The sequence below is a fragment of the Nicotiana sylvestris genome, chromosome 5, assembly GCF_000393655.2.
Source record: "Nicotiana sylvestris chromosome 5, ASM39365v2, whole genome shotgun sequence".
Taxonomy (NCBI): Eukaryota; Viridiplantae; Streptophyta; class Magnoliopsida; order Solanales; family Solanaceae; genus Nicotiana; species Nicotiana sylvestris.
Genome location: NC_091061.1, coordinates 12,308,429 through 12,380,517, shown reverse-complemented (window position 1 = coordinate 12,380,517; position 72,089 = coordinate 12,308,429). Strand labels below are relative to the sequence as shown.

Here is a 72,089-nt window from a genome sequence, read left to right as displayed (position 1 = left end):
AGTCGGATCTTCGCACCCGTATCCGTACTAGGATCCGTATCCCCGAATCTTAGAACTTACATCTCGAAGGATCCGACCTCTAGATCCGCACCCGTGTCGGACACCCACGCCCGTATCCGAGTAACTTAGCTTCCACCATCCAGCATCCAATCATGAGGTCTTTAATTTCAGTGTTCCAGATGTTTCACATATGATATCCATAGGTAACAAACTGTATGCTTTTATTAAACAAAATGAAAGCTAAAAAACAGAAACGAAAACACAAGAAAAACAAAACAGAACTCTACGTTAGTTCAACAATCCAAAAAAAAAAAATATGCGTTAATCTGTCAGTGAGGCAGTTCTTATCTCTTTTTGGCTTTACATTCTTATGTTTAACCCCTTCATGCTGCAGGTAGCTTTTTCAAGGATGTTCAAATAACAATAGGTAGATTTGCACATGGCAGTTAAAGAAATACTATCCATTATCTTCGACTGTGCTAGGACCTTTTTCATATATTGCGTGTCTTGCGGTTAAAGAGTCATCTGGATTTCAAGTCTAATTTCTTTCTGCAGAGGACTTCTTTAAGGATCTCCAAGAAGAATTTCGGAATTGGGAGTCAAGTGTCGCTTCGGAGGGAAAACCAAAGAGTTTGTGGGAAGAATTGGCGGTAAGAAGTTGATAAATTCAATTTGTGAGAAATAAAAGCACAATTAAGAAATGTATAAACAGTAAATTGCTATTTTTTTTTATCATTTTAATCATTTGCCTCTTACCACCTATTTTCCCTGTGAGGTGCCTCTGGCTTAGATACCCCTTGGTCCAGGGGGTTGAGAAGGTTTCCTTGGATGTGAAAATCATTTAACTGTTAGAGTTGGAAGAGAGTGCAGTACTTTTATTTGCATGCGACAAGAAAGAATTAGAGTTTCTCTCACTATACAATTTGATTGTTGACAGGAAATCGGGGAAGAATTTGTTGAGTTCTTAGAGAAGGAGCTTAATATAACTGATGCAGAGGTAGAAGAAGAAAGCGACAAGGAAAGGCCCCAGAAGGGCAATACACAATCTGAAACAAATAGAACTGGTAATGCAAAACAAAACAGGACAGAGAAAGATAGCAGTATTGAAGAAAATATCGATGAGATTGAAGCAACCCTTGCCCAATTGAAAAAGGAATTAGGTCTCTGATGGGATTGAATTGATACTCCCTAAAAAGAAGAGCAACAATGTATTGAAGCACATCTTCTTGATGTTTTTGGTTGTGTCTGCCGGCAAACTCAAATGGTTCACCCCCTTTGAACATGTACCAACTGAAAATCACAAATGGTGTCCTTTATTCATTTCCTTGTACAGCTGCTATGATTCACAAAGTTTTTGCTGTAGTCATGGAGAACTGGCTGCTACATCTTCTGATGTTTTAGATATAGCTTGTATCAAAAGGTTTCATGTGTATTACTATTATGTAGAAATGGGAGTTGGGTTGTATGGGTAGGGGTATTATAGGAATTACTGTTGTTTGTCATGTGTATTTGGTATTTTGCTCTTCAATTTCAGTCATTTCATGAATTCATGTTCCTCTTTTAATGGTGAAACGTGTTAAGCCAACCGGGTTCCACTTCTGCTTCTACCTTCTTTGTTCATTTGCATTCTCCATCGGTGTTACTGGGTATGGAGTACCACCTTCTTTCTGCCATGTTTCTTTCATTTGTTTCTTTTTCTCTTCTGTTTCTTCTTTATTAACTGATTTTTCTGCTGTTGGTGTTGTTTCTTTCTTGCCTCTGTTTCCTTCTGTTATCTTCAATTTGCTTTCTCTTCTGTTTTTTGCCTTTACTTGGAAGAATTTGCTAGAAGCTGTACATGCATGCGATAATATCTGTCTCATCTGCTCACGCACGTGGCTTTTCTTACTTTGTTATCTTTTGGGCAATACAGAGATGTATACTTGAGAGAAACTGATCTTTAGGAACTTTGTCTAGCATTTGGGAAAACATCTACTGGCGCCTCCTGTTAAAGAGTTGATTGGATTAATTTCGGCTGGCTTACAAATCTAAAGGTATGATGACCACTGCATTCTTTTTGGGTATTTTTGTGTCATTAGGTAAAACTTTATGTGCCATAGGTGTTTGTTAAGATAAATACATGTTATGTTGAAATGTGAAGTGAGAGCTTTCAAATAAAAGTCATGGTTCTACTCCAGGAGATGATAAGGTGAAAGCTCATTAGCAGAGTAATTACTTCTTCTTAACTCCCACTCTCTTATTCCCTTCTTCTCTTCAAATTGTGATCATTTTACCGTAATTACTTCTTCGATTTAAAAAAAACTATTTTATTAGATATTTTGGGACAAAAAGGAGATGGCAATAAGAGGTCATTGCTACAGGGGAATACTACATTACCTTGAAGTTCTCTTTTCCAGACCAGAATTTCATATGGCATCTAACTCGGGTTTCCAAGCCAAATAAAAGACATGAGAGGAAAGACTTGTGCGAACTTGCAGCAATCAGAGGCACTTATGCTGCGCGCTGGGTGACATGTGGAGACTTTAATACAACCAGGTTTGCATCAGAAAGAAGAACCAGCAGCAGTTTTACAGCAGATATGGCTGATTTTGCTAACTGTATTGAAGAACTCAAACTCATTGATCCTCCTCTAACTGGCGGTAGTTTCACCTGGATTTAAAGCGACACTCATGTAGCTACTACAAGACTGGGCAGATTCTTATTTTCGGCTGAGTGGGATGATGAATTTAAGGCAATCAATCAGACTGTTCTTCCAAGAGTATTCTCTGATCATGTTCGTTTGCTTCTTCAAAGACCATTTGAAGAAATGGAGGTCATTGATGTGATAAAACAGTGTGCAAGTGACAAGGCACCTTGTCCAAATGGCTACTCAATGTGTTTTTAAAAAAAATGCTGTTCTTTCATCAAAGAGAACATCATGAAGGCTATGGAGGTATTCTTTGAGCTTTAATGCCACATACATTTCCCTGATACCTAAAAAGAATGACATTGCGGAGTTGAGGGACTTCAGACCCATAAGTTTGATTGGCAGCTTCTAAAAAAGTCATTTCTAAGTTGTGGACGGAGAGATTGAAAAAAGTAATACACAAATCACAGATGGCCTTTATTAGAGGTAGGTAGATCATGGAAGATGCTCTTCTTGCTAATGAATGCGTGGACGCAATGAAGGGCAGGTGCTCGGAAATTCTTTGCAAGCTTGACATAGGGAAAGCATTTGACCATGTCAATTGGGGCTTCCATAACCACCATCGAGTGACATTGATGCAACAATCAATTGGGTGTCCGAAAATTCTATTTCCCAAAAAAGAATCTTGAACAACATTGATAGCACTGTTAAAAATGTTGCACACACTCAGAATAAAATGCTTAGCAGGGTGGAAAATATTGAGAAGAAGGTGGAACAGGTTGTAGAGAAGTCTTCTCAGCATGCAAGACTCATCAAAGCCATCCATAGCATGATTCTGAACACTCTATGTAACCTGATAGTGAAGAGTTGCTTGAATGACATCCTTAGCAAGCGGTGCTCCAAGGATCTGGACTTGAATCTTCAATGCCTCCGTGAGATATGGATCATATATATAGAGACATATTGAAATTCGGGAACACAGTCACAAAGACTGTTCCTGCATTCAGTGTAACTTCAGTTTTGCCAAGATTAGCATGTCGGTATTCAAGATACCTGGTATCAAGGAGAGAAATCCTTACAACAACTGGTTGTCCTTTTCTTAATGCTATCCGGACAGCTCCAAAGTGTATGTGAGTGAAACCATGACTCTTCCTTTGCTTTGGAAACTCTTCGGGGATCTGCAAAGTGATGAATTGTTCTCCTTGTGTTGCAGTAATGGGATGCTGGTCAAGTTTAGAAGCAGCAACATATTCTTTAACACCTTTGGGCTTTTGTTGGACCAAAAAACGGAATAAAGATTTATGAGTTGCAAATAGGTAGATGAATTTTTTTTTATTTTCGTCTAAGACTTCTACTTGTGCTCAAGTTATTCATCTGAAATCTTGCTCTTTATTTGGTTATACAAAAATTGAAATATCATATATGCTGCTTAATAGAGCCATTTAGTAATAATTTATTTGCATTATTTCCTGAAGTTAGTTGTGGGTCATTAGCTTAAGTTGTTATCAACTACACCTTTTTGTTGTGCTTCTCTTATTTTGGCTTCTAATTCTTGAAAGTATTGTTCATATTGAATCGTTAGCACATTTGAACCATCTCATCTAAAATCTAAAATATATGTTATTAGAGAGGACGCATTTGTATTAATTTAGTATAGGTCTATACGTTGCCTCACGTGTGGGCATTGTCCTTTTTCTTAGCCAAGTACAACAACCCGGTATAATCCCACTTAGTAGGGTCTGGGGAGGGTAGTGTGTACGCAGACCTTATTCCTACCCTGGGATAGAGAGGTTGTTTCCAAATAGACCCCCGACATCCTTCCTTCCAAGAACTTCCCACCTTGCTCTTGGGGAGACTCGAACTCACAACCTCTTGGTTGGAAGCGGAGGTTTCTTAGCCAAGTACGTGAAAATATTTTGTTATCAAGCTAAACTACATCGATATGTTTTTCGTGTGTTTAAAAGTAAAAAACGTGCAGTTTCTTCTGACTGAAATATGCAAAGGCTGAATAATCAACACCTTGGCCTTTCTGTTTTTGATAAGGAAATGTATTATGTTCAAATATTGGAATGACGTATTTTGATTGACTAAGCAATATCACATGTATTATGCTTGGGGAATGGATTACACTACCTTAGACAGAGATCTTAATATTATATTGCATTCAATTATTTTATTAGTATCAATATATCAGCCTTGTTAGACGAAGATATATTATCAGCCTTGTTATTTAGTGCTCCTATTTTTTTTTTAATGGCGTTAGATTTCAGGATGTTATCTCAAAATTTTATTAGCAATTTCAAATGTATCTTTGTAATTTAAGAATATCTTGATTAATTAGGAAAAAAATCATGCTACTTTCCTATAAATTATTCAACTTTTACATTATTTCTTTCCTCAACAAATGGAAAAATATTGTTGATTTTTAACAAAAGAAAAGAAGTACTAGCAAGAAATATTATTTAGTTCCTAAAGCTATGAGAGAAGTCTTTGTATTTTTGCCAAATACCAAAAAAAGAAAGAAGATTGTTTGTGCATTTTATACACGTAATCTTCTTTAAGAGAATAATAAAATATTATATCACAGAAACCAAAAAAAAAAAAAAAGACTTCACTAGTAGGGGAAATTTGGTAAATACTATTCAAGCCAAGGGGATATATGGTCATGGATTTGATGTTTTCTCTCACAAGCTAAGGTCAACATGTTACTCAAACTTCTTTTTTTAAGAAAAAGAGAGGACAAAGATTACTTTAAGCCTGCGATCGAAATTACTTACATTCGGTAACTGTAAAATTGTATAAAATTTATATATTTTTTTGTATATAACATACAGAAATATATATATATATACAAAAAAATATATACATATTTTCGACTATTATTTTAAGAACAGCTATATCGTATCATTTTCCCATGAAAAAAGTGTAAGGGTGGACATGTGGGCTCAATGTTGAAACTAAAAATACTAGCACTTTCAATCATTTTTTCGGGGGTTAAATGCTGATTAGAGAAATTGAAGAAGTAGAAGTAAGTGGAAAAAATGTTGCTGAAAAGATAATTTAAGCTAATCAAGAAGTTACAATTTGAATTTTAGTGTCACGAGTTTCAATTTCAATAATTTACATGTCATCATATCAAGCAGAGGCGGATCTATAACTTCTAATACATGAGTGCACTATTAAAAAAGGAGACAAAAATTTATATAGTGGGAATTGATCCATATACCTCTTGTTAATAACTGAACCTCCAACCAAGTGCACCATTCAATCTTCCTAGAGCATGGGTGCCGACATTTAATATTATACCAAATTTAAAAAATATATACATAAAATGTCTAATTTTACGGAAAAACTATGGTTCACGTGCCTAATAATTAAACTGTCACGACCCAAGTTCTTTCTCCGTGAACTGTCGTGACGGCACCTAGTCTCTACGACTAGGTAAGCCTAACAATTTGCGAAAAAAGGAAATAAAGATACAAAACTAGCAATTTACGGATAACATAATAGAGAAGTTTAAAATGTCGTTCGGCATATACAATATCACTCTCTCAAACTGAACACAAAATACTCCCAAAACCCGGAATCTCATGAAATCACAAGCTACAGAAATACATAGTATATCTAATCTCCAAAAAGTCTAACAACGAAGAAAAATACATAAAGTTTGTAACTAAAGGAGGAATAGAGAGGGACTCCTAGGTCCGAGGACGCGACAGATATACCTCGAAGTCTCTGGATCGCCTCGCCTCACTGGAAGAATGGCTGAGAAGTAGAACTTGGATCTGCGCACGAAAAACATGTGCAGGAAAGGGCATGAGTACACCACAGTGGTACCTAGTAAGTGTCAAGCCTAACCTCGGTTGAGTAGTGACGAGGAAGGTCAGGTCCCTACTAGTTATATATAAAAACAAGGTAAAATCACAATTATAAATGTACACAGAGATAGCAATAGGGGATCTCCCAAGTTATCGTCCCGTAGTCCTAAACGTAAATGTGCAGAGGATCTCCCGGGACATCGTCTCGTAGTTCAAATCGTAAATATGCAGGAAATCTCCCAGAATACCGATTTGTAGTCCCAAAGTAAATATTCAGTACAGAGGGGTCTCCCCGATATCGTCCCATAGTCCCAATTATAAATGTGCAGGGGGATTTCCTGGAGTACCGATCCGTATGTCACGACCCAACCGATGGGCCGCGACGGGTACCCGGTACCTTACTCAACTGAGTACCTACATAACGTATCTTTCCATGTCATACTATCATAGATAACTTAGTCAGAAGGCTGCCGTGAGATAAGTATAATTCAACATGTGATACCATCTTGTACACAAGACATACAGGCCTATAAGACCAAAAGAGCCACTTGTACACTGAACATAGGCCGACAAGGCCATACAACCTTTTACGTACATGGCATCTGTCTACAAGCCTCTAAGAATACATAATTTTCATAAAGGTCGGGACAGAGTCCCGTCATACCAAACAATACACATCTAAATTATACTAACCAAACAAGCAACTCCGAAGCAAATGGAGCGCACCAACATCTTCCGCTGAGCTGATGGCCTACTTGGAGGGCTCTCGACTTGTTTATCGGGACCTGTGGGCATGAAATGCAGTGTCCCCAGGAAAAAAGAATGCCAGTACGAATAATGTACCGAGTATGTAAAGCACATAAATAAGTACATAACAGACATGGAAGAAATATAGAGTAAATGACTCAATCTGTAAGTCTGGATAAATCTGTAAATCATGAAATACTTATAGTGTCATGCATATGCGTATGAATGTCATGTCGTGCGTAGTTACATGTGTTCATAACATCATCAAGCCTCTGAGGGCATCCCATCATATCATCTCAGCCACTGTGGGCAAATTATCAACGTATACCAGCTGATCAGGTGGCGGTGCGTATATAACGTCGTAACCTTTTTTCATATCCCATATACATATAATATACATATATACGTGTATATAACGCCATCTGGTTATGGTTCAATGTACATGTATAAATGCATGAGATGCATAAGAAATATGTTAATAAGATTTTCTTGGATTGCCATAAAAATTAATATGCCTTTCGAGTAAACTTTATCAAATACGTATTTTTCTAAGACCCATTAACAAAACATATAATAATAGTTCACATGGGGAATCAAGAATATAGACACCCCTAGAATTTCTATGGATAAAGTCCTTTATGAAAGTTGTGCATTTGCTCGTTTCATTTATTTCGTATGGATCATGCCAAAAAGAAAGAATGGATAGCCTTAACATACCTGAACTGATCCTCTAGACAATCCTTCTAACGCACGCCAATTGCGACGAAACACGTAACAATGAGATCGAAATAGGGAACAATTCGTATGAAATACCCGAAGCAATAACGTTGCTATGCAAAGATAATCTTGGCTGAAGCTTTTCCGTAAGAACTTAGCAGTAACGTTTGGTTTTTATTTGGAAAATGATATTTGATTAAACTCTTTTCTTAAGAGAATATAGATGACATTAGAAAGGATGGGGAATCTTGGATGACTCTCCTAGACAGAACGTTATTATTTTCTTGTTTTAAGAGAATTGAAGATAAATTGTGAATTTGGAAAGTCATGCTTAATTATTATGTGGGCCCCACATGTCTAGCTTGGTGTCACACTTCTTTCTCAAAGTGTGACACCTTGCAACTTTAATACTTAGTCATTACATGTAAATGGATAACTCGCACATTGGGGGAGGGGTGTAATCTTATCCCAAGATTATTAATTAACTAGGTAATGACCTGTTACCCGATAATTAACCAATTTTCTACGTAATTAAAAATTATCTCAAATTACTTAGAATATTACTCACTTAATACACATTATACACCTTACTATCATGGCCATGTGGTACCTTGTATGGTACTAGTCCATAAATACCAGGTATTTAGCTCGGCCCAAATTTTATCCCAACATGCCAAACTTGGACGAAAATTCCTTTTTTTTGACTTGCTTCCCCTCTCGCCTTCACGAATTTACTCATCACTTGTTTGAAATAGCTTAATCCTTATAATCTCTAAATAATCTTTTTTCCTTGGACTGATGTCAATTACTTTACGAGAAATTCAACGTACAATACTACAGGATATAACATCGTCGTAATTTAATACTACGAAGCGTAACATCATCGTAATGTAGTACTGCAAGGCATAACATCATCGTAATATAATACTGCGGGATGTAATATCGATGTAATATTGCGGGGAATAACATCATTCTCCCCTTTGGAATATTCGTCCTCGAATGTTGACTGATGCTCTTATCATTTTCATAACTTATAGCTCTTGTGAATACCTTAATACTCTCTTTGCTATTTAGGCAGTTGTTCTGTGAGTAAATCCAAAGGCCAGGGCATTCCCCCTGTAGGCCTCTTTCCCACGCTATGACTTGTGATCGAATTCCTTCCAATCTCGTAACTGTTGCTACCTTCCATCATGAAGCTTCTACGATACTGACCTTGTAAGTGTGCCTATGCGACCCTTCTCTCCTTTTCCTCCATCTTTTAGCCAATCCTGAAGTTCTTCGCTTGGTATTTTGTCGAACTTACGAATATTGCTATATCTTATTTTATAGACCTGGTTATTCATTCGTATGACTTTTTACTGCATCTACGTAGGTCATAATATACCATAACTCTTACCTCGATTTCTTGTTACTAAGGTCTGCTACCAAATTCCATGTTACTTTCATTACTTATCCCATACGTATAAATCTATGTCCTCTAATGTTTCCACATTACTGTTTATCTTAAGAATGATGGCCTAATCTCCTCTCAAATTTTATAATTTTTATCTATCGATTGTTGTTTCACCTTAATTTTGATCCATAATCCACCCCTGATAACTTAACCTTTTATGTAATACTGCCGCTAGGATTCACGTTTTATTGGGGAACATCTAAAATGATCACCTAGTGCGATATCATGCTTTCTTAACCGTATCTCACAGCAGCCCAATGTGATTCACTTGCGTGGGTATTTTAATCCTGACCAATTCATGAACTCATTACTTAATAGAAGGCCCAAACGTCATCCTTTATTTATCACAATTACACCCTTATTCTACTACCAGGGCAACATTCCATTTCTTCTAAATGCTATTAGTCTTAGACTCTTTTGAGTTCGTTTCGGCTATGTTGAGCTTTCAATAACTTATAGAAACCATCAGCTTCTTTGTTTTCACAGGCTTAGTTCCGAGGACTTATCCATTTTCGTCACCTTCTCACTTGCCTTCTTCTTATCCCTACTCTTGTCTTTCTAAAACCTTGTCGTTCTATTATACTTTAGCTTGCGATCGATTCCTTTATGATCTTCTGGAACATCGAGACATCACATCATCTCTAACTCTTCTTTTACTCTCTAATTAGACCTTTTAGTACTTAGAGACCATAGGCTGGAAGGTATGCCACTGACGATGCTGCTATCATTCCTGGATACCGAATCCCCGCTCTTCTAGCCTCTTATCCGCAGTATGGACTATTCATAGCCTTCTGCATTTGAGTATCTTGTATGTTGTTCACCTTTTCCTTACTTACCTTAAAATATTGCCTCGCATTCTTCTATATCTTTCATAACCTCCCTTCCACATAGGTATAATCCATAGCCATAACTTGAAGCTCTTATTATAACACTATGCATACACAATCCGGTGGGAGTTTTGTACTGACTTCTTATGAGGCCTGTACTTTTCCAACTGGCTTTATCGTAGGGCTATTATAGAATATGGTTGTTGTACATCTGATATGAAGAATGATCCTACTGAAATCTTCTATGGTTGTATGATTGTCAACATATATGTTGCATGGATAATACTCTGAACTTTTAAGTGCGTTCATAACGTACCAACTCTGGATCATTGATCGAATAATTCTTTCATTCCTTCTCAATTTTCTTTAAACGCAAGCCATTACCTTTCCTGGTCTTTCTTCCCCCTTGTTGGGTGCATACTTAGCTTATCTTAGCTCTCTCGCATGCCGGAATTTTCATACAACTCATATGATTTTTGAATATTTCTTTTGATTTTACTTCCTGTTCACTAGCCACGGTAGGTTCCTCTTTCTTATGGAGGATGTACAAATGTTGTTGCGAAACTATTATTACAAGACCATTTCCTCATTAGGTCACTGTGCTTAGGTTGAACCTTCTTCCTCATTTCCTCAGCTAGTCATTCACTGTAGTACTTAGGGAGGACCCTCTGACTTTTGTAAAGCTACGAGCTTATTACATTGTATACCCAATAAATTTTTTGATGTACTTCCTCGCCTACAATTATCCATAGTTACGTACCTCCACACCCTTGTGCTTGTAGGGTTGCTTCTGAACTGATATTTTACTATCTTCCCAATGGCACTCTCTTTTATTCCCGTAACATTCATAAGGTACCTATTTACTGTGAAAATGGTAATAACAATTAAATTTGTTGATGGGACTCTAAAAATACGTGATCTATTTTTATGCTAGTTGTTAAGCAGTTGATTCTATGTATGTGAGACTTAGAAGCAAAATAAGAGTTAATGATAGAGTGATAATCAAACCGATAGGCTGACAATCGAGGCCTCGAGATGGTCGATTTGGGGGCCTCGAGGTTGATTCCAGAGCTCGGTTGTGAACTATCGAGGGTAGTCGGGGTAGGGCTAACAGTTATAGATAAATCAACGAAGGCTCTTTACAGCCAATGATAAGCAATAAATGATGAACAATAATGAAGATAATAAATAATAGCGATAATATCAAAAGAGTATGTTAGAGAGTAAATGGGATGTTCTTATATATTTCGTGTGGAGCAACTGAAGCAACATGGGGTGTACAAAATTACAAGGATCCCCTTTATATAGGAGGGGAATTCCAACATAGTACAAAATATATTAATTACAAAGATAAAGGGATGGGACAACTATATGACACCATGATTCAGGGCTAGGGTACCACTAGGTTTTGTCAGTCCTGGCTGTCCCTTGGGAACTCCCTATTTATACCATAGCCATGATCAACATTATCCTAAGGTCGAGCGTCGACGAACCTAGAGAGAGCAAAACTTGACCATGACCTTGTAGCCTCGAGACTTCGAAATAGTCTACTGAGGTGCCTCGATGATGAGAAATTAGACCCCATGATTTCATCGTATACAGATAGTCCCCGTGTTTTTTAGAGAGGAGCGATAAGAAACGATCTTGACATCCGACTCTTCGGACTTCCCGTGATGACATCATACCGATGACACAAGCCTCCGTGATTACCGAAACGTCCCGTCATTTCGCTTCTCCAGGATAATTCAAAGCATTGCGGTTTCTCATTCTTCAAAGCCATAACGTCGTCACTGATTCAGCTCCCAAAGATGCATTAAATGTGTCTGTCGTTACGTCTTTCGAGGGTGATAATGGCGTCGGCGGTTACGTTGCCTCCTTTCCTATAAATGGGAGCCTCCTGGGATCAACCTTTCATCCAAGTATCTTCCCATATCTATTCATTCTTTCCTTCTCACTATCCTTATTCATTGTCGTTTACCATGTTTGAGGCCTATGGCCTCAAGATTGTATGGCGGTACTTCTATCAGTCATGCCATGGTCTATCTCCTGGACCTTCTTTGGTCGAACGAAATTACGTTATTTTGTTGTTGTTGTTGTTGTCATCGTTAGCTTGGGACGATGAAGCAGAGGGCCAATTTCTTTTGACCCAAGGAAATATTTGGACTCTACACCATTGCTCAAGAGGGAGCTCGGACTATACACCGATGTTCACCTCCCCCGATTACCCGGTGCGGTGCCTCACTCCCTTTGTTTTCCATGGAGTGAGGTGGTACTATCTACTAACTGTTGCATCCCACACCGGGGCAACTTCCTAAGAAGTGGCTTTGCAATAGTAGCCTGGCGAAATCCATACTAGCCAGATTTTTCACCCAGCCACTTCTTCGTTCCTTCCTGCCCCTTCCACGTCACTTTGCTCTTCTCCATCACTTTCCTCTTCATCGTCTCCCCTTTTGAATATTCCATTCTGGAGGATCGAGATAAGACTCCATAGGGAATTGTGCTTGGAAGATATTATCTTTGAGGATGTACGCCCGAGGAGATGATGCCCGAAGATATTGTTGTCGAGGATGCACCTTTGAGAGTAGGCTAGGATCTTAGGCTTTTACTATATGTACACCTTCTTGCTTCTTTGTTCTGTGTAAGGACCCCTCGTGGGCTTTTGTAATCATATTTAAGGACCCCTCGTGGGCTTTTGTAATCAAACCTTTGTGGAAACGAAGATGTTTCTTCAATTTTGTCTTCGATGCTTGCTGTATTCCCCTTTTGTTTATGTTTGTGGAGATTCTGAATGCATGACTCTATCGGTTGGCGCCCTCAGATGTGAATTTTTTTCCTGATTTTTGATTGATTAGTACAATCTCCTGCGGAACCCTTCGTTGTTCCTTAGATCGAGCCTGGATTGAACCGATAAACTCCGATTATTGGGACCCTTATTTTGAGTTGTATGAGAGTAACTCTTCGGACCTTGAAACCATGATTTATCACCTAGGATCCGCGGTAACCTTTGAGGGGAAGTTTGTTCGGAGGCCCGTGGTTTAGGGACTGCATTTGAGCTTTCAAGGGTAGTCCCCGAGTGGACGTTCGTTCAAATCCGGACCACCTGGAAACTTGCTTTGAATTTAGTGTAGATAGCCTTAAGGCGTTGTAGATAGATCCTGAAAGAGGGTTTGTCCGATCTCATATGGTACCCCAGGGTCGAGCCCATACGGGTGGAGATTAAGTGCTTATTTCCTTAGAGCCTAACTTTTTTTTGATGGAGATCCTCAAGGTCGGGTACCACCTCGGGACTGGCGATGATGTCGTTAGCCTTTTAGAGCCTAACTTCTCTCTGATGAAGGTCCTCGAGGTCAGATATCACCTCGGGACTAGCGAAGGTATTTTTGGCTTCCTAAAGCCTAACTTCTCTTTGATGAAGGTCCTCGAGGTCGGGTACTACCTCGGGACTGGCGATAATGTTATTGGCTTCCTAGAGCCTGACTTCTCTCTTATGAAGGTCCTCGAGGTTGGGGTACCACCTCGGGGCTGGCGATAATGTTATTGGCTTCGTAGATACTAACTTCTCTTTGCTGGAGGTCCTCGAGGTCGGGTACCATCTCGTGACTGGCGGTGATGCCGTTGTTTTTTTAGGCAAGTGGAATGTTACCATTTTTTCCATATATAATAGGGTTGTTTCTGCTCTTTCGTAGATCCCACCATTTTAAGTAGTTACCCTTATTTTTATGCATTACGTCTTCCATTACTTCAGTACTAACATATTTGCGCAGATTCCTGCTTTAGTTCTCTAACTTTGCCATAGCTATGGCTGCTACGTCGGGGCCTGTCCGATAGGGAGGAGAGAGCTCCACCTCCACCATTAAGGACCAATAAGAGTACACCTTGGAGACTACTTCTTTGATAGGAGAAGAGCATCTTGAGTTAGTGAGAAAAGACTGCGGATGAGGGGAGAAAGTGGTGTTACAGATATTTTTCTGGATGAGGGAATCACGGATCGTGTTGATGGATTTTTAAATGTGTACACGTATCCTTTCATATTGGGCCCCCTTGATAGTGTTGCGCTTGACTTCTTTCTAAAGTATCGGGTTACCTTGGCGTATATCAACCCGTCATTTTGGCAAACAGGGCTGATGATGAAATTTTTCACGAAGAAGGCGGGGCTTGAACTCACGCTCAGTCATCTTCTTAGGCTGTACCGGGCCTTTTACCACCGAGGTATGTTAACCTTACGATGTCGATCGACCACGCCCTTCGTCGTTGATGATGAGGAAGATGGAGATCGGGAGTGGGTGAGTCGCTTCGTTCGAGTACGGACCGCTAATATTATCCCTGTGGAGATTATGCCATTCCCTGAGGAATGGAACTATACATGTAAGTGGTGCATTTCGTGCCTTCCCAGATTTACCTATGGCAAAAACTGGTTTCGTAACCGTGCCCTCTTTTCTTTTTCTACAGCGGTTTCATGGGCGCCGGGTGACGTTCTTGGTTTGTTGGATTGGGTTCGAAAGTTGGCGACCCACTCGACCTGTGATGAGCGCAAGTGGAGAACTTTGTCCCGGGCAGATGGGAAGCAAAACATCATGGTGAGTGTTGTGCTATTCTTTCCTCTCCCTTTCTTTATTTGGAGAGGCATTTTCCCTTTATGCGTATTAAACCTGCTGTTATAGGCATCAGAGAGCCTTTCGAGGCTATGTCGTGCTCCTCTGGAGAGGGGGAAGGGTTGCTAGCACCCGGGCTAAAGAATGACAACAATAAGCGAGAGATGCTTTTACAAAGCGATGGCGCCCAAAGCAAGGCAAAACGGAACCGGGGCTTCGGAGCGAAAGTATCGTCCGAGCGTACCGCGTCCGTGGTTCCTAGTTTTGGAGAGAGGGTTTCTCCATTGTTGTTGCCTTCTTTTTCTGTCGAAAATACTTCGGGAGATACTAGAAACCCGGGGTCGCATATACCGAGCGACCGTGCCTCAACTAGAGTCGACTCTTCAGAGCAGAGGGAACTGTGGCAGGTGTGCGCCACCCTTCAAGGAAGCCCGACAGCTTCACTTTGTGGTGAGTTTTGGCACAGGCCTTTTGAGCTTTGTGCCTTCCCTTCCTTATTGGGTTTCCTTTTACAGGCCTTCGACAAGCTTAAGTCCGGGCTGCTTCGTCATGAAACCAGGCTACGGAAAACTCTGGATGAGGAGAGATCCCTTAGGCTCCTTTGTGATGAAAAGGAGGTCGAGTTGGTATACGTGCGGTATGAGGTGGATCGGAGATTGAATTATGAGATCTACTTGAAGGAGCAGGTAATTTTTTGTTCCGGGTGAGCGTGCATTCCACCTTCTATATTTCGAGGCTAATGCTTCATTTATTTCAGTTGCAAAAAAAGATGGAGGCCCTGGAGCGCCTTCAAGATGAAGCTGGTTGGGCTAGGCGTGAGCATAATGAGCTAAAATCTCGGGCGGAGGTTCAGACTTCAGAGGAGAAGGGTGCCTTGGCTAAAGTTCCTGCCTTCGAGGTTCAACTCTGCTTAGCTCGCGACAATGCTTTAGTTCAAATGGATATGATCACGAAGCTCGAATTTGAGCTTTCGAAAGTCAGGGTTGAGATCGTTGATGCCCGGGTTGGAGCCATACTGAGCCGAACTAAGGCTGAACATGAGATGGCAATTTATTTAAAGGACACTACCGATGCTCAAGCTGAGTTGAGAAGGATCCTCGATCGCGAAGAGAGGATCGAAGAATATGCTCGTTGGAAGTCTCAAAGGAAGACACTCAAGGAGATCCGTACTGGGGTTTTTATTCTCTCGAAAGAGTTGGCGCGAGCGAGGGCGGATGCTCGGTTATTTCTGTCCGACACCGAGGAAAGCAAAGATGAGGTAGGCAGGTCGTAGCTCCCAGGGGGAGGGCGTATATTTTTCCATTTTGTATATAGCATTTTCAACGCATGTTTGTAGATGGAGGTTGTGCTTTTTCACATATGTGTATAAAAGAAAACCTTGTGGTTTCACTTCTCTTGTACCCCTTTCTGTCTCGAATTTGGCCAGGTGAACTGGTTTCGGAGTTGGTGGGAATCCTTAGATTCATGATATGGCCCTGAGGCTCATTAGGCTGGCCCGTAGGCTCTTACGCGCTTGGTCAATGCGACCTTTAGTATAAGCTGGCGTTTGAGCTCTTATGCTTTTGTTCAACTGTTTTGGGTTTAGTCTCTGAATTGGGTTACGACTCGAGCTCATTCGACCCTCAAGTTTTATATTTGTGCGGGCTGACGACAATGGCTTTTACGCCTTTGATCGAAGCGATCTTTTATGGCCCTGAGGCTCATTTGGCTGGCGACAATGGCTCTTACGCTTTGCCCCTTGGCGTATTTAGTTAACTATTTTGGGTTCAGTCTCCGAATCAGGTTACGACTCGAGCTCCTTTGACCCTCAAGTTTTGTATTTGTGCGGGCTGGCGACAATAGCTCTTATGCCTTGGGCCAACGCTGCCTTTTATATATGTGGGCTGGCGACAATGGCTCTTACACCTTAGGTCGAATCGACCTTTTATGTGGGCTTTATTTTTTCCTTGATAAGGATTTTTTGAAATAGGTTTGCCTGACTCTTCGACGGCTTAATAAAAAGCCTCGATTGTGAGTCGTTATATGGCAATGATCGAGCACCTCGGGAGGTTTGGCTCAGAGGCTGAGTATTTCGAAGCCGATGTTTAGGAGCTGACATGGTCAAAGCTCTTTTACCTGTATCGAGGGTAGCATGTTTTAACCGGCTCTTTTCGAAGTAGATTCGAAGTAATTGAAGGACTGTGATTTTGTAGCAACGGTCGGGCGTCCCCGACTCGAGTTAGTTTGGCTGGTACAGCCTTGTGACCGGAGTCATTTATGTTCGGCCGGAGCCTTTGAGTCCCGAGTGAGGTAGTTTCGGCATCTATATCAAGGGTATGCCTTTTAGGGGTCTTACAAATTCGATATATAGCCGAAACTTTGAGATCAAGTTTATGCCTTTAGTAAGGTCTTACAATTTTTAGATACTTGGTACAAGTATTGTTTATGCCTTGCTTGAGGTCTTACAAATATTGCCACTTGGTACAAGTGTGGTTCATGCCTTGCTTGAGGTCTTACGGATATAGTTGTTGCTTTATGTAGGTCTTACGAGACTGAGTCTATCCGCTCGGGGTCTTATGGACTCGGGTTTTTTAATGAATGGCGTTTGGCGACAATCCCCGAGTCATCTAGGGTATCTTGGCTCTGAAGCCATTACTTGCAAACTTTGTATTGCCTCATTGAGGGCTTACGATTTCGGAGATCCCGACCCTGAAATCGCACGTTTTTTGATATTTTGATGCCAATCCCGAGTATTCGAGGCACTTTCGGCCTTGGAGAACTTTCGACCTTGGAGTCCCGACCCGGAGGTCATTCAGGTGTTGAATTATTGACGCCAGTCCCTGAGTGTTCGGGACATTTTCGGCGGAGAAGTTGTTTTTGTAAAGGTGTCGAGCTTCCTTTGGAGTGTGATATACTTTGATAAAAGACATTCTTCAATTATTTCGTACAAGTATACATGCTTTCGCCGTTGGGAGCCCGGCTATATGGACACAGTTCGTTCGACCGTTTGGCATGGTACATCATTTTCCTACTGGGACCCCGTTTGGCGTTTCTTGGATTTTCTGAGTGGATGGCCTCCCTAGGGGGATACCCTCCCGTATTTGAAGTTGATTGCAAAAGAAGCCTAGAATAATTGTCGAGTCTTCCTTAGGTAGCATGTGGATGTTGCCTCATTAAAACCTTGCCGGTAAAACCCTTTTCGGGGAAAAAAACTCGGTCGAAGGAAAAGAGTGCAACGGATGCTTTAAAATCTTAAGGTCTTCGGGTTGGGTTAGCGCTTTGACTACTTCGTCCAGGCACCTGCATAAGGGTCAGTGTGAAATATAAAATGAAAAGGGAGATGATTATACCTTAGCGCGGGATGTCCCGGCGATATTTTTGAGGTCTGATATGTCTTTGTCACTTGTAATGAGGACGTGGTACGGTCCTCTACTATGTTTAATTGGGTTAACCGGAGATGTAGTTTGATTACCCTTTAGCTCTTTCATGAGTGGAGGTATTGGTAGTGCCACATCGTGCACCGTGAACATTTCCCTCGACGCATGTTGTTCCCCATAGACGGTTTTGATCCCATCCTTTGTCTGGAATTTCATTATTTGGTGGAGGGTGGATGGTACTGCTCTCATGCAGTGTATCCACGGCCGTCCGAACAAGGCGTTGTACTTCATGTCTCATTCGATGACATGGAATTTGACATTTTGGGTCGTGCCAGCCACGCTGACTGGGAGGGTAATTTCTCCTTTCGTTGTTTCACTCCCCGTGTTGAATCCGTTGAGGACTCGAGTGGCGGGCACGATTTGGGCAAGCAGTTCGAGCTGCTCTATTACCCTCGACCTAATAATGTTGGCCGAGCTACCTGGGTCCATGAGTACACGTTTTATTTGAAATGTATTCACGAGGAAAGAGATTCCCAGTGCATCGTTATGAGGTTGAGACAAGGTCTCAGTGTTATCTTCGATGAACGTGAGGGAATCCTCGGGTATGTACCCCCATATTCGCTTTTCTCTGGTGATGAATATTTTCGTCCTTCTCAATATGGGTTTCTATGGGGGCATCAATGCCTCCCAAGATCATATGGATGACATGCTGTGGCTAATTTGTTTCGTTCTTCCTAGTCGCCTCTCTTTCTCGGAACTGATTTTTGGCTCGGTCATTGAGGAATTCCCGGAGGTGACCTTTGTTAAGTAGTCGGGCTACCTCTTCTCGGAGTTGGTGGCAATCCTCGGTCCTATGGCCGTGTGTGTTGTGAAACTCACACACTAAGTTATGATTCCTTTGCGAAGGATCTGATTGTACAGGCTTGGGACATCTGGCGTCTGTAATTTTACTAATGGAGAATAAGATGTCCGATACATCGACATTGAAGTTGTATTCTGATAAGCGTCGTTGGCCCTGCATTTCCATCGAATCCGGATCTGTTGATGAGTCCCCGAGGATTCTGTCCTCGGTTTATCAGTTCGATCATTGCGAGGTGGGTTGCGCCTCTGGGCGTTCCTTCTGTCTTCATTGTATGGCTGATATCTTTCTTTATTTGTCTTTGGCTCCTTCGCCAGAAGCCTACTTGGGTATAGTGAGCCCGAGGGGGCTCGCAACTGGTCATCTTCGACCCTGATTTTCGACTGGTACCGATTATGGACGTCCGATCAGGTCACTGCAGGATATTCGACCAGGTTCTCTTTCAGCTGCTTCAAAGCCACCGAGCTTCGCTCATTCAGACCTTGAGTGAAGGCATGCACCGCCTAGTCGTCAGATACTAGCGGTAGTTCCATTCATTCCACTTGGAAGCGAGATACGAACTCTCGCAGTATTTCGTTCTCCCTTTGCTTGATCTTGAACACGTCTGATTTCCTTGTTGCTACTTTGATGGCACCGGCATGTGCCTTTATGAAGGAGTCTGCCAGCACGGAAAATGAGTTTATGGAGTTAGGAGCTATATTGTGATACCACATCATGGCCCCCTTCGAGAGCGTTTCCCCGAACTTCTTTAGTAAGACGGACTCGATCTCATCGTCCTTTATGTCATTGCCTTTCACTGCGCAAATGTAAGCAGTAACATGCTCATTGGGGTCTGAGGTCCCGTTGTATTTTGGGATTTCTGGCATTCTGAACTTCTTTGGAATGGATTTCGGGGCTGCTTCCTCTGGGAACGACCTTTGCACGAACTTCTTCGAATCCACACCTTTCAGGACGGGGGGAGCGCCCAGAATTTGGTCAACCCTGGAGTTGTAGGTATCGACCTTCTTGTGGTTGGCTTCTATCATTTTCTCGCCCGATTTGATCCTTCTAGTGAGGTCCTCGAGCATTTTTACGATGACGGGATCGACCATCGACCCGTTATTGCTCGATCTCTCCGGTACCTGTTCGGCTGGGAGAGCTGTACCCGGTGCTGCCATGCTAGGAGTTTTCTGGTGACTTTGTAGCTGAGCAATAGCAAACTATTGTGCCTGTAACATTTCAAAAATGACGTGAAGGCTAACCTCTCGTTCTTCCCTAGTTGTGGTCTTCTGAGCTTCTTGTTGATCTCCTTGGTGCACAATCCTATGCGAGCAGATATTGACCTGTTGGGCGTCGCATGAGACTGCGTCCACAGAGACTGGTTCCGGTGCATTCCTAGGGTTTCATGGTGGCACTCCAACAACCGGAATACTCACACTGTTTTCTCTGTGGTCCTCAAGATTGTTGTTTTCACCTCCATTCACCGAGTTAGACATTTCGACCTGAAATCAAAGATCTTGGACAAGAAAAAGCGTGAAAGATAACTTGTGTTATGTAGTAAAATCAGCAAGAAAATAATCACTATTATTTTTAGCCCCACGATGGGCGCCAAACTGTTTACCATAAAAATGGTAATAACAACTAAATTTGTTGATGGGACTCTAAAAATACGTGATCTATTTTTATGCTAGTTGTTAGGCAGTTGATGTTGTGTGTGTGAGACTTAGAAATGAAATAAGAGTTAAGGATAAAGTGATAATCAAACCGATAGGCTGACAATCGGGGCCTCGAGATGGTCGATTCAGGGGCCTCGAGGTCGATTCCAGAGCTCGACTGTGAACTACCGAGGGTAATCGGGGTAGGGCTAACAGTTATAGATAAATCAACGAAGGTTCTTTACAGCCAATGATAAGCAATAAATGATGAACAATAATGAAGATAATAAATGAAAGCGATAATATCAAAAGAGTATGTTAGAGAGTAAATGAGATGTTCTTGTATATTTCGTGTGGAGCAACTGAAGCAACATGGGGTGTACAAAATGACAAGGATCTCCTTTATATAGGAGAGGAATTCCAACATAGTACAAAATATATTAATTACAAAGATAAAGGGATGAGACAACTATATAACACCCTAATTTAGGGCTAGGGTACCACTAGGCTTTGTCAGTCCTGGCCGTCCTTTGGGACCTCCCTATTTATACCATAGGCGTGATCAACATTATCCTAAGATCGGGCGTCGACGAACCTCGAGAGAGCAAAACTCGACCATGACCTTGTAGCCTCGAGACTTCGAAATGGTCTATTGAGGTGCCTCGATGATGAGAAATTGGACCCCCTGATTTCATCGTATACAGTACCTTCAACTACCCCGACTCCTATTTGAATATATCTCAAGTATTATAATGACATTACATCGAGACTGAATTCTCCATGTTGTGATTTACTATATTTATCTTGCATAATCTGCTGATTTGTCTGTAAATTCTTGTCTAGCCATGAATAGGCTCTTCTTGAATCAACTACTAATTACTCGTTGGCCCATTCTTATATCCATATTCTGCGTAATCTTTGTTGGGTTATTTCCTTGTCTTAACTTACCTTATGTACCGGCTCCTTATATATCAATAACCTTCTAGGCAGGAACCCTTACTTCATTTTTTGACGTTGTGCTTACATAACGTTCTGGAATCATAGCATATTTGTATGATTTGGATAAGTGCATTCTCATTCCTTTCTCATTTTTATCACACTCTTCCTTTACCATTCCATAGTTACTAGAACACCTTAATTCTGTCTTAATGTCACATTACTCCATATTTCCCCCTTTAGGGGAGTACTAACATTTAGTGCAATGATGATCTACGTATAGATGTTTTACCTTTTCATCTCTGGCGTCTTTTCACATCGTCGATGGCCCTTACTCGCCTTGCGATAATCGTTCTGTACCAAGGATAACAAAATTCCTTACTCGCAAGGGTGACACTTAATGTAACTGGTACATACAGTCCCTTAAGCTTAACTTTGCTCACATTGCTTGTCTTAGGGAAGCGTCTTTCTGAATGACCATTCTCTAAATTTCTCCTGAATCTTCTTCTATTGTCTATTCTACGATCACAGGAACGAAATCTGAAATTCTCATGATGCTGACTATTATCAAATCACTTAGTCCCTAATTCATGTTTAATTTATCTTGTTCACCAATCCATACTGGTTTCTATTACTCTAGGGTCTAACTTTTCCTTCTGTTAATCACGTTAGAGTCGCGAACTTATTTCTCGAAATGAGGATATGACTTTATGGCCTATACTCTTTTGTTATCTCAAGGCCTGTCACCTCTCGTCTTTTCCTTCAATTGACTGTAGACTCTGTAATACTGTGATCTTTTCAATCTATCGTTGTTATCCATGTATCATATCTTACTCATAATGTTTTACTAGCTCTTTTTTTATTTCCCGTTAACATTTATGTCAATCACTTTATTCTGAAAACTCGAACAAGACAATTTTTTTTTGCCTTTAGCTCCCCTTGCTCCATCCAGTGGCTCTTGGGGTTGCTTAACGTTCTCGCTCTACTAGGGAAGCAAGCCACACTAAGGTAATATTTATCCCTTCCAGACTTTCCGTGCCTATCTTCTAATTTTTTTTCCATGCTAATATCCATATCTAATTGTAATATTCTAGAGTGCACCATCTGGGTGCCTCACAAAGAGATCTATTAACACCTTTGTAATATCCTTCGGAAATGTCAACTAACATAAACAATCCATTTACCACTTTGGGTTACCCTAATCCCAGCCGGATCCTAATATCCTGTCCTTTTCTTAAACTACACATGTTAGCCCCCAATAAGGTATAACTGAGATGGGTGTGGCCAATTCTACATAAATCTATTACTGTTGAAGGTAAGTCACAATGCTTATACTTTCCTGCCGGAGTTGAAAATACCGATAATCTTTATTAACTGGATACCTAGTACCCTTCTCTTATTGCTCCTTTTACTTGTTGAAGCTTGTATCTATCTTCCGAATCTCTTATTGCCTTTCACCATAGAGGTGGATAGATATTCTTTTCTTAAGGCTGCTTATCAAGAAGCTTACACGTAAGGTACACACATGTTCTGATGAAGACCTCACATTTATCCATCATAGGAATGATGCAAACTCGAGTTCCTCTAACTCAACTCTTCCATAACTATATCTCTTACCAACCGTCTTTTTGGATGTACGCATCGTTGTATTACGAATAAGATAGAATTTAGGAAATTGAGTTCTTACAACTGAGCTCTACCACACGATCTAGAGTAAGAAGAAAGAGTGACAGTCCTAAATGCCCTATAGCCTCCTGCTTATAAGTGTGGTCCACGACACACCCATAAACAAGACTCTACTAGACACTGTTTGTAGACTCCCCAGGACAGAACTGCTCTGATACCACTTTTGTCACAACCCAACCAATGGGCTGCGACTGGCACCCGGTACCTTACTCAACCGAGTACCTACATAACGTATCTTTTCATGTCATACTATCATAGATAACTGAGCCGAAAGGTTGCCTTGAGATAAGTAGAATTCAACATGTGATACCAACTTATACACAAGACATACGGGCCTATAAGACCAAAAGAGCCACTCATACACTGAATATAGGCCGACAAGGCCATACAATCTTTTACGTACATGACATCTGTCTACAAACCTCTAAGAATACATAATTTTCATAAAGATCGGGACAGATTCCCGCCATACCAAACAATACACGTCTAAATCATACTAACCAAACAAACAACTCCGAAGCAAATGGAGCGAACTAACATCTTCCGTTGAGCTGATGGCCTACTTGGAGGGCTTTTGACCTGTCTATCGGGACCTGTGAGCATGAAACGCAGCGTCCCCAGGAAAAAAGGATGTTAGTACGAATAATGTACCGAGTATGTAAGGCACATAAATAAGTACATAACAGACATGAAAGAAATATAGAGTAAATGATTCGACCTGTAAGTCTGGATAGCTCTGTAAATCATGAAATGCTTATAATGTCATGCATATGTGTATGAATATCATGTTGTGCGTAGGTACATGTGTTCATAGCATCATCAAGCCTCTGAGAGCATCCCATCATATTATCTCAGCCACTGTGGGCAAATTATCAACGTATACCAGTTGATTAGGTGGTGGTGCGTATATAACTCCGTAACCTTTTCCCATATCCCATATACATATAATATACATATTTACGCGTATATAACTCCATCTGGTCATGGGTCAATGTACATGTATAAATGCATGAGATGCATAAGAAATACGTTAATAAGATTTTCTCGTATTGCCATAAAATCAATATGCCTTTCGGGTAAACTTTATCAAATACGTATTTTTCCGAGACCCATGAACAGAAGATATAATAATAATTCACATGGGGAATCAAGAATATAGACACCCCTAGGATTTCTATGGATAAAGTTATTTACGAAAGTTGTGCATTTGCTCGTTTCATTTATTTTATATGGATCATGCCAAAAAGAAAGAATGGATAGCCTTAACATACCTGAGTCGATCCTCTAGACAATCCTTCTAACGCACGCCAATTGCGACGAAACACGTAATAACGAGATCGAAATAGGGAACAATTCGTACGAAATACCCGAAGCAATAACGTTGATATGCAAAGATAATCTTGGCTGAAGCTTTTACGTAAGAATTTAGCAGTAACGTTTGGTTTTTGGAAAATGATATTTGATTAAACTCTTTTCTTAAGAGAATAGAGATGACATTAGAAAGGATGGAGAATCTTGGATGACTCTCCTAGACAGAATGTTATTATTTTTTTGTTTTAAGAGAATTGAAGATAAATTGTGAATTTGTCATGCTTAATTATTATGTGGGCCCCACATGTCTAGCTTGGTGTCACACTTCTTTCTCAAAGTGTGACACCTTGCAACTTTAATACTTAGTCATTACATGTAAATAAATAAATGCCACATTGAGGGAGGGGTTTAATCTTATCCCAAGATTATTAATTAACTAGGTAATGACTTGTTACCCGATAATTAATTAATTTTCTATGTAATTAAAAATTATCTCAAATTACTTAGAATACTACTTATTTTTAATACACATTATACACCTTACTATCATGGCCATGTGGTACTAGTCCATAAATATCAGGTATTTTAGCGCGGCCCGAATTTTATCCCAACATGCCAAACTTGGACGAAAATTTCTTTTCTTTGACTTGCTTCCCCTCTCACCTTCACGAATTTACTCATCACTTGTTTGAATAGCCTAATCCTTATAATCTCCAAATAATATTTTTTCCTTGGACTGATGTCAATTACCTTATGGCAAATTCAACGTACAATACTACATGGTACAACATCGTCGTAATTTAATACTGCAAAGCGTAACATCATCGTAATGTAGTACTGCAAGGCATAACATCATCGTAATATAATATTGCGCGACGTAATATCGATGTAATATTGCGGCGCGTCACACCATAGTCCTAAGTAAACATGCATGGGGATCTCCAGGAATACCGATCCGTACTCCCAAAGTAAATACACAGCAGTCTCAAGAAAAATCTTACAATTCTATTCAAGTTCGTATCAGAAAAAAAAGAATATTTCTACCCTAAACATGTTACACAAAAATCCAAGTAAGTAGTTTAAGTAGGTAAGACAGTTAAGTCACATAAACATGTTTTCCCAAGCTAAACAGAAGGTTTCACATACTAGTATTGTTCAATTAAATGAGAAACATAGATAAGTATTTAATGAAAATGTGGTTTTTCAACAATTAGCACGTGTACGCATTCGTCACCTCACGTACATGGCATTCATATAACAACAGTACCAAAATCCTATGGGAGTCCCCCCACAAGTTTAGGCAAGCCACTTACCTCGAACCAGCTCAAAAATCAATCAGAAATCATGCTCTTGCCACAAGTATCCAACTCCGAGTGGCCCACATCTAATCAAATAAATTTCATAATGTAAATATAACTAAATATAACTACAAACAACGAGTTTAGCTAAAGGAATCGAAGCTAAGGCAAGAAAATAGAAAAACACCCAAAAATCCTCGCCTGGACCACGTCTCGGAATCGGGTAAAAGTCACAAATTATGAACACACATTCACTCATGAGTCTAACCATACCAGAATCACTCAAATCCGATACCAAAACCCAAAATTCGGCCTAAGAACTTTTCTTAATTTTCCCCAAATTGCTCACCCTAAATCCGAAATTAGATGATGAATTCATGTTTAGATTAATGGGATATAATCAAAAAGGAGTTAGGAATCATTACCCACAAACTTCCTCCGAAAATATCTCCAAATTTCACTTCCTACCGAGCTCTCAATCCAATTTTTGAGTTATGAACTCAAACCCTTGAAATTTCATATTTCTACCTAGCGATTACTGCACCTGCGGTCATGGGGACGCACCAGCGGTCCCGCACCTGCGCAAAAAACATTGCAGGTGCGAAAATAACGTATCTGGGTTGGGGCCGCATCTGCGGTCACTGGGCCGAATTTGCGGTTTCACATCTTCAGTTACCCAGCCGCATCTGCGGTCCCTGAAGCACAAGACCAAATCTCGCTTCTGCGGTACACTCAACCGTTTCTACGGCACCGCACCTGTGGTCCAAGATCCGCAAGTGCGAAAACAGCAGGTTCAACAACTTCAGTATTTGCCTAAGTCCAAATTCAAATCTGTTAAGCATCCGAAACTCACCCGAGGCCCCAGGGACCTCAACCAAACATACCAACCAATCCTAAGACATCATACGGACTCAATAAAACCCTCAAATCACATCGAACAACGGTAACACCACGAATCACCCTCCAATTCAAGCCTAATGAACTTGAAATCTCAAGAATTCTACAATCGATGCCGAAACCAACCAAACCATGTCCGATTGACCCCAAATTTTGCACACAAGTCACATTTAACACTACGGACTATTCCAGCTTTCAGAATCGGATTCCGACCCCGATATCAAAATTTCACTACCGATCCGGAAGCTTCAAAAATTTAACTTTCGGCATTTCAAGCCTAAATAAGCTACGGACCTCCAAAACACAATCCGAACACGCCCCTAAGCCCGAAATCACCCAATGGAGCTAACGGAATCAACAGAATTTCATTCCGAAGTCGTCTTCACACTATTCCAACTACAATCCAAATTCTAAAACTTAAGCTCTCATTTAGGGACTAAGTGTCCCAAAACACTCCAAAACTTAAAACAAATCTTTCCGACAAATCAAAAAAGCGGAAACCAACATGGAAAAAGCAGTTAATAGTGCATCAGGGCATTAATTCTCAAAACGACTGACCGAGTCGTTACATAAACCTATAAATCTGCCCCTGATATCAAGTTGTGACTTCCTACTCTCCTATTAACAATATGAAAAGGAGATTATTTAGTATTTGAAAAAAGCTAAATAATCAAGTTGTGTAGACAGATGGGTCCATTGATATTAACAACAACAATAACGACCCAATGTATTCTCACAAGTGTGGTCTGGGAAGGGTAGGGTGTACGCAGCCTTACCCCTATCTTGGACAGGTAGACATGTTGTTTCTGATAGACCTTCGGCTAAAGAAAAAATAAAAAAAAATACTGATAGCAAGTAATAACTAGGGGTGTTCAAAACCGAACCGAAACCGAAGCTTAATGGCCTATTGGTATCGGGTTAACGGTTAATGGACGGGGAACAGATTAAATTTTTTTTATTAACGACTTATCGATTTGGGGGAAGATTATTCAATTTTCTTAACGGATAATCCGTTAACCCGTTAAGTATGTATATATATATATATATATATATATAATACATAGTGATTCTTCTGCCAAATTCAGTCTCTTTGATAGTCCTAGATTAAAGTCTAGAGCTATGAACTAATCATCATAACTCATTGGTGACATTCATAATCCCCATACTTCGGTATAACTTCCGGTGTATTTGCTTATTTTCTATTAAGTCTAACTGGATTTTATATTAAAATACACAACAATGGAAATATATAGTAGTGCTAACTTCTGAAGTAAGCATATGAGGCTACTATAACTTGTCTTTCATGTACTGCATTTTCTAGGATTAAATTAGAATCTATATGTGTCTCTAAGACTCTAATGGTGATGTATACAACACAATAAAATACTCATCTCTCTATTCTAGGCGTTAACAGTGGGCATATGTTAGGCGTTAACAATAGGCGTTAATGTAGTCTGCTTTGAGATGCAATGCACTCAATATAGATTAATGCACGCAATATAGATTGAATTAGGTCGATAAACCGTCCGATAACCGCCCAATAAGAGCTAAACCGATACCAATCCGCACGATCTTATCGAATGGCTAGCGGATTAATACATTTAAAAGCCGGTAACCAATAAGCCAAACCGTTAAGAGTAAATAACCGCCCAATCCGCCCGATAAGCAGCCCTAGTAATAACAGTACAAGATACTTAGCTAGCTTTTGGCCATAGATCTCAAATTTGTTTTGAAAAATTTGATTTGGGTGAAGTTTGGTTTGAAGATGAAAATGTGTTTGGACATCAGTTTTCAAAACATATTTCACTTTTTTTTTTTTGAAAAAAACATGAAACATGACTTATACCACAAGTTCTAAAAACTATCATAAATACCCAACAATACCTTCATCAATAACATTCATTATATTATCGCAAACCATAGTCCTGAACATAAATAAATTTGGTACAAAATTATCATTTTTATATTAAACTACATAATACACTGTCAGATGACCGAGTGACGAAACAATATTGTTACAAAATAATAAATGGTGGGCTCTTTTAAGAAATACAAAAGTATGAGGAAATTTTTATATAATGTAATAGTAATATTTTGGACCAAAACCAGCTCTTGAGTTGGTTTTAGGATTTAGGTTTTTGAAATTTGCCAAAACATTTGATAAAATTTATGAACAAACATGTATTTATCAAAAAAAAAAATCTCAAATATAATTTGACAAAATTTATGACCAAACGGATCCTTAGAAAACTAAGACTAAGATACCAGGACACCAAGACGGGTCCATTGATATTATTGAACATAAAATATCCAACTGAATTCTCATATCAAAGTTGTCATTTGCTTACATAGGAAAAAGTATTATTTCAATATTGAAAAAAAAGCTATTAGAGACGTTACATAAATGTGACATCGTTATCAAGTGAAAATTAAAATATCCAATTCAAGATTCTCGAATGAAGAAACTAGGTTTTCAACATAAATTTTAGCCCCCAGTAATTTGTTAGATCATACCAGCTACTTCATTTGATTAATTGGACGTATATAAATATTTAAATAGAAAGTTAAGGTATTTGACCAAATTAAATTTTTAAAAGAATTACGTATTTCGTAATAACAACAACAACAAACTCAGTAGTTTTTCACAAGTGGTCCGGGAGAGTAAGATATATGCAACCTTACCCTATTCCTGAAAGGGCAGAGAAGCGGTTTCCGATAGACTCTCGGCTAGAGAACGACTGAAAAAGAAAAGGTAATTACAACGAGTAGTAATAACAACAAGATAAAAAAAGATCGGATCTAAGAATGTAGTTAAACTCTAAATAGTAATAACAATCTATGAACACAAAGATATATACTAACACTAATGCTAGCGAACTGAGTAAGATAAAGAAAAACGTTTGACTACCTACGAATCTTCTACGCTAATCTTTGACCTCTACGCCCTAATCAGTAGCAATAGCATGAACTATTTTTTTGGTGTAGAGAGAAGATAAAATTTGGTGTAATAGTAATATTTATCAAATGAATCTTTATATGTCTTCTTGCATTTGAAATTTATATAATACTTTTTAGAAAGATCGCTATCTTGTTGTCTTAAATGTACCTCTCGAAATTTTTTTGATACCAACAATGCACAAATAAGCAATTTTTTTTTCCTCCATAGTTGTCCCGTAATCTCCTTTTATAAAGACAAGAATATTTTTTTTTGAAATTTGTAATTTTGAATCTACTATGATATTTTTGTTGTTATAAATATATGTCATTAAAGATAAAAAGTAAAATTTATTATCTACAGAAAAACACTGTCTTTTTTCCGAATAATTAACAAGTTGTTTGGATGGTTGTTACCTATTGTATTGTATAATATTATTTAAATACAATGTTTGTTTTGATTGCTGTTTAAATTTTATTGTATTGTATTGTTAAATTCGCCGTTACGTAACAACAAAAAATGCCACTTTATATAATGATCAATTTGGTGTGATCGTGTCATTATCTTCATAGGCGGAGCCAGAATTTTAAACTTATAGGTTCTGAATTTTGGGACCACGACTTCAAATGTTAATGATGAGGTTCTAGATTTAATATTTATACATATTTCATGAATCCAAAACATCAATTATACTGTTTTAGCAAAAGCTACTAGGTTCAACCGAACCCGTAAAGAGGCTTGTGCCTCCGCCACCGATTATCTTGTCTACGTATTTTTCTTATCTTGGCCTTTATTATTATTAAATAATTCTCTATCCTACCTTTTTATATAATAATTTTACTATGTATTTTCTTTATAATAGTGTAAGTGCTGGTACGTGACATGACATCATAAAAAACTACAAACGATATAATTTATCTAAACACCATATTAATAAAAAATACAGTATAATATAATACTATCCAATAATACATTATCAAACGACGCCTAACAACATTCAAACACGCTGTAAAAAAGTGAATCAGTAAAAATGTAGTCCCCGCCACGTCATGAACTTCCTTAAATCCGAGTCTCTTTCGTTATGAGTCATAACCGCCTCTCACTGCAACATCTCTCCCCTGCGTATCTATCTTTATTAATTAAAGCGTTAACCTAACTCTTACTATTTCTCATTTTCTTCTCTTCAATTTCAAATTCTGATCATTTTACTACTAGTACTAAATGCGATTATCAATTGTCTGAATTAAAGAATTATAGAGTTGAGAAACAAACGAAATGGAAAACGGAAAAGTAGAGAACGGGGGAGTTTGCTCATCGGAATCCATTAACGGCGGCGAAGATATCTTCAGTTGCCAAAATTCCGATGCTGATCATCTTGTTATTATGGTCCACGGTATTCTCGGAAGGTGCGTTTTGTGTGTGTGTGTGCGCGCGCGCGCGCGCTACAGTTACAAACTTACAGTATATTATGCTATCATTTTCTATTCGTTCTGCGGAATATTGAAGTTGAAGCAATTATCTGTTTATGAAATTGAAGTGTTACAATTTAATTAGAAGGGAAAAAATTGGAGAATTTTATCTTACTTCCTAGTTGTTAGTGATTTGAGATTCTTATATATAGTCCCCTGATATTTTAGGTTCTCTAGTCCTGCCAATATTATAAGTAGTTCGTATGGAAATGAAGGATATTTGTTTAGATTTTGCTTATATTTGTTATTTTACATGTTCCTTTGTTTACTTGGAGTATCTATGCTTCGAGTGGCTTTTAATAGAGGCGGATCCAGGATAGGGAACTTTTTGCGTTTTGGATTCTAGGACAACGACCTCAAGAGCTAGTATAATACAAGGTTTGAGCTAAAGTTACAGTGCTACATCCGCCCTGGCTTTCATTGCTTCATTATCTGGGACGTATTCAAAACCTATTTAGCATAATTGAATGACTAGGTCAGATTCATCTATTCTACTTTTCGCCACCATACTGAATGTTTCTTGAGTAGGTAGATCACGAAAATTTCCACTTCTCCATGCCAATAAACAAGTTGCTCTTAGACTGCATTCTGTATTGAATAGTTTATTTGCTTTGGGTACCTTCACTTGAAATGCGTAGCTGTGCCGCCATGGAACGATCTTCTATTGGAGTAATGATAAAAAGAAATTATGAAAAGGAATTAATTCCTTCTCTAGTTTTTACTTTAGCTGAAAGCAAAGGTACTTATAGTTCGGTATTGTAATGGATGTATTTCAACAGCGCCACAGACTGGAAGTTTGGTGCTGAGCAGTTTGTTCGGATGCTTCCTGACAAAGTTTTTGTTCATTGTAAGTTCATCTATTCCGAGTGGTATTTCTAATTTCATATGCTTGTGTTTCTGTACATTGCTCTTCCTCCACCCTTCATCCCTTTGCACTTACCATTTTGTTGCTTTTGCAATAAATCTCATATATCCTTTTTGTTATTCTCTGCCTGTCACTTTGATAGTTCTGATATTTGGTCTCACTCTTTGTCCTTAATGTGATCTGTTCCGGGTGCAAGTAAACCACATGCAAATTGAGAACAAACTATAAGGGTTAAGTGATCATCCTGGCAGGAACTGCATTTTCTAATATATTCCCGTTGATTCTACTTCAGCACATTTTCATTGCACATTAGATTGTAGACTGAGGTTATTTTGTTCTTAGTGATAAGCCAAAGTTATCCATCTGAAATCTTGCTCTTTGTACAAAAATTGAAATATCATATATGCTGCTCAATATAACCGTTTAGTAATCATTGACTTGCCTAGTTGGAACTTATTTCTTGAACTTAGTTGTGGTTCATTAGCTTAAGTTGTTATCAATTAGACGTTGTTGTTGTGCACCTCTAATTTTGGCTTCTAATTCTTGAAAGAGATTTTTATTTTTCCTAAGCCGATGGTCTTCTGGAAACAACCTCTCTGCCTTCTTGAAGGTCGGGGTAAGGTCTGCGTACATCCTACCCTCCCCAAACCCCACTTGTGGGATTACGCTTGGTTTGTTGTTGTTGTAATTCTTGAAAGTATTGTTCATGTTGAATTCATGCATTTTTCTAGATCATATCATCTAAAAGTATAAGTTACTAGAGAGGAAACACTTCTATTGATTTAGTTCAGGTTGTATAACATGTTGCCTCACTTGGCCAAGTACATATAAATATTTTGTTGGTGAGTGGAGGTGAGGCTTGAATTCAAAACCTTTGCTTTCTTTATTATCTTTATCGGAGTGTATGAACTGGCCCATCTAGAAGTATAAATTTTTAGAGAAGGGGATACTTTATTTTAGTTCTGCATGGTGTCTCTTATGTAGAAACTTTCATTTGAGTAAATCAATGCAATATGATACCACAAATGAGTCATGGTTGTTAAAATTTACCAAGGGCACATGTATATAATAGCAGGTAACCACTTTTGCTCATTTCTTGTGCTCGTCCACAGGGTATTGGATTCAAAATCCTTTTTAGTTCTTACTTACAAGTATTCTATATTCATTAATAAGATGGTAAAAATCATTGTGTGATCAAGGGTGTGGCCTAGTGGTCAACAAAGTGGGTTGAGATGAGGTCTCAGTTCAAATCCCAACGGAGACAAAAACATTTGGTGGTTTTTTTCTCATCCGTCTAGGCGTTAGTGGACAGAATTATTCGGTACCTGTGTTGGCGGGAGGTAGCAGGTACCTCGTGGAATCAATCGAGGTGGGCGCAAGCTGGTTCGGACACCATGGTTATCCCAAAAAAAAAAAGAAGAAGAAGAGAAAACAGAAAAAGATGGTGTTAGTCATTGTTTATGGGGATGGACGCTGCTAAGTTTTCATTATTTACTTCCCCCTCCCTTTTCTTATTAAGGGTGGGCAACTGTGTTCACTGAATTCTTCTAGTGAAATTGCCAACTCTTTCTCATTTTGTGTAGTTTCATGGATAAGTAATAACAGTCAACTTCAGGTAATAGTCAGCTCTGAATGGAGTTCCCAGCTTCTTTGTCCCAATTTCTTAGTTGAGCTTTCTTATGTTAATAGATAGCTATAATGATTCAAAGCAGATTTCGTTGTGGAATGTACTCTGTAATTTTGCGCTGTGTTGTATCTTCTTCATTTTAGCTGAGAGTGAGCTACTTGCAAGATTGTATGGACATTTGTAGCATATCTTGCTTCAGTTGATACTTGCATGTTGCATCCAATCTACGATGACTACTGGATATAAGTGCACAAAATGGAATACCAAAAGGAGGACTACTGAAAATGATTTGCTCTGCAGGTAGTGAACGCAATATGGCAAAATTAACATTGGATGGTGTGGATGTAATGGGTGAGAGATTGGCTGAGGAGGTTAATTTCTTCTGATACTATTCATTCTTCTTTTTGATTCTTTTCGCTTCAGCACAATCCTTTTTCTAATATGTGTTCTAGTGCTTGGTATGCTTACCAGATCTACTAACGATGTGGAAATGAATTTAGGTTCTTGAAGTGATCAAGAGAAATCCAGGTCTAAAGAAAATTTCTTTTGTTTCCCATTCGGTTGGAGGGTTGGTGGCAAGATATGCCATTGGGAAATTGTATAGACCTCCTAGAATGGAGAATGTGGCGGATTTATTGGCCAATGCATGTGTAGAAGGGTCAAAGGGCACGATAGCTGGTTTGCAACCAATAAATTTTGTCACTGTTGCCACACCTCATCTTGGATCTAGGGGTAACAAGCAGGTACAAGTGTAATTATTGAAATCTTACCAAATACTTAAAAGTAATATTCTTGTCATTGACGAAAATGGATTATTATCTTCATTCGATATGCTTGTCTCCTTGTTTGATAGATGACGCTTAGGAGCAGATAGATATGGACTCCCTCTCCCATATTTAGATGCTGTTAGAGACCAGGTAGTTTTAAGGGTCATTTGGCATGCCGATATAACTTTTCCTTCAGATCGGATTGTAACGGGGTTGTATTTCTATCCACCATTATCCCATGATTGGTGTCTTGGATATGCGATGGGATATCCTGTTGTTTATCAGGTCTAGTTAGGAAGAGTATTCATCACCAAATACCCGTATACAAGATTAAAATTATAGTTTTCTTTTGTGGTTTTGCCTGTACTGGTTTCTGGGAAAAAAAAGGAATGGTCAATGGTGGTTCTAATTTCAAAATTATGTCAAGCTTTTCTGACCAGTTAGTGCGATCTTCATGCAAAAACCATTGAGATCTGGAGAAGTTACTGCACAATAGGATATTTTTGTGTTATAGCAACAAAGACCAGATAAAATGCACCAAAAAAAAATGGCCAGGGGGAAGAAGAGCGTATGATGTTTGGGGAATCCTTTTGAAGGAGATCAAAGTGGGGTGAGGTGGGTTGAGGGAGATGATGCAGGTGAGGTAGTTGCCAAAGCCAGGGGGAGTGCCATTAGAGGGGCTTGAAGAGCATATGGACATGATTGAACAGAAGCAGAAGAAGAGCCATGAATTAGGAGTTCAATTTTCCAATTTATATTTGAGGGGGCCGAAAGTCTTTTTACCATGCTTAAATAGTGGGAGTGTATACCTTTATTAGAACTCCATCACTGGAAAATTTTATCTCCCTTCAAGTTGATAGCTCGCGTGACACATGATCTATTCCAAGGGTGGTAAATGGTATACAGTATGAAAAGGTTTTTTTATTGCCACATCTTATCATATCATATATCTGCATACTGAAGAACCTCTCAGATCTTGTCGTAATGGTCGCTCTTTAGTAACCTTGAAAGTTGCTCATGTTTGTCTGCGTACATTGTGATTTAGGTTTCTTTAGGAGGTTTCTGAGCTTTTAAAAGCATCAAAGATTCCAGATTAACCCTTTAATCTTGGCACTTACTGGTAAAAATCAATGTTCTGCCACAGTGAAGCTTCTTCAAGAAGCGTCAATTCAGTGAAGGCTCTGAATCTTACGTATTCGGTTTGTCTACTTGCCTATAGCTTCGAATCAGTTGTTTGGACGTGGTAGTGTTTAGTCGTACATATATTTTGATCCCAGATTAATGCTGCATTACCGTGGAAATGGAAATGCTCCTTTATCTGACTATCCTGAAGGATCAAGGCGATTGCTAATCTTCGGCATATTCCTTTTGTTGCCTAGATCTTGATGAATGTCAAATTGTAGTTCCTGTTTTATCAAGTGTGTGCATTCATGATTCATGTTTGTAAGATTTTGAGGTTTCTTCTAGGTCTATCTTATAAGATATGCTATGTCAGCTGTTGAACCTTTTGGTAATATTAATTCTTTAAGGTATTGTCAGGTACCATTTCTTTTTGGTGTAACTGCCCTAGAGAAAGTTGCTTTTCATGTAATTCATTTGATATTCAAAAGAACAGGGCAGCACCTTTTTCTTTGTGATAATGATGAAGGGAAGCCTCCATTACTTAAACGCATGGTGGAAGATGACGATGAACTACGCTTCATGTACGTTACAGAGATTAATATAGTACATATAGGATTGATTGGTCCTGTATTTATTGGGAACCTGTAGTAAATACCGTATATGATGTTAATTAGTTGAAAAATCCATGTATACAGGTCTGCATTGCGTTCATTCAAGCGCCGAGTTGCATATTCAAATGTTGGCTATGACCGTATCCTGATTGCATGTTGAATCACACATTCAGCATTTATGATACCCTAACTTCTGAAGATAGATTTCTTTAACGATAGTTGTTTAGATATTGTTGGTTGGAGAACATCATCTATTAGACGTAATAATGAACTCCCCAAGGTACATTCTTCCTACGATATGTCTTTTAGCTTCCACCTTTTAGATCTTATGTGGAAAATCATTTTGGTGCTTGTAGTGGGAAGACTCCTTGAGTGAAAAGTATCCTCACATTGTCTATGAAGAACATTGCAAGGCATGTGATGGTGAGCAGGGTGAATCCGTTGTGAAGGAAGATGATTCTTTGGACAAGGCGGAAGGTTTGTAGTTCTTTTCTTATGACAAGAAGTTGGCTTTATGTCAAATCATTTCTTGGTTTTGTTAGTTCGATCCTCCTTCACATTCTGGGGGCCTCTGATACATTCTGTAATGCTGCTCCATCATACATGCATGATTACGTACCGCTGTTAAAAGAAATAACCAATGTGTTGATCCTAAAATGTTATGCTATTTGGTTGGTAAAATGGAGATGGTATTAGGTTCTCCCCTGACTCATATGGATCCTTCTTTTTCCTTAGCAAATCTGTATCGAGCTGAAACAGGTGGGCATTGTTTGAGTATTTCATTAGAATACTTCAAAATACGCTAAAAATTATAAAGAAAGCTTCATGTACTCATAGCGGATACTTACACCACGTGTATTGAACATGTAGCCCCTAAACAAATGCATGTAGCATAGGCCCTCATCCTTTTTAGACATGGCAAAATTCTGAACTTGCCCTATGCTATTTGGTCTGAGTGTTTTTTTCTTGCAACTGTATTTTGTTTTAGTCCACTAGAGATTTTGATTTTGGGATCCGAGTTTCTTGCCCTATGCTATGCGTGTGCGTGTGTGTGTGTGTTCCTCTCTTGGCTTCTAGATATTGCAGAGTTCATGCTTTGGACAATTATGCAGAGGAATTGGTGACTGGTTTGTCTAGAGTGTCATGGGACAAAGTAGATGTTAGCTTTCACAAGAGCAGGCGTAAATTTGCTGCTCACAGTGTTATTCAGGTCCCTCTCTCTTTCTCTCCTGACTACAAATACTTAACGACATGATTGCCCAGAGAATTTATAGATATTTGCTGGTTCTCCTGGAATCACAGCCGAGTCACATTTAATTTACGTTGGTGTAGGAATTATGCATTATTTTTGTACAATATGTAAAAAATAAAGCTTCTTTCATCTCCCTCACAGATTTAAGACTGAAAAAGCACTTATGAGACTCATATCTTTGTCCTGTATGTTCATGTTTTTTATTCTGTTACTTGCTTATTTTATAGCCTCAAAAAGTAGTGAGTAAAGGTTTAGTTTATCCAGCTTGACCAAGGTTTAGGTTATGGCGAGAAACTGCAATCACCCACAATTTATCTTTTGAAAAATGGGCATATCCATTTTTATATGTCCTAACCCTCTTGGATACATCATAAGAGTATTGCACTTCCTATTTGACCTCGCATTACTAGAAAAATGAAAAAGAGAGATTTTGGCTTGAACCATGTCTATTTCTGGACCTCTTGCCACTTTAGACATGCAGATGACATTTAGAGGAGTGCCTGGTGCTAAAAAATGAAACAATAATGTAGCCCAAGTAGTAGTGGTGGGAAGAGCCAGTGTTAGACATTGACATCCTTGGAGCATGCTATATACTTTATGCGATTCTATCGTCCCTTTGTTTGAATTTATAAGCCAGCTGGGAGAAAGGCATCACAATTTAAAGCACTAATTATGAAAGGAAGAGAATTATAATTTCCACTCCATTTTGGTACATAAAGTCGAAAAAATAGTGAAAGTCAAAAAGGAGTATACCTTTCTCTTGAGCTTTTATTTCTCTTCCCAAAACAAGGACAAATCTTAATGTATGCTTCCATTTTTTTCTTATAACCAGACAAACAGAAGTTGCAATGTGTCTCACTCTCTTTGATTTTCTCTCTTCTTTATGTTCTCTTCCCAATAGTTTCCAAAGAATGGGTTGGTCATCTTTGTTGCTCACTAAAGGGGTTGAATGTGCCATTCACTTACTACACCCTGAAACTAGATTTGGTTTGTCATTCACTTAATAAACCCTGTAATACATGCAGTTTCTCATTCGCTTCATAAACCCTGTAACTACATGCAATTTGTCATTCAATTGATAAACCCTGTGACTAAATGCAATTAAAAGTATATAGAGTAAACTGTAAAAATGCAACTCAATAAGATTAAAGCTTTTTCACGTTTTCACCCTTAGTTAAATGTGGTGTGGGCTTAAGACTGTAATGCTCATTGGATGTTTACAGGTGAAGGATCAATATATGCATGCCGAAGGTGCTGATGTTATACAACATATGATTGATAATTTTATCGTATAGAAGCCAAATCAAATCTGAAATATTCAAGGTGATCTAAGATTTGCATCTATAGTCTCTTATATCCGTTTCTTTCCTAGATGTCCTGCATAGGAGGCCTGTTGTGGTATGCTGACAAGTAATTTGAATTTCTCATCTTTGATTGCAGGTAGTATTCTCTTGGATCTCATTATAACCATTTTTCTGAATTGTAAACAAGAAACAATTATGAGGAACTTTGTTGACTCATTGTGCTCTAGGGGAACATGGTTCCATGTATAAATGAAAAAAATATTATTTTCTCAAAACTATTTCCACTTTCCTATACTTGAGGTTGGAGTTTATCTTCCAACCAAATGGTCACATATCTGATATCGCCCTTTCCATGGAAGACAAAAATTTGTAGAGGGGGGAAACTTCACTAGGACAAAACACAATACTAGAGTTCTGTGGTAGCAGTGGCCACAGATCCTGGCACAATGTTCTTTATATATTTTCGTAGTATTCTAGGTAGTATTGCATGTAATGTAGGCTTAGCCATTTTAGAAACATCAATGAAAATATTACCTGAAAGGTATTTGTAATCTCTGTTTTAAAAGGCAGAATTGGGACTCGCCCGGGCTTGCCCCAGGGCAGAGCACTCGTAAAACGCCCCCGGATTTATGTGTGGGGCTTAGTTCCGTGAGACTTACGCCTCGGCCGTCGGGGCTTATGCCCCGAACACACTCGATGCCCAGTGTACTGGGCTCGCCAAATAGAACTTTATGCAATTGTTTGAGTTGTAACGATGTTGCAGTTAATTTACATATTATGATATATGTCATACTTTTCGTATTATTCATAGTTGAATTATAATTCATAAATATTTTAAATAGATTATTTTTTATAATTTTGTAATTTTAATGTAATTTTATAATTATTTTATATTTTATACTATCTTAAAATTAATAAAATTTAAAGATCCGTGAGACTTACATCCCATGTCTCAGGGTAAAACGCCTTGCCTCGTCAGAGGTAAAACGCCTCGCCTCGCCTCACGCCCCCGCCCCGCCTTTCAAAACATTGTTTGTAATTGTAACGTTGTCGTTCTCTATCAATTAACTTCAGAGAATCTTATTCACTCCTTTCATAATGATCAGGTTTGTATCATCGACTTCCCTTTTTGGGAAATTGAAGTCAACAAAAAGACTGGTAAGATGTATTTATAATTTTTTTTGGAATTTTTATATTTCATGTATTTCATTATATTCACCGTCTTGCTATATTCCATAAATGTATTAATATAATTTTTTTAATTAATATAATTTATGTATTCAGATGTATATATGTATTCAAATGCATCTGCAGTATATATTCATATGTTTTTGCACTATAGATGACCTACTATACTTCATGTATTCAATGTATTTTTATGTATTTAACTATATTCAATGTAATCATATAATCTCTCTGAATATTGTTATGTTTTTAGGGTATTTTTCGATTGAGAATCTTTTTATAACTGAAAATACAAAATTTGTATGTTATAATTGAGTTTGTTGAGTTGTATTAGGAGTCTATTATGTTAATTGATTCACTTTCCGTTTAAAAACAGTTGTAATATAATATACTGGTCCAGCATAATATGCTGGAAGTTCATACACAGGTGCTCCAATCTCCAGTATATTATGCTGGAACTTTTCGCGTGTTGGAGTTCCAGCATAATATGCTGGAAGTTCATATATAGGTGCACCGATCGCCAGTATATTATGCTGGAACTTTCTGTGTTGTAGCAAAATAGTGGCTATTTTTCAATGACTTTGTAAACACTGGAAATTTTTAAATGACCAGTTCGAAAACTGGTTAGTCCGTGCTATTTTTACCTATTTTGAAGTTTAGGAAATAGCATTAGATAATCTATTTCTTTAATTTATTCATTTTGATAAGTAATAACGTTAGGCTGTCTTTAAGATAGTACCTTTACTAGCACTCGATTATGGCGAAGTGATTTCAGAATCTGCTAGGGATATATGGCTTATACAAAGATGAAGAGAAAGGTTGAGAAAATTACTCCATGTATTTTATCTAGTTAAAGCCAAACTTCTCTCATAACTCAGCAGTGTAAACTTACTCATATTTCGGTTCTAAGCCCGGGTAAAAGAGAAGGGTTGCAGCGGACTAGCAATCGGCATGAAATTAGTCGATCCATGATGAATCCTCGCAATACAAAATATATCATTGGAGCATGTTCTCCAAGGCGTGTGTCTCATCGACACTAGAAATGAACTTAAATGGAGTGGCATGATCAATGAGAATTCATATAGTTGACCTTAACTTGAGTTTGAGATTAAATAATTGTAGTTGCGAAGAGAAAACCTCTTTGATGGTTTTAGGGGAAGCTGTGAGATAATTGATAGGATGCTTGCCGGCAAGGAGTTGGACCAACATTGCAATCAATTAGGTTTAATACGGTAAAAATAACACGGGCTATCCAGTTTTCGGGCTGGTCATTCAAAAATAGCCAGCGTTTGCAATGTCATTGAAAAGTAGTCACTATTTTGCTGCAACATGGAAAGTTCTAGCATAATATACTGGAGATCGGTGCACATGTGTATGAACTTCCAGCATATTATGCTGGACCCGTATATTATACTGGAACTCCAATATATTATGCTGGAAGTCCAATATATTATGCTGGAGTTCCAGTGTACTTATGCTGGAACTCTAGTATATTATGCTGGAGTATTTTCTGGATTTTGAACAATATTTTCGTTCATATTTATCTTTACATGAAAAGTAGCTATATTTCGATTACTTTTAAAACTGTGGCTATTTTTGAATGACCACTTATAAATCTGGCTATTTTTGAATTTCTCCCTGTAAAACGTGTACCTTGAGTTTTTCATATTGGTTAGGTTACATGTGACTTCAAGAAAAAACAAGGCAACAAGTAGGGGTGTCAATGGTTCGGTTCGGCCAGTTATTTTATAAAATTTTTACTATACCAATTTTTCGGTTATTCTATTATGTATAATCAAAGTTAGACTTTTTGAAACCGTCCCAATCATGTCGGTTTCTTTTCGGTATCGGTATGGTTCGGTAAATTTTCGATAATTTTTTTTAATATCATGTAAAAGTCACTAGTAGAAGTAGAATGCAATAACATACGTACTTTTATAGGACTTAGTAAAACTCTCTAGGCATTTTTACAGTTTAAAAGGTGATTAATTAAGAAAATATGAAAGATGGATAGAGTATAGATCCATCAACTATTCTATATCAGCGTAAAAGAAGCTAAGCAAATATAAAAACAATATAAATCACACGAGTAAAAAAATATTAACTAAGTTGGAATTCAAGAATAAAATCTATAGAAGATTAAATATTCAAAAAGATAAATCAAAATCATACGAAAGGAAACATATTCAATACAGTGTAGTTTGCTACTCATAGTCACTACAATACCTTGTTTCTTGCTATTGAACATGCTGAAAATAATTTAGTTTCAATAGGAGTAGCGTAATTGGTTTGGGAATTAAGATTTTGAGTTTAATTACTTGTTGGCTTGTAACTGTTTCATAATTTCAAGGCCCAACAAAAATTTAACGATTTATTATTTTTAAACTTAATATATAAATATATTATTCATATTATAATCTATTCGGTACAGTTTGATATTTTTTTGGTTTATTTTCATAAAATAAAAAACCTACCCTAATTATCGATACGGTTATATATTTATATAATACCTACGGTTTTATTAAAAGAAACCTAAAATTCGATTCGGTACGGTACGGTTCGGTCGATTTAGTCGGTTTTTAAATATTCATTGACACCCAACAAGTATTTTGTTGAGTGCTCTGCTGCAATAAAAGACCCTTTGCCTTTTTTTTTTTCCTTTTCATATCGGATAATATAATAGAGTTTATGTATTAAGCTTATAATAGAGATTTTGCAACCAAAAAAAAAATACAAATGGTCATTCCATTTTAATTTATTGAACTGAAATCATTAAACTAAAATAACTAAACTATACCAATATACCATAGAAAATAACAAAAACGCCAGAAAATGCTACTTGGAAACACATGTATATAGGCTGCCACTATGCTATATAGACAGACTTAACATAATATCCAGGTGATACTATTTAAAAAAATAACAACTCATTTTTGGACCCCGTTAAAAAATAAAAATAAAAAACCCATGGTTTCCACATGGTGAAAGACATTAGATATTAAGTTGAGTTGGAAAATGAGTTTTTTTGTTATTTCTAAGTGGTATCACTTGTATATAATGCAAGATGAGCTGCTTACGTGACTATACTTACATGACGAATTTTTACATGTAACAACCTATATAATGTTTTTAAGGACTGGATTTAGCATGTTAGGGAGAAATTAAAACATAGACAGATTTACAAGTGGTCATTCAAAAATAGCCACAGTTTCAAAAGTAATTTAAATTTAGCCATTTTTCATGTAAAGATAAATCTGAACGAAAACACTGTTCAAAATCCGGAAAAATACTCCAGTATAATATATTGGATTTCCAGTATAATATACTGAAACTTTCTGTGTGTTGGAGTTCCAGCATAATATGCTGGAAGTTTATACACAGGTGCACCGATCTTCAGTAGATTATGCTGGAACTTTCCGTGTTGCACAAAATAGTGACTATTTTTTCAATAACTTTGCAAACGGTATACTACTTTCCATAATATATAGACAGAGTTGAGAGCAGTATACGTAATAACATTAGGCTCATACAGTCGTACTGAATCCATGTTTCTAGATCCTGGACGGCTGGACTACAATAATATGCCATGTTTCCATATTTGCACTATTAAGTTTTCTGAACAAAATGAAGCTTGACCTATCTAGACTGCATTACCTGGACCAGTATGTTTACACTTTTTAAATGCAGTCTATGCCTTCATATTTATGCTTGCTTTATTATGCATCATCTACTTTAGTAGTAACAATATTGAAGTCGCACGTATGCAGTCAGTAGCGAAGCTAGGAATTTTTTCAAAGGTATTCAAATTTGAAAGAAGTGGAAAAAAAATTCCCGCCAAAGCGGACCTACGTTAGGGGTACGGGGTCACCGGAACCCGTTGGCGTCGGAAACATCAGTGTATATATGTTTTGTATATATAGATGTATACATCAAGGACCCCTTAAATACTTTACATTACTGGTGCCCCCTAAATCACAAAATGGCTCCATGGCAGAGTTGGTTGAGTGTAGTGCTGAAGCCACCGGCCTGTCCCTGATGGCTTGGGATCGAAACCAAACTTCAGCGTTTTAGTAGGTTTTCCTTTTCGTAACTGATTGAATTATTGTTTTTACTTCGTAGTCAATTATTTTCTTTTTTTAATTTCATCTTTTTAAAATTCAATTATCATTTAATACTTGTACATAATAATCAACTTAATTAATGTTATTTTTTTTCATGTCCTTCCCTCAAAATCAAAAACTTCAAACTCCTATCTCTGCAAATAAAAAATTACAAACCCTTCCCTCTCTTCAAATTCAATTATATAATCAACTTAATTAATATTATTTTTTTTCATGTCCTTCCCTCAAAATCAAAAACTCCAAACTCCCATCTCTGCAAATAAAAAATTACAAACCCTTCCCTCTTTTCAACAAGGTAGCAATATCTATTGATTCCAGCAAACGGTGACTGGGGATTTTTCTTTGTCATAAGTTATCATAATTGTTAAGTTTTTAAAGAGTTGTATGCCGAAATTTGTCGCCAGTAACTGACATATTTAAAGACAGTATGCTCCCGTTGCACTTAAATTCTGGGTCCGCCCCAAAGGACATTTAATATGTGTTATATACCTATAAAATGTAATATTTTGCATGTATACACAACGCAATTTTTCGACGACCATGTAGCTTAGCCACTGTATGCAATAACGCTATATACAGTTTGGAAAGTTCTTCTATAAAATAAAAATTATAAATAGACTAAAGCGACTAATCAAAAGTATCTGGATAAGCAAGATACAATTAGGTCCCCAGTGAGAAAGTGATGGACCTTTTTGGATTTTTGCGGCTGCGCCTTCCCCTTGGTATCTAATAAATGCTCCAAAATATCCAATGGCTCCCGTATTTGCATTGCCATTAATAGAGCTCCAGCTTGGAATTTATTGGATTTTATGTGTCTAAATACTTCGAGAAAAAAAATCCAAAATTATCCATTTATCTTTTACAATCGTTTAAAATTGCTGTCAAATATATCTCAGGTTGAAACTCCATTAAGGATCAAGGACCAAAATGAAAAGACATGCTAATAACCTATGTTGATCGGACTCTCTGAAAATATCAATGAGTGCATTTTTAGAGAATTCGATATGAATGCGGTAGTTATTTTGAAGAGTCCGTGCGACACAATTAACAACAAGAATATGGATGGATCTAGAGTATAACGGAGGGTAAAATTAAACAATTTGATACAATAGAGAGGTATTATTATCCTTTTTCCCCTGCATATATATACAACATATAGTTGAAATGGAGGACAATGGATGTATGTGTTTGTGCTCGATGCTGGAAATTAAAGGCACATTTGGCACTGCTATGATGGTGACATCAATGATTTTATCAACAAATAATGATATATGGCCCATGTTAGGGATGTTGAGACAAAAGCTTTGCAACTAGTTTAAAGGACACAGCAAGTGGTACATCAAGTTGTTTCCCTTGTAGATTTTTGTGATTACCGACCTAGTAGTACGGACGGATTCAAGATTTAAATTTTATGGGTTCAATCTTTAGGGTCGTTCGGTTGGTGGGATAAGGGATAACAATTTGGAGATAATATGCAGGACTAATTTATCCCATGTTTTGGTTATGGATATTAATTAGTCCTGATAACCATTTTGTACTAAAATGGCGGGACTAATTATCCCATATGGATAGTGATAACTAGGGATTTTAACGCATTTTATACTCCTTCTTGCTTATGCTTTGATTAGAAATTCATACAACATAGTCCCAAAAGGCTCATAAGTTGTACTTGATTGCAGGTTTGATCAACAAAGTGAAAAAATGTCAAAGATCAGCTCAAAAAGGAGTGAAACTTGCACAAGTCCCAAGACAAGACAAAACTCAAGCAAAACAGGCCCAGTGCAGTCGCACACCATTCTGTGCGGTCCGCACTAGGGGATTCAGAGAGGTTGACATTTAGGCACAAAGGCAATGCGGTCGCACTAGGTTTTGTGCGGTCCGCACTGAAGTTAACGCGGCCGCACTCGACTTAGTGCGGTCCGCAGACCCAAGAATGAGAGATGCCAGTTTTGAAGTTTCAAGTCAATGCGGTCCACAGTCCATTCTGTGCGGACCGCACTAGAAGACTCCGCGACCGCAGTCCGTTCTGTGCGGTCCGCATTGCCTGAGTTCAGAGAGTTGGATTTTGAAGTCAAGAGCCCTAGTTCGACCGCACTCTATTTTGTGCGGTCCGCACTAACCCTGTAGGGGCATTTTGTCCAGAATTTTCAACTTAGTATAAATAGCTTCTTTTCCCACTTTTAGGGTGTCACACCTCCTTTTTCCGCCCTCGCGGGGGTACAGGAGTTTTTTCCAATTAAAGGACAGTCGAAACGGGATTTATTTCTTTATTTCAGAGTCGCCACTTGGGAGATTTAGGGTGTCCCAAGTCACCTATTTTAATCCCGAATCGAGGAAAAGAATGACTCTGTATTACAGTCTGCGCACCAGAAATCCGGATAAGGAATTCTGTTAACCCGGGAGAAGGTGTTAGGCATTCCCGAGTTCCGTGGTTCTAGCACGGTCGCTTAACTGTTATATTCGGCTTGATTATCTAATATAATACGTATTATAAACTTATGTGCAAATTTTATCCCTTAGCCGCTTTTATTATTCTTTTTATTTATTGTTATTATTTTACGAAAAATTGCAACATTGTGAAAACGTATTTCAAATCACGTCGCAATCAATTGCACCCGTGGTTATCGACACATTTCGACTCCGTTGAGATTTAGATTTGGGTTACATAAATGCACACCCGTATTTAAGGAAATAACATTATTAAATACGCGCCTAGAGCGACTAGCGTGTCATTATTTTGGGTAGGGCCGTGAAATTTGCTAAAACGGCTCCTCCCTAATTCTAAGCAATTAACTGTACATTTATTGAGGGCCCCGAAATCTATACATTTCATTAAGCGAGGCTCATCTCATTTATTTTAAATGGACAAATCTTAAAGCGACTACATTTTTTCTATAAAAATTAGTCTCTAAAATAAAGAAAGAAAAATCCTAATTAATTACTAGCTTTTATAATTTTAAGAAAACATGACATGCTAATTGCTTGGTTAATACAAATATTGATGAAAAAAAAAATTTACTCTTAATTTCGAAATTTTAAATAAAATAAAAATTCAACAACTAATATTCAAAATAAACAAATATAGCTAGATTAAAACTCAGCATTGTTATTATTTTTTAAAAAAAATATTATTGAGATTAATTATTCACAATCATTTGAAACTAGATTTAACCATAATTACTAAAGCTTATTAGAAAGTTTATTAGACTTAAACGTTCTTCTAATCTTGCTTAAGCTCAAGTCATGCCTTAATGCCTAATTTACGATGTTTAATTTAAATTCATGTTTTAACTAAATTTAGCTACTTGTTCATGATCAACCTACAATCTTGAAGCCTTCATAGCTAGTGAATTAACCTGTTTTGCCGAACTGATTTATTACAGACTAACTTATGATATTATTTTCTTATTCCAGCTATTATTTAGTAATTCATGAAATAGCTTAAATACAATCAACAAAAGAAACAAAGAAAAAAAACGAAATTAAAACTTCAAATTTTCATTCTTCATATGTATTCATGCTTCATATTTCGGATTACAATAACCAGCTTTTCAGTTGTGTACCTGATATTGGAAGCAAAAGAAAATGAATATGAGAATCAGCAGCAGCAGTAAAATCAGTACAACACAGCAACAATAGCCCAGCAACAGTAACAAACCAGTGGAGTAGTAATCCAAAAAAAAACAAAATCTTCCAGCTTTGATGAAACAACAATTAATTCTGATTTCAAACAACAAAAGAAAGCAGAATATTTTTTTTTAGTTTTTATTTTTATTTTTTGAAAGCTTAAATATTTTTCGGAATTTTCTATCTCTTAAATGTTCAGCCCTTTTCTCTCTCTTATTTTCAGATTTGTTTCTCTCTCTCGTATCTGTGTATTTTTTCTCTATCTCTCTGTCTATTTTCTTTTGATTTCAAGACTTCTTATAACCCATCCCATAAATCTTTTAATCAATTAAAATCAACCCATTTTCTCTACCAAACCCATTATCTTCCCACTCATCCCCATTATATTAAATAAACATATCACACCACCCCATTTCATTTTGTCCCCCATGCTTCATTTAAAATAATGCAAGATTCCCCTTTAAATTAAATCTTGTCCCCCCTTTATATTAAATAATCATATCACAACCCACCCCATTTCATTTTGTCCCCCATGCTTCAAATAAACAATTACAAAATGTACAATTCCTAAACTACCCCTTCCGACCTTACTGAAATTACCAAACTACCCCTGAACGTATTACAAATTTACCAAACTACCCATCAGCTATAACACATCAATTAATCAAACTTAACCAAAATATAGACAATATGATCAATTTCTAACAATGTTCAAACAACAATATGAACACGGATGAACATCATAACAACAATATCACATGAACATGATTTTAACAACATTTCAACAACAAATCACATGAACACAAATTGAACAACCAAGAACAACTAAAATTTGATTGAACAATATTTTAGCAACAAACAATCCTATTTTCGGATTCAACAACAACAATCAAACAAGTATATTTAGATTCCTAAATTCAATAATATTGAACTTAAAATCAACTCTAACAACATTACAACAAACAATTCTTATATTAAACTTTAAACAAGATTATGAGAACAATTCAAGAAATAATCATAAATGGTAAACAAGAAATCAAACTATACAAAATTCGGATTCAAGATCATCCAAACATGAACATGAATGAATCTATTTTAACACAACAAACATGACGGATTCAAACGATTAAATCAATATATTTCCTTCAACACAACTAAATTTTTTAGACAAATAACAAGATTTGTTGTTAGAAACAATTATGAACTTAAACTTGAACTTAACAATATTAACAATTTCTAAAAATACATAAACACATGAAACAAATTGAAGAAATAATCAATTAAATTTCAATTTGAATCTAACAAACATCAAACTAACAAATATTTATTCTAAACAATAATACAAACATGAAATGAATATGAAAACAATTAATTAAACTTCTATTTTGAAATCTGAAAATTAATTTTAACAAAGCACATGAACATGAACAAACTAGAAAAATGATTTCAACGATGAACAACGAACAAAACAAGAATTGAATTCTTTAACGATTTTGGATCCGGAAAATACCAAACAAAAATATGGACGATAAATGAGATTCAAAAATCAACTAACCGGAAATGAAACGACGAACAACGATTGTAAACAAATCCGTCCGGGCTTCGACTCAACGAAAAACCCTCGACCTTTGACAAATCGAAGAAGACGAAGCAACAACGAAACAATAGCAGCTGCTGCGACGAGCAGCAGCAGCAGTCCGTCGAGAAGCAACATGAAGCAGGCGCCCTGGCAGCAGCGCGACGGAGGAAGAAGAAGCTGCATGAAGCAGTAGCAGCTGGGAGCCGAACGCAGCAATAATGACGAGGATGCAGCAACGACGGGCAACTCGACGAGACCGGCAGAACAGCCGCGATAACAATGTCGACGAAGCTTGGAAGAAACAGTCGCAACAGCAGCATGGTGGAGAAGCAGGCAGTCATGGCAATCTTAGCTCAAACTTGAGCTCGACGAGCTTCATTAATGGCGGATAGGGCTGGGGTCGTTTAGTCGAGCCGGGGTCGTGAGGGTGACGTGTGTGTGTGTGTGAGTGTGACGGGGTGAGGGGGAAGGGCTGGAGGGGGTGGTCGTTGGGGTAAGGCATCCATGGATGGAGCTTGAAGTTTTGAGGAAGAAGAAGGAGAATAGGGGGGGGGGGCGGATGCTTTAGGCATTTTTAGGGTTTTCTTACTTTTTTTTTGTTTTCTTTTGTCTTATTTTTTTTTTGAAATGCAAGATAATAGGGTGTTGGGTTATGGACCGGGTTGACCCTGTTCGAAATGGACTGGGTCGTAGGGAAGATTGGGCCATTTTTTGGGCCTGTGGCTTGAAATTGAAGAAGAGGCCCAATTCCGACTTTCTTTATATTTTCGCTCTCTTTTCTTCTTTTATTTTTCTAAAACTAAATTATAAAAATACTTAAACTATTATTAAGAACTAAATTAAGTTATAAAAGCGCAAATTAACTCCCAATAACAATTAACGCACAATTAAGTATTAATTAAGCATAAAATTGTATATTTGGACATTAAATGCTAAAAATGCAAACGATGCCTATTTTTGTAATTTTTAATTTTTGTAAAACAAATTTAATTATTATCAATTATAGAATTAAATCCTACATGCAAAATGCGACATATTTTTGTATTTTTTATTAATTTAGCAAATAAACACGCACAGACAACTACAAATAATTATTCAAAATAACAAAATATCACAAAATTGCACACCAAAGAAAAATCATTTTATTTTTGAATTTTTTGGGAGTAATTCTCATATAGGGCAAAAATCACGTGCTTACAGCTGCCCCTCTTTGCCCGGAGACACGAAGGGTTTTCGTGCAAAGATAAAGCGAGCGATTTTTGCCCATCCGAGTACTCTGTTGAAGCATTTTTTGAAAAAGATTTGACCGAACCTTTGCTTCAAAGGTTTCCTACATATCCTGGGCTAAACAGGAATCAGGTCAATGTAGTTCGGGAAATTTTGGTAGCTGGGACTACCGTTGGACTGCAATGTTACTGTTGTTGCATGCTATTACTACTGCTTACCGATCTCCTTGTTACACCGTGCTTAAAAGAAAACAAGAAGCTAGGCTAGACTGCAATTTGTTCTTGTTGCCTTGCTTTCTTGTCTGTTTGCGTTTCTTCCGGTGCTTTTCTTCCGATGCTTTTCTTCCTTTTGACACATGCACTTGAGTTTGTGCTGGGACCTCTTGTTGCAACCTTCTGCTTCCCGGTGCTGGGGATTTTTATTGTTTCCTGCTGGGGATTCCTATTGTAACCCTCTGTTTTATTGTCCTCTGACTTGATCCTGAAATGTATGCCTCTGTTGTATGGGCGGGCTCCCAACTTCAATATTTGAAAATTAAAGACTGAAATGTATGCCTCTGTTATCTGGGCGGGCTCCCAACTTCAATGCTTGAAATGTAAAGACTGAAATGTATTCCTCTGTTATCTGGGCGGGCTCCCAACTTCAATGCTTGAAATGTAGAGACTGAAATGTATTCCTCTGTTATCTGGACGGGCTCCCAACTTCAATGCTTGAAATGTAGAGACTGAAATGTATTCCTCTGTTATCTGGGCGGGCTCCCAACTTCAACTCCTGAAATGTAATATCTCTATTCTCCAGGCAGACTTCTGACTTTTAAAATTTAAACTATGTGTCTCTGTTCTTCAGGCGGACTCCTTACATCAAACTTGAAAAGTATGTCTCTGTTCTCCAGGCGGACTCCTGACTTTTAAAATTTAAGCTGTATGTCTCCGTTCTTCAGGCGGACTCCTGACGTCAAACTTGAAAAGTACGTCTCTGTTCTCCAGGCGGACTCCTGATTGCTAAATTTGAAATGAATGTCTCTATTCTCCAGGCGGACTCCTGACTTTTAAAATTTAAACTGTATGTCTCCGTTCTTCAGGCGGACTCCTGACGTCAAACTTGAAAAATACGTCTCTGTTCTCCAGGCGGACTCCTGACAACTTGCATTTATCCTAATTAGTGCTTGTTTTTCCCTCCTGGAGAATTCCTCTTCAACAACTAATTTTTCTCCCCCTGCTTAATCAAAGAAAATTTCGTCAGTTTAAAACAGTGGTTAGTTGATGGCATTCTTGCTGAAAAATCCTTCCACTGCCTTGCTTTGTGTTGACTAATTTCCACGCACTGACCCTGAACCGCTTGACTTTCTGACCAACTTTTAAATTTCCCAACCTCTGGCGACCTAAATGCTTTACACCCCTGCTGTTATTTCACTTTTCTGACCTTTTATTTGAGCTTTCGCCTTTCCCACGACATTTCCCAATCATTTCACCGATGAAACTTCCGTTAATTCCCTGTATTCCACTTGACATTAAGTTGTTTTTGACATGCTCTGACCACGTTGTGCTTTACAATTCTAGAAGCTGGTAGTGAACTTTGAAGTCCTTTCTGCTTGCATCGAACAAAACTGGCACTGAAACATCTCAGCTAGATAAAAACCCTCAAAAGAAAAATGAAATGATTTTTGAGTTAAGGATAAGAAGAATCCAAAACCAGATGACTGTTTGAAAAGAGAAAGAAAAGAAACTTATCTGAACGAGACAACTAGTACCAATGGTCAAGACATGCATTTTGGATTAATCAGCCCAATCTGTCCAAACAAACAACTCTCAATTGCCGTACCTCATTGCCCAGAACTTCCATCACTTGTTTGATTTATCTAGACCTTAACCTTGTTTCCCTGCGGTACCGCGAAACGGTTTCTATCAACATACCTTTCTCAGTTTTCCATTTCTTATCTCACCTTCGCCTTGAGGTGCCCGTAAAGGTTTTCACCAACAAGACTCTCTCATTTATTTTTCTCTCAGCTCCCGTCGCCTTACGGTGCCCGTGAGGGTTTTCACCCATAAGACTCTCTCATTTATTTTTGTTCTTCTTGCTCGAACCAGAGTGTTGCCCCTGTCGTGGGTTATTCCTACCTGTTCATCTTGGCATTTCTCAAAACTGATCATAAGGTCTTTCTTCGGTCCGTAATGTAGGCTTTTGGATTGATTTAGAAAGAAAGGTATAAAAGGCTCAAAACAATTCCAATGGGTTCAAATTACAACTTTCGGAATCCAACTTTCATAACAATCACCACTTCTGCCCCAGTTTCTTGCTTGGGGATTTTTGGATTTCTATTTGGTATGACTGAACCTTGGAGTAAGGCTGCCTACGTACCCTTTCGGGATCAAGTCAAACGTAGTTCACTTGGCGAGACTACGTTGTTATGTTTCTCTTCTTTCCTTTTTTTTCTTCACTTTTCTTTCTTTTCTTTTTCTTCTTTTTTTTTTTTTTCTTTTTTTTTGTTCGGCACTTGTGTTCTCTGATAATGCTGCTGATTCCGAAAGAGGTGTATGAAAAATAAGTAAGGCTCGAAGGGGATAACAAGGGATAAGAGTGTTTGGATAGCAGAACAAAATGCCTTCATCATTTCAATCTTTAAGATATGCCAAATACGAACAGATACATTCAGAAAATAAAGAAATCATACATAATATCTCTTGACCGCATCGGAATTGATGGTCATTTCTACACATTTTCCTTCCACATCTGTCAAATACAATGCTCCATTAGACAACACTCTGGTTACCACAAATGGTCCCTGCCAGTTTGGGGCAAATTTTCCTTTTGCCTCAGCCCAATGAGGCAAGATCCGCCTCAGTACTAATTGCCCGACTTCAAATTTCCTTGGACGTACCTTTTTGTTGTATGCTCTTGCCATTCTTCGTTGGTACAGTTGGCCATGACACACTGATGCCAATCTTTTCTCATCGATCAAACTCAACTGCTCAAGACGGCTTTTCACCCATTCATCATCATCGATCTCAGCCTCTGCAATGATTCGCAGAGATGGGATTTCCACTTCTGCGGGTATTACTGCCTCGGTACCATATACCAATGAGTAAGGAGTCGCCCCTACCGAGGTACGCATGGTGGTGCGATATCCTAACAATGCAAAAGGCAATTTCTCGTGCCATTGTCTAGATCCTTCAACCATCTTCCGGAGTATTTTCTTTATGTTCTTATTGGCCGCTTCAACCGCACCATTTGCCTTGGGACGGTACGGAGTAGAGTGCCTGTGAGCAATCTTAAACTGCTCACATGTCTCCTTCATCAAATGACTATTAAGATTAGCCCCATTATCTGTGATGATTACCTTTGGGATCCCAAACCGACATATGATATTTGCATGCACGAAGTCAACTACAGCCTTCTTGGTCACAGACTTGAATGTCTTCGCTTCCACCCATTTGGTAAAATAATCTATAGCTACCAAGATAAATCTGTGCCCATTTGATGCTGCTGGATCAATTGGCCCAATAACATCCATGCCCCATGCGACAAAAGGCCATGGCGCAGACATCGCATGTAATTCTGATGGTGGAGCATGAATCAAATCTCCATGTATTTGGCATTGATGACACTTACGCACAAAACTGATACAATCTCGCTCCATCGTGAGCCAATAATAACCTGCTCGGAGAATCTTCTTTGCTAGAACATACCCACTCATATGCGGTCCGCAAACTCCGGAATGCACCTCAGTCATGATAGTTGTGGCCTGCCGTGCATCTATACATCTCAACAAATCGAGCTCTGGCGTTCTTTTGTACAGTACTCCTCCACTAAGGAAAAACCCACTTGCCAACCGTCGAATTGTTCTTTTCTGATCACCGGTGGCCTGCGTTGGATACACTCCCGCTTTGATGTACTCTTTGATATCATGGAACCATGGCTCTCCATCGATTTCCTCTTCTATCACATTGCAGTAAGCATGCTGATCACGGACTTGAATCTGCAATGGATCAACATAGGCCTTATCTGGATGGTGCAACATTGACGCCAAAGTAGCCAAAGCGTCAACAACCTCATTATGAATCCTTGGAATGTGTCTGAATTCTATGGCCTGAAAACGCTGGCAAAGCTCATGCAGACATTGTCGATACGGTATAAGCTTCAAGTCCCGTGTTTCCCATTCCCCTTGAATCTGGTGTACTAGTAAGTCCGAGTCACCCATGACCAAGACTTCCCGTACACCCATATCCACAGCTAATCTCAATCCCAATATACACGCCTCATATTCTGCCATGTTGTTTGTACAGTAGAAACGAAGCCGAGCTGTAACGGGGTAATGCTGACCTGTTTCCGAAATAAGTACTGCTCCTATTCCCACACCCTTCATATTTGCAGCCCCATCAAAGAAAAGTTTCCATCCCGACTTCTCAGCTTGTTCTAATTCTTCAATGTGCATTATCTCTTCATCAGGGAAATAAGTTTTCAAAGGCTCATAATCTTCATCAACGGGGTTCTCAGCCAAGTGATCGGCTAATGCCTGTGCTTTCATGGCAGTCCGTGTCACATAGACAATGTCGAACTCTGTAAGTAAGATCTGCCACTTTGCAAGCCTTCCTGTGGGCATGGGTTTCTGGAAAATATACTTCAACGGGTCCAAGCGAGATATAAGGTAAGTGGTGTAAGATGACAAGTAATGTTTCAATTTCTGTGCCACCCAAGTTAGGGCACAACATGTCCTTTCCAGATGAGTATACTTGACCTCGTAAGATGTGAACTTCTTACTGAGATAGTAGATAGCCTGCTCCTTTCTGCCCGTAACATCATGTTGCCCCAGTACACAGCCGAATGAACTGTCCATAACTGTCAGATATAGAATCAAAGGCCTCTCTGGTTCTGGTGGGACCAACACAGGTGGGTTTGACAAATACCCCTTTATCTTATCAAAAGCCTCCTGGCATTCATCAGTCCATTTGACCGCGGCATCTTTCTTTAACAATTTGAAAATTGGTTCACATGTTGCCGTGAGCTGAGCAATGAACCTGCTGATATAGTTCAGTCTTCCCAACAAACTCATCACCTCGGTTTTGTTTCTTGGAGGTGGCAATTCCTGAATAGCTTTGATCTTTGACGGGTCTAATTCAATACCTCTCCGGCTAACTATGAATCCCAACAACTTCCCAGATGGCACCCCGAAAGCACATTTCGCAGGATTGAGCTTAAGATTGTACCTGAGAAGCCTTTGAAAGAATTTTCTCAAATCTCTGACATGGTCAGATTGCTGTCTAGACTTAACGATCACATCATCCACGTATACCTCAATTTCTTTATGTATCATATCATGGAAGATAGTTGTCATGGCCCTCATATAAGTTGCCCCAGCATTTTTCAAACCAAACGGCATGACCCGATAACAATACGTTCCCCACGGCGTGATGAATGCCGTCTTTTCTGCATCTTCCTTATCCATTAGAATCTGATGATAACCCGCATAACAATCCACAAAAGAGCCAATATCATGTTTGGCACAATTGTCGATCAGTATATGGATGTTGGGCAGTGGGAAATTATCTTTTGGGCTTGCTTTGTTAAGGTCTCGATAATCGACGCACACCCTGGTCTTGCCATCTTTCTTTGGCACAGGCACGACATTGGCTAACCAAGTGGGGTACCGTGTAACCTGAATGACCCTTGCCTCAAACTGCTTGGAGATCTCTTCTTTGATCTTCACACTTATGTCTGTTTTGAACTTTCTCAACTTCTGCTTGACAGGGAGGAGTGCTGGATCAATGGGCAATTTATGAACCACCAAATCGGTGCTTAGACCCGGCATATCATCATATGACCATGCAAAAACGTCTTTGTACTCATGCAATACTTTAATTATCTCCTCCTTGAGTTGTGGATCCAAATGAACACTTATTTTAGTTTCCCGTACATTATCTTGGTCCCCTAGATTAACTGCTTCTGTGTCATTTAGGTTAGGTTTGGGTTTTTCTTCAAAGTGGCTTAATTCTTTACTAATTTCCTCATAAGCTTCATCATTATTACAATCCATCCCATCATCACACTCGTTCTCTTGTATTATTACTTCTGAATTAGATTGGCTTTTAAAACTGGGCCGAAGATTCCTCATGCATGTCATGTCATTGATATCAGCATAAAGAGAACTGTACAAAGAAAAGAAACGAAAATGGAAAGAGAATTAGGGACGAAGAAAATTGCATTTCATTAAACGTAAAGACAACAAGGTTTTAACTCATCCAAACGGACGGAACATAACAACTGGATTACAAACCCTGGAATAATCCAGGTGACAAAAAGGAAAACAAAACCCACTACCACGACTCCCTCCGAACTGGAAGAGGAGTAGCTTCCCAATTGCTGATGTTAGCACGTGGTCCGATGTACTGTATGTCTGCTCTGCTTGACCCTTCCCCGGCCTCAACCATGTTTACTTCAGCAAATACTTTCTCAAACACCTTATCCAAATTCCCATCCGCCTCAACTAACGAACCCGATATCTTTGCCAATGACTGTTTCTTGATATTCGGCCTGACGAAGGACCTGGATAATCGAGGAATTGGTTAGGGAGCACCCAAGCTTTCTTCTTCAATTTACGGGCCTTTCTGACATCTGCCGCTGTTGGTTTGAACCCTAACCCGAATGTGTCCAGATTTTTGGGAAGATACAGGTTGAGTAATGCCCTGCAGTTCAACCCCCAAACCCTTCCCGGGCACGAAACCGTTATTCAACATTTCTGATACTACCATGACGGTAGTAGCTGACACCCTGGGACATGGCATACTTTTACCCTCAGGCAACCTGCTCACCGGAACCGTGTCGAGGATCTGATACACCCATGGCCCCTTATCATCTTCGGTCTCTATAAAGGGTACAATGGCATCATTCACGGCGCATGTGGGATCTTCCCCATGTAACACAATTTCTTGTCTGTCCCACTCGAATTTGATCATTTGGTGCAGTGTGGAGGGCACGGCTTTTGCCGCATGAATCCACGGTCGACCCAACAAAAGATTATAGGATACTGCAGCATCCAACACCTGAAATTCCATCGTGAACTCGACTGGGCCAATAGTCAATTCGAGTACAATATCCCCTACTGTGTTTGTTCCCCCTCCATCGAACCCTCGAACACAAATGCTATTTTTGCGGATTCTATCCTCATCAATCTTTAACTTGTTCAATGTGGATAACGTGCAAATATTAGCGCTCGACCCGTTATCGATTAGTGCCCGAGTAACCATTGAACCTTCACATTTGACCGTCAAATAGAGAGCCTTGTTGTGTTCTGTGCCTTCCATAGGCAATTCATCATCAGAAAATGCTATCCTGTTCACTTCAAAGATCTTGTTGGCAATTGTCTCTAAATGGTTTACTGAGATTTTGTCAGGCACATGAGCCTCATTCAATATCTTCATTAAAGCTCGGCAATGCTCATCAGAGTGAATTAATAATGACAACAACGAGATTTGGGCCGGTGTTTTTCTCAGTTGATCAACAATGGAATAATCTTGTCCTTTCATCTTTTTCAGAAACTCTTCTGCTTCCTCTTCCGTTACAGCTTTTTTAACTGGCACTGGATTGTCTTTTGCGCCCTTAGCTTTTCTCAACTCTTCAGGGGCGAAACAACGTCCTGACCGGGTCAGTCCCTGTGCTTCACAACTTTCTTCCTCAATTTCCTTTCCTTTGTATGTCACCACTACTTTGTCATATTTCCAGGGTACGGCTTTGCTATCAACCATGGGTAACTGGACTACCGGTTTTATGACAACCGGCTCTACATAGACTCCCTTCACAACCACCACGGGCGTGGATACTGACCTTGGTACCACTATCTTGACTGGCTCCTGCTTTTTCTCGGCCACAAACGGTCCTTTTCCCATTACTAGCACTGGCTTGTCTTCTACTGCTTTTAACTGAACCATTGGCCTTGCACTCACTGTCTTTTCTTTGGTTTCCGTAGAACGAATCACCATAACCACCTGCGAAGGTTTCTTAGGCTCTGCCCCCTTATGTATCAGTTCGATCATGTTGGCCTCATAATGCGCTGGTAACGGATTTTGATTGATGTTCGGGGCCTCTGGAGCCTGTACCTCAATACGACGATTATCAATGAGCTCTTGGATTGCGTTTTTCAACTTCCAACATTTTTCAGTATCGTGCCCCGGCATCCCTGAGCAATACTCGCAGCTAACAGAGTGGTCCAGGTTTCTGGGAAGAGGATTTGGTGCTTTGGATTCAACTGGGGTCAGCATCCCCAACTGTTTCAATCTGTGGAAAAGAGAAGTGTAAGATTCTCCCAGCGGAGTAAATGTTTTTTTGTTTGGGGCCTTCTCATTTCTAAAAGCTTGGTTTGGGCGGAAGCTGGTTCCTGGTCTGTTAGCCCTGGGAGGTGGATAGGTGTTTTGTGGGTGTGGCTGTGTATTTTGGGGACTTGGTGTACGCCATTGCGAGTGCACTGGGGGTTGAGTGTAGGTCTGGGCGTGGTGAATAGAAAATTGTGGTTCTGGTGGTGGATAATAGTGTTGCGGTGGACCATATGGGGTATAATTGATAGTTTGGGTGATGGGGTCTGGGTTGGTTGTAGTAGAGTGGACGGTTATTGTGCCTGGACCAAACATTAGCTTCAACTGCAGCAACTTCTTCTTTCTTCTTCTTTCCCAGCACACCACCAGTACCGCTTTGGATGGCCTGGGTGGTTGCTTTCAAAGCCGAGTAGCTCAAGATCTTGTTAGATTTCAATCCTTCTTCAATCATGGCTCCCATCTTTACCACTTCATTAAACGACTTCCCGACAGATGTCACTAGATGACCAAAATAGGTAGGTTCCAATGTTTGCAAGAAGTAATCTACCATCTCACTTTCCCGCATGGGAGGATCAACCCTTGCAGCTTGTTCCCTCCAGCGGAAACCAAACTCTCTAAAACTTTCCCCAGGCTTCTTTTCTAGTTTCAACAATGACAGACGATCAGGGACTATTTCGAGGTTATATTGAAAATGGCCGATGAATGCCTGGGCCAAATCATCCCATGTATACCATCGGCCGGGGTCTTGCCTCGTGTACCATTCTAGCGCTGACCCGCTCAGGCTTTGCCCGAAATATGCTATCAACAACTCATCTTTTCCCCCAGCCCCTCTCATTTTGCTACAAAAACCACGCAGATGGGCTACTGGGTCACCGTGCCCCTCATATAAGTCAAACTTCGGCATTTTAAACCCCGCAGGCAACTGTACATCAGGAAAAGGGCACAAATCTTTGTATGCGACACTAACTTGGTTTCCTAAACCATGCATGTTCCTGAAGGATTGCTCCAGGCTTTTGACTTTACGAATCACCTCCTCTTGTTCTGCATTCTTAACCGGTTTCTCAACTTCTCCCGGGATTTCAAAATGGGGAGAGGAGGTATATGGCTCAGGCGCTTTGAAAGTGGGTTCGGGAGGGTAATATTGGGTGTCGTGAGCTTGGAATAGCGGCTCACTGGATGATCTATGTAGTGGAGCTGGGGGAGGTGCCACAAAGACGGGAACATTTGGTGGAGGAGGGTTTTGAGTGGGAGGTGGAGCTTGGGAATCATAAGCCTCTCTTCCCTGATAATAGTGATGGCTTGGGAAACTTGTTGAAGGACCGGGAGAGGGGTATTCCGGCGTGTGTACTGGTTGGAGGGTAGGAGTAACGGGTAGTTCTTGCCCCTTCTGGGCTCTAGCTAAGGCTATCTGCATTTCATTCATTTCTAGCCTCATTTTTTCCATTTTCTCCAGGGCTTCCTTCAGCATCTGATTGGCCGTTTTTTCTGACTCAACGCTGTTGTCTGACCCAGTCATGCTTTCTGGTATAGGACCTTTTGATCTTGTTTGATAATGGTACGGTGCCAGTACGCTCTAACAACTAACTGATATTGGAAAAACAACAAACTTGTCAGTGTTAGAGTCTTAACAGATATTGTAATTGCACGTTAGGGGGATGCAATGCTCCTAGGCATTTAATCATTTCTAACATGCTTTTGCTCTGACCTCATGCATCATCCCAGCTTATTTTTGCTCTGACAAATATATATTCTTCTTCTTCTTTTTTTTTTAAAATTACGGTCGAATCCTATAGAGATTGCCTACGTATCGTGACCCCGCACGAATCAGACCAAGCGTAGTTCGTGCAGATAAATGTAAAAATATGGGTGGAAATAAAATGCTCAACTTTCATTAATAAACAGACTCTTACAAACTCGACATCTTTTGTTTTGGAAAGAAACTAACAAACACAATCTGAAAGCAAACAAAAACTCTAAGCTGCAAACATACTCAATCCGGACGTACAAAAGACTGACTCGACATGGTAGACACTCAAAGACACGGACTATGCATATTCTAGTGCTTCAAACTTAGGTATCCGCGGGGCGTCGTTCGGCCTCGCCGCGGGTCTAGGATCCAAATCCCTTTCAAGCTGCTCTAACTCATTCATGGTTCGCTTCACATAGATCATCACTGCTGAGATAAAAGTAGTACGGGTCATGTCTTCACAAACCCGGCATCTCCTGACAATAGCATGAGCAATGGCTCTAATCCTGTCTTTTGTTTGCTTCTTTTCTATGAGCAAGCGTCTTATCTGATCGCTGCACGTCTTTAAAGCTCGGGAGTCTTGCAAGTGCTGGTCTTGCAGCTGTTGCACTTCTGCCTTCATTTGGGCTAACAAGTTGTAACAATGTCCGCTTTCAGTTTCGAAGTCTCTAGCCTGCCTAACCGCTCTACCTTCAAGGGCAACTACTTTTCTCTTTAAATTGGCAACAATTTTCTCATGGTCCCTCTTCAACTGATTCAAGTATTGGCGACGCTCTTCGGTTCTTGTCGCCCATTGTGCTTTGAGTTCTGCCATGACATTTTCAGCTTTTCCTAGCTCATCCCGCCATTCTCTGACTTCGCTTTCCAATCTTTTTACCAATTGTTCATCGGATCGGCTCCTCGGTTGCTTATCGATGGTTATCTTCAACTGTCGGACTTGGGCTTTAAGAGCGTCATTTTCTCTGGCTAGTCTATTCTTTTCACCTTGATCCTCGGCAACCTGTACACTGCTCTCGAATTTCAGACTCTCGACTTGTTGCTTTAATTTACCAATCTCAACCCGATAGCTTTCTTCCTTTGCTAACCAATCCCACTGCTCTTGGGACGACTTGGCGAAATCTTCGAGATGAGGTCTTTTAGCCGGTCTTCCATATGCCACGTCACCTCTGAACCATTCGTGATACCCTGGAGCAATTTCCCCTCTGACCCTATCAGACACACAAGTGTTTGCCATCAGATATTGACACTCACTCCAAATTTGACGAACCTCTTCCTCGGGGAATCGACCGTCAGGACTAATTTCGATCACTTGGGTACTTAAATCTTCATCTCTCGGTATTACTTGATATCTACCGAGTTGCCTCAGAACCCGATATGGTGCATAAGGTTGTATGCTTTTGAGTCCCATTAACAAAAAATGCGGTCGGGCTGCTGGCATATATATGACTTCCTCGACAGACAACCATCCAAGCACCCACTGTATCTGGCTAGCCTCGAGGTTCCGAAATAATAATGCCCAAGCTGTGACTCCTTCAGGTAGACCAACCCCTTTGATTCTCGTACAAAATTCCCCTATACAAGTTTTCTCAGCCGAGCCATAACTCAATAACTGAGAGCGCGGGCACAAATGCTCAATCATCCATATTTGCAACAATAAGTTACATCCCTCAAAAAATTTGCCCCCAGCTTTGCACGCAGTGAGAGCTCTGAAGATATCAGCCACAATCATAGGTGCTAAAGTGCTTTTCCCCATGGTTTGCAAAGTACTGACGACGCCTGCTATTTTCAAATCAATATTACCATCTTTCCTTGGGAATATTACGAGACCCAAAAAAGCTACCATAAATGCCACTCGCCTGTGTTTCTCCCATTTTTGTCGGCTATTTCTGCTGCAAAGCTTAAAGTCTGGATTATTGAACCCGCCCACATGTCCATATCTATCATACACGAAGCGGAAACTGCAGAAACCCTTTGCAAAATCTGGGTGATGAACTGTCCGGGGTACTTTCAAGGAATCCAGGAATCGATGTATGGTAATGGCTCTAGGAGCAATCAAGTATTTGAATCTCAATGGAGCTTGGTCACTTCCAATGTACCCCGCTATTTCTTCTATTGTTGGGGTGAGTTCAAAGTCTGAAAAATGAAACACATTATGTGCCGAATCCCAATGGGCGACCAATGCCCTGATGATATCCCCCCGAGGCTGAATGTCTAATAAATCCGGAAGGTCTTTCAAATATTTTCTCACTTCGTCTTGCCCTTCTTTGCCCAAATCATTCCACCACAATTGCAGCTCAAAAGGGATTTTGGTCATTATTGAAAAAGGCTCATTTATTGTTGTGCTCATCCTGCACATTTATTAAAGCGTTTAAGCAAAAGAAAACTTTTATTTAACTCCAAAAACTACTATCTATATTATCGACTCAAAATTAACCCTATATTTTAAATGAAGAACTCAATTCTTAATTCTAATATTTTTAGATAAAAGACCCGATATTGCGACACGGCCTTCCTGCGCCTCAGGGGCAAAAATTTTAAGGCTGTGAAGGTCAAAAATCAAAATACGACCAAAGGTGGTTGTTTATGCAAAGTCAGCCTTCCGGCGTCCCCTTCGGGAACATTCGGCTATGTCTTCATAAAACAGCGTCACCCGACTTCTTAGAAATTTGACATATATATTTTGCTATTATTAGCAAAAGGGGAGGTTGGACACCACCCGACTTATTTATGGCAAAATTAAAATTCTTGACATGTTTTTTTTTTATTTATTTATTTGTTTTTTGGTTATTTGTTTTTCGCTTTTTTTTTAGCAAAAGGGGGTTGGACCCGATGAGGGTTGCCTACGTATCTCACATCCGGTGAGAATCAAACCCGCGTAGTTCGGGCAAATTAACCGAACTATTTTAAAACATGACTCTTTTTCATTTTTATTTTTTTCCTGGCAAGACAATCTATTTTCCTTTTCTATTTTTGAAAAAGACAAAATAACGATTTTTTTTTCATTTTCAACAAACAATAAAACAATCTATTTTTCCGGAAAAAAAATAATAATAAAAGACTCTTTTTTTTATATTTTTTAGTAAAACAAAATAAAATATTTTCCTCTTTTTTTTTCAAAATTTCGGCAGAGTTTTGCCAGTAATTGGTCATTGATTTTTTCTAAAATAATCAATTAACTCCCTAACTGATATATTCTTTTTCCCTTTTTTTTCTTTTTTTTCTTCAATTTTCCAACATTCCCGAGATTCAGAAACCGGTCAACATGCAAGTTCGAAACAAATATATGTACAGAGCAAGTAGGATGCATCAGAATGGTCTTTTCATTTCAGGTTGCTAGTCCTAGACGGACCCAACCCCTGTGTTGAGTCCCCTAAGTCAAATGTAACGTGATGCAAATAATCGTTCCTACTAGGGATCCGGCATGAGGTTTCGTTATACTAGGTTTATAACCTGGGTATATGTTCTAGACTGTGTACCCGAGCGGACAACTCGAGTCGAGGAGGGGGCAACTTACCGGGAACCAAAAGGCCATCCGGCTTCGTAACTTATCCGTCCTCTTTCTTATTTCAGGTATTGACACTAACAGAATAGGGAGCCTCGACCAGCGAGCTTCTCCCCGGAGGTAAGAAGAGAAGGGTTTCGGCACAGTTTATATACAGTTCAGATAATATCAAAGCGGTAAAAGACAACATTTAGTATGTTATGTCAGAACATGCAATATATATCAGATAATAAAGCCAAATATAACAATTATTCTAAGCTCGAATTCTTGAACCCTGAACTAGTGGTTCTGGGTTATCGTCCCCAGCAGAGTCGCCAGAGCTGTCACACCTCCTTTTTCCGCCCTCGCGGGGGTACAGGAGTTTTTTCCAATTAAAGGACAGTCGAAACGGGATTTATTTCTTTATTTCAGAGTCGCCACTTGGGAGATTTAGGGTGTCCCAAGTCACCTATTTTAATCCCGAATCGAGGAAAAGAATGACTCTGTATTACAGTCTGCGCACCAGAAATCCGGATAAGGAATTCTGTTAACCCGGGAGAAGGTGTTAGGCATTCCCGAGTTCCGTGGTTCTAGCACGGTCGCTTAACTGTTATATTCGGCTTGATTATCTAATATAATACGTATTATAAACTTATGTGCAAATTTTATCCCTTAGCCGCTTTTATTATTCTTTTTATTTATTGTTATTATTTTACGAAAAATTGCAACATTGTGAAAACGTATTTCAAATCACGTCGCAATCAATTGCACCCGTGGTTATCGACACATTTCGACTCCGTTGAGATTTAGATTTGGGTTACATAAATGCACACCCGTATTTAAGGAAATAACATTATTAAATACGCGCCTAGAGCGACTAGCGTGTCATTATTTTGGGTAGGGCCGTGAAATTTGCTAAAACGGCTCCTCCCTAATTCTAAGCAATTAACTGTACATTTATTGAGGGCCCCGAAATCTATACATTTCATTAAGCGAGGCTCATCTCATTTATTTTAAATGGACAAATCTTAAAGCGACTACATTTTTTCTATAAAAATTAGTCTCTAAAATAAAGAAAGAAAAATCCTAATTAATTACTAGCTTTTATAATTTTAAGAAAACATGACATGCTAATTGCTTGGTTAATACAAATATTGATGAAAAAAAAGGAATTTTACTCTTAATTTCGAAATTTTAAATAAAATAAAAATTCAACAACTAATATTCAAAATAAACAAATATAGCTAGATTAAAACTCAGCATTGTTATTATTTTTTTAAAAAAAATATTATTGAGATTAATTATTCACAATCATTTGAAACTAGATTTAACCATAATTACTAAAGCTTATTAGAAAGTTTATTAGACTTAAACGTTCTTCTAATCTTGCTTAAGCTCAAGTCATGCCTTAATGCCTAATTTACGATGTTTAATTTAAATTCATGTTTTAACTAAATTTAGCTACTTGTTCATGATCAACCTACAATCTTGAAGCCTTCATAGCTAGTGAATTAACCTGTTTTGCCGAACTGATTTATTACAGACTAACTTATGATATTATTTTCTTATTCCAGCTATTATTTAGTAATTCATGAAATAGCTTAAATACAATCAACAAAAGAAACAAAGAAAAAAAAACGAAATTAAAACTTCAAATTTTCATTCTTCATATGTATTCATGCTTCATATTTCGGATTACAATAACCAGCTTTTCAGTTGTGTACCTGATATTGGAAGCAAAAGAAAATGAATATGAGAATCAGCAGCAGCAGTAAAATCAGTACAACACAGCAACAATAGCCCAGCAACAGTAACAAACCAGTGGAGTAGTAATCCAAAAAAAAACAAAATCTTCCAGCTTTGATGAAACAACAATTAATTCTGATTTCAAACAACAAAAGAAAGCAGAATATTTTTTTTTAGTTTTTATTTTTATTTTTTGAAAGCTTAAATATTTTTCGGAATTTTCTATCTCTTAAATGTTCAGCCCTTTTCTCTCTCTTATTTTCAGATTTGTTTCTCTCTCTCGTATTTGTGTATTTTTTCTCTATCTCTCTGTCTATATTTTTTGATTTCAAGACCTCACATATATAACTCATCCCATAAATCTTTTAATCAATTAAAATCCATACTTTTCTCTACCCAACCCATTATCTTTCCACTCATCCCCATTACATTAAATAAACATATCACACCACCCCATTTCATTTTGTCCCCCATGCTTCATTTAAAATAATGCAAGATTCCCCTTTAAATTAAATCTTGTCCCCCCTTTATATTAAATAATCATATCACAACCCACCCCATTTCATTTTGTCCCCCATGCTTCAAATAAACAATTACAAAATGTACAATTCCTAAACTACCCCTTCCGACCTTACTGAAATTACCAAACTACCCCTGAACGTATTACAAATTTACCAAACTACCCATCAGCTATAACACATCAATTAATCAAACTTAACCAAAATATAGACAATATGATCAATTTCTAACAATGTTCAAACAACAATATGAACACGGATGAACATCATAACAACAATATCACATGAACATGATTTTAACAACATTTCAACAACAAATCACATGAACACAAATTGAACAACCAAGAACAACTAAAATTTGATTGAACAATATTTTAGCAACAAACAATCCTATTTTCGGATTCAACACCAACAACAAACAAAGTATGAAGATTTCTAAATTCAATCATATTGAACTTAAAATCAACTCTTAACAACATTACAACAAACAATTCTTATATTAAACTTTAAACAAGATTATGAGAACAATTCAAGAAATAATCATAAATGGTAAACAAGAAATCAAACTATACAAAATTCGGATTCAAGATCATCCAAACAAAGTATGAACATGAATTAAATCTATATTAAACAACAAGCATGACGGATTCAAACGATTAAATCAATATATTTCCTTCAACACAACTAAATTTTTTAGACAAATAACAAGATTTGTTGTTAGAAACAATTATGAACTTAAACTTGAACTTAACAATATTAACAATTTCTAAAAATACATAAACACATGAAACAAATTGAAGAAATAATCAATTAAATTTCAATTTGAATCTAACAAACATCAAACTAACAAATATTCACTTAAACATTAATACAAACATGAAATGAATATGAAAACAATTAATTAAACTTCTATTTTGAAATCTGAAAATTAATTTTAACAAAGCACATGAACATGAACAAACTAGAAAAATGATTTCAATGATGAACAACGAACAAAACAAGAATTGAATTCTTTAACGATTTTGGATCCGGAAAATACCAAACAAAAATATGGACGATAAATGAGATTCAAAAATCAACTAACCGGAAATGAAACGACGAACAACGATTGTAAACAAATCCGTCCGGGCTTCGACTCAACGAAAAACCCTCGACCTTTGACAAATCGAAGAAGACGAAGCAACAACGAAACAATAGCAGCTGCTGCGACGAGCAGCAGCAGCAGTCCGTCGAGAAGCAGCATGAAGCAGGCGCCCTGGCAGCAGCGCGACGGAGGAAGAAGAAGCTGCATGAAGCAGTAGCAGCTGGGAGCCGAACGCAGCAATAATGACGAGGATGCAGCAACGACGGGCAACTCGACGAGACCGGCAGAACAGCCGCGATAACAATGTCGACGAAGCTTGGAAGAAACAGTCGCAACAGCAGCATGGTGGAGAAGCAGGCAGCCATGGCAATCTTAGCTCAAACTTGAGCTCGACGAGCTTCATTAATGGCGGATAGGGCTGGGGTCGTTTAGTCGAGCCGGGGTCGTGAGGGTGACGTGCGTGTGTGTGTGAGTGTGACGGGGTGAGGGGAAGGGCTGGAGGGGGTGGTCGTTGGGGTAAGGCATCCATGGATGGAGCTTGAAGTTTTGAGGAAGAAGAAGGAGAATAGGGGGGGCGGGGCGGATGCTTTAGGCATTTTTAGGGTTTTCTTACTATTTTTTTTTGTTTTCTTTTGTCTTATTTTTTTTTTTTGAAATGCAAGATAATAGGGTGTTGGGTTATGGACCGGGTTGACCCAGTTCGAAATGGACTGGGTCGTAGGGAAGATTGGGCCATTTTTTGGGCCTGTGGCTTGAAATTGAAGAAGAGGCCCAATTCCGACTTTCTTTATATTTTCGCTCTCTTTTCTTCTTTTATTTTTCTAAAACTAAATTATAAAAATACTTAAACTATTATTAAGAACTAAATTAAGTTATAAAAGCACAAATTAACTCCCAATAACAATTAACGCACAATTAAGTATTAATTAAGCATAAAATTGTATATTTGGACATTAAATGCTAAAAATGCAAACGATGCCTATTTTTGTAATTTTTAATTTTTGTAAAACAAATTTAATTATTAGAATTAAATCCTACATGCAAAATGCGACATATTTTTGTATTTTTTTATTAATTTAGCAAATAAACACGCACAGACAAATACAAATAATTATTCAAAATATCACAAAATATCACAAAATTGCACACCAAAGAAAAATCATTTTTTTTTTGAATTTTTTTTTTTTTGGGAGTAATTCTTATATAGGACAAAATCACGTGCTTACATAGGGTATCAGATAGTTTTGTAACGTAGTTGCACTCGTGGGTTTGACTTTCTTAGCCATTTTGCAATTTTAACTACTTTTCATCATTGAATCTTGTTATTTACCTTAGTGATTAATTAATATGAGTTGTTCTTCATCTATTTCTTATTTTTCTTCTTTAATTATGAGTAGCTAGACCCATAAGCTAGGGTCGTGGCTCAACCCTAGTGTGGGTAATTGATGGGTCTTGTATTTTAGGGCTAGATTGACTATGGGTGTTTGATATTTGGGCAAATTTCATGGTTAATTGCTGAATTAGTGGTTGCAAACACTAGTTTGTGTTTAGTTGACTAAGGCTCTTCTTGAGAAAGAGCGCCTAAGTCTCCGAAATTGGTCCAACAAGGAATTGGGGCGTATTCAAGAGATTGATAGCCCCAATTAAATGGTTAAACCTTGAGAGAGTAATACCTGACTTGAACCCTAGTTGCTTGTGCAAATTTGCATACCCAATTGGTCTTGAGAAAGTCAATTCGGGCAAAATCACTCGAACCACGGAGAAGTGTAGAGTGGGTAATATCGTGCAACGGTTATATTATACTCCCCAATTGTGTCAATCGTATCTTAGATTCAATTACCCGTCAATTGACCACTTAGGCGAAAGTCACTACCCTAGTGCCTTTTAAACCATTTGTACAACCCGTAACATTAACTCTTAGCTTAATCTAGTTGCATTTACCATTTATAGTTTGATAATAGTAGAAGTAAAACGAAAACCCCAAAAATGATTAGAAGTGTAATTTAGAACACATACGCAATCCTAAACTAGATAGATACTCGATTTCAAATTCTAGCTCTCTGTGAAAATCGATCCCGACCCTAAATCGGGTAAAAGCTGCTCCGACCCTCTCTCGCTACTCAATAGTAGTGCGGACTAGGCCGTGATCAGATAGCTAATCATATGGGATATCGCAACTCATGGGATATCCTTGTCCATCACACTTAGGGGTCGTTTGATACGCGCACTAAATTATCCGAGATTATAGTCCTAGGATTATAATTCATAAACTAATTTATCCCACCTGAGAGATGTGATAAAATAATACCAAATTTGATGGAATAAGGTGGGATAAGATGAGATATCCAGGATTACGTTTGGGACAAAGTTTATACTATGTTTTGTTGACAGTATAAATTTATTACCGTCAACAAAACATAGTATAAATTTAGTACCACACTTTATTCCACCTTATCCGGTGTACCAAACAACCCTTTAAGGTTTATGATAAGCATTGAACCTATCGTATTTTTAAAATTATAGGTTCATATTAATGTTGTAGCTGGAGTAAATTTTTACATCACAATTTATGCTATGTGTCGAAAGTATTGAAATCAGATGAAATTGGTACCGTAATGCTGTATCCGCCTCTGCTTGCTAGTTTCTAGTCTTGTAAAACTTGTCTATATACATTGCTATAGATAGTACTATGTAGTAATATATAAACTGTCCAAATTTAGGTCATTGTCTGTCTGTGCCTTGGGCTCTGTTTACATAGGAATGCATGAACCAAATTAAAAAGGGTAGGGTCCAAAGTTCAAGTCCTAAATTCAAGCATCTGGAAATGGTCCTCTGCTTTGGTTCCTACCGTGTGAAGTTATTCTTTGTCTGTGTCTATGTTTGGACCATCTTATCTACTTGCTGAGACACGAGTCATACACAGGAAAGAGTCTAAATTTTTTTATATTTTTTGTAAAAGCTAATATGTATATATAAAATAGGTCGATACTGCTTAAAAAGTAAATGCAAAATAAACATCATCACAGACTAGAAATAAACTCTTAGTACCTCACTGCCATATCTAAACTTGCGCAAAACTCTGTAAATGTCAATCTTATGTGTAATTTTTGGTTATCCATCAGAATTTTACACTACTTATGCTTTGTAAAAACAGTTGCCTATAATTTGTTTAGAAGTGATTTGGTTGAGTAAAAATTATTGATATAAGACCTAGACTTGTTTAAAAAGTTCGTAGAAGATTGCTAATCCCTCCTACCGGTCAGTCTTAATTAGCTTCATGGTCGTATAGGAGCAGTTAGCAAAAGGGCTGCCGGGTGCATAAGGCATCTTGCGTGAACAGTCTTAATTAGCTTCATGATCGTATATAGGGACGTATGTAGGAATTTTTGTAAGCGGTATCGAATTTAAAGAAGAACTGAGATATAACTTTGATTATCATACTTTTAGACAAGAAATAACCTTAGTCCATTGGTTTTGTTGAGTCTTAAGTTGAAAAAGGTCTTGAGTTTAATTCCACTTTATCACAATTTGTAACTACAAAGGCTCTCTCAAATAGTTGCGAAAGAAAAATGTGTTAGTTGATGTTTGAACCTTTGACCTCCTAGAGCAAAATCAAGTACATAATCAATATGCTTCGGTAAACGTGCATCCGCCCCCGGTCGTGTAGGGCAAATTAACAAAAAGGCAGCTGGGTGCATAAGGTATCACGCATTCATAAAAGGTCCGCGAAAGGGCTGCAACCCAAGGGATGTGATGTAGACAGCCTACCCTGATACAAGTATTTGTGGTTATTTCCACAGCTCAAACTCATAACTTATAGGTAACAGAGAGATAACTTTACCATTTCTCCAAGTTTTTCTTTCGTATAAGAGTAGTTAACGCTAGTTTAAAATAGAATTAATCTATTTATTAAAAGAAATGAATACATATTTTGAACTTTAAATCAAGACTACCGAGTTAATACAGTTCAACCAAACGTCGTTCTTTCCTTCTTAAACTTGTTACCAATTAGATTACACTGTATAAATTGGAATGATGGTGGTATTTACACAAGTGCAACTAAAGCTTTAACTACATATGGTTTAAACTATGTTTATCAATTTCAAGTACCTTAACAAATCGCCCTGCTCCACTTGAAAACAACGTTTTCAAGATGGTGGAATTTAATGAAAGGTTGACCCTACTCATTCCACTTCCACTTGATAAAAGAAGACAGATCGAGAAAGTCTTCGTCTTCTTCCCACTTGGGTAGTCATTGTTGCCCCAAACCTCTAAACACCAACTAAGCAATTCCCCCTCTCCAACATCACGGGACACAATTTGCATCTCCATGCATCACCCAAGCTATACGCAGTGGCGGAGTCAGAGATTTCACTAAGAAATATCAAAATAAAATAGTAAATATATGAAATAACTAACGAAATTTAATATATAGTATATATACATAAAAACAAAATTTTAACTTATCTTTACCGTATAATTTTTTGGTGAAGGAGAGTCGTTCTTAGCTTAAGGTGGCTCTGCCACTGGCCCCGCACACACTTCCTGTATGGTTAACTCTTACTACTAGTAAAATCAATGGATAAATTTTATACTATTGGTACATTAATTTATTATACCAAATTGTTCGTCTTATTCTATTAGGGGCCATTTTGTATAATGGATAAGCAAAAATAATCTTGGAATAAAAATTCAGTACCATCTTTGTATAGGTCGAAATCTGTTTTAGTATTTGGGGTAGAGTAACATCGAGAAAAGAGTC

General features: G+C 38.4%; 2 protein-coding genes across 4 annotated transcripts in view; both read left to right on the top strand.

The window, feature by feature from the left end:
* Positions 1-1,585, top strand: part of LOC104219233 (uncharacterized) — a 4,814-nt gene extending 3,229 nt beyond the window's left edge. Inside the window, exons 3-5 of one of the 2 annotated variants that reach the window (XM_009769871.2) lie at positions 395-427; positions 556-650; positions 938-1,585. In XM_009769871.2, coding sequence (XP_009768173.1) covers positions 395-427; positions 556-650; positions 938-1,168 — 359 coding nt within the window. In that variant the 3' untranslated portion in view covers positions 1,169-1,585. The remainder of the gene's footprint in view (positions 1-394; positions 428-555; positions 651-937) is intronic. The other variant, XM_009769873.2, reaches the window with a different exon arrangement.
* A 29,190-nt stretch (positions 1,586-30,775) lies between these two features.
* LOC104219234 (lipid droplet phospholipase 1-like) lies at positions 30,776-40,130 on the top strand. Of its 2 annotated transcripts, XR_011407506.1 has the most exons (12): positions 30,787-31,098; positions 31,941-32,008; positions 33,954-34,024; positions 34,154-34,396; positions 35,960-36,123; positions 36,238-36,293; positions 36,381-36,433; positions 36,510-36,630; positions 37,266-37,363; positions 38,629-38,728; positions 39,816-39,867; positions 39,994-40,130. XR_011407506.1 is itself a non-coding variant. In XM_009769874.2 (11 exons), the coding sequence occupies exons 1-10, from the start codon at positions 30,968-30,970 to the stop codon at positions 38,698-38,700; spliced, it is 1,077 nt and encodes a 358-aa protein (XP_009768176.1). In that variant the 5' UTR covers positions 30,776-30,967; the 3' UTR covers positions 38,701-38,728; positions 38,846-39,003. The 2 variants fall into 2 exon arrangements, 1 of the variants encoding a protein (XP_009768176.1); XM_009769874.2 differs by lacking the exons at positions 39,816-39,867; positions 39,994-40,130 and adding an exon at positions 38,846-39,003 and having other exon boundaries at positions 30,776-31,098.
* Positions 40,131-72,089: the final 31,959 nt, after the last annotated feature.

Coding starts and splice junctions, on each gene's coding strand:
- LOC104219234 (XM_009769874.2), top strand. CDS start 30,968: ATGGAAAACGGAAAAGTAGAGAACGGGGGAGTTTGCTCATCGGAATCC. Junction 31,099..31,940: donor GTCCACGGTATTCTCGGAAG/GTGCGTTTTGTG, acceptor GTATTTCAACAG/CGCCACAGACTGGAAGTTTG. Junction 36,434..36,509: donor GTAATAATGAACTCCCCAAG/GTACATTCTTCC, acceptor TGGTGCTTGTAG/TGGGAAGACTCCTTGAGTGA.